At 41.2% G+C, this 72089-nt stretch overlaps 2 protein-coding genes across 2 annotated transcripts; one reads left to right on the top strand and one right to left on the bottom strand.

Annotated features, from left to right (window-relative positions):
• Positions 1-46696: 46696 nt before the first annotated feature.
• Positions 46697-51791, bottom strand: med10 (mediator complex subunit 10). Its single transcript, XM_003443774.2, has 4 exons — positions 51416-51791; positions 51246-51329; positions 47832-47934; positions 46697-47418 (listed from the first exon to the last, which is right to left on the bottom strand). The coding sequence occupies exons 1-4, from the start codon at positions 51535-51537 to the stop codon at positions 47323-47325; spliced, it is 405 nt and encodes a 134-aa protein (XP_003443822.1). The 5' UTR covers positions 51538-51791; the 3' UTR covers positions 46697-47322.
• Positions 51792-54169: 2378 nt separating this feature from the next.
• On the top strand, positions 54170-70182 carry ube2ql1 (ubiquitin conjugating enzyme E2 QL1). The gene is made up of 3 exons (XM_003443775.5): positions 54170-54393; positions 55069-56030; positions 66762-70182. Exons 2-3 carry the CDS (start codon positions 55287-55289, stop codon positions 66891-66893), a joined length of 876 nt encoding a protein of 291 aa, XP_003443823.2. The 5' UTR covers positions 54170-54393; positions 55069-55286; the 3' UTR covers positions 66894-70182.
• Positions 70183-72089: the final 1907 nt, after the last annotated feature.

The following is a 72089-nucleotide window of genomic DNA, read 5'->3' as shown; positions in this document are numbered from 1 at the left end:
TTTGATTAACTGTGCAGCACTTTAAGCCACTTTCACATTGGCTACACTTGTCAGACCTGAAGGCTAAATCTTGTGACTACAGTCAGTGGTGGAAGACACCTTGTACAAAATAATATAGAAGAAGAAAAAATGCTTCAGTTCTTAAATTCTGAGTTTTTTTTGATTATGATTATTTTTACTTTTAATGTTAAAGGATTAGTTCATGACTGCTCTGGATAATAAATAATAACGTGCTTTCAGACGCCCAGTTTATTAGACATATTACACATGTTAAACGACATGTAATTACTAGTAGTGCTGTTATAGAATTCATAATACCCAAACCGCATCAATAATACGCATAGTTTGACAATGCCACCAAAATCTTCATAGTGATTTTAAAGCACCGATGTCCACCTGGCATATTCAATTTTAAAAAAATGTTTTAATTACACTATGACCTTTTGCAGAGGTTGGGTGCAAATACATATAAATCTACATGAGGAGTGAAAATAGAGGTTAAAATAGTCTTTAACACATCAATTTTAAAAAAGTCTAGATGCCGTCTATCGAGATTTGGTGCATGAGCTTACACGTATAGCGCAAATACATAGATTTTTATTTTTTGAAATAGTGAAATCTTCTGGCATGAGTGAGATGTTATATGCACAGTAAACAAGTAAAGCATATCTTAATTTTGCATTTAACAAAACTGTCGGTTTCCAAAGAACCACGACTTCAACCTCTCAGATGAGCAGGCAGATTGATGAGATATGGACAGACGCCCCCTCACCTTGGTGAGCAGATCGGTACCGCAGCAGGACAGACGGACTCATGTCCAATGCACCCTGGGGAGGTGTGTGTGTTCAACTATGTGCATGAGTGACAGACGGCCAGTCTGCAGCCCCCTGCAGACGAGGAAGAAAGAGGCAGAGGGGAAAGCAGGAGTGGGTGAGGGGCTAAAACAGTACACCTAGAGAGGAGGAGAGAGATAGATGAAGGGAGGATGATACTGAGGGATGATGATGGAGGACCCTAGCAACGAAGCAGGGGCTGAGGTGGGAAAGAAGCAGAGGACAACAAAATGTTAAAGTGCTCGGCGAGAGAAAGATGAAGGAAGATGAAAGTGATGCTGGACTAGAAGGATAAGGCAATAAAGAAAAAAGCAGCGAGGGGAAGGGGGAGGTGATGTGAGAAGGTGGTGTAAAAGCATGGATGTGTGATCGAGGGGGGTTAGTTTTCGAGAAGACACAAAGAATAAGATGAACATATTTTCTCTGCTTTTATCCTACTTAGAACATCAGCACTACTAAAACATCCACCTTTTAGGGCTCATGTGAAGCACTGATTATTTCAATTATGCACTTCACACACAGGAACAGGAGCACAGTTTTGGGGTTTTTTAAGAAGGTGTTTTAAAGCAACACGCTGTTTGTTTGCACTGAAAGGTTTTTCTGTCTTGTGCCACGGTCGGGCTAAATGTCCACACGCTCACCCAACTCTGACCTGAAAAAGCTGAGAGGAGACAAAGACGCTATCCTGGTATCACACACCCGTTAGCTCCAGATAGCCTTTGCAGCCAAATGCCATTTTTGTTGCTTCCTGTGTGTTTTGTTCTGCTGCTCTGACCTTCACATCCCGAGTACGAGTTATTAGTTTATGTCAGTGTTGAGTCAGAGATTTATTGTCTTACATCAAATATTTCACATCAAATACACACACACACGTAATAAATTAATCCTAACCTTTTAATGTAAGATTTTTGTCTTTTAAAAAATGTTCTCCCCTGTCTTGGTCAGTAGACAAAAGAAAAAAAATCTGAGGATAAACTTAAAAAACAGTTCTGTCATTTTAGTTTTTCTTCAAAACAGTACAGGGGTTAGCGTTACTTCGCACAATCAGATGTTAACGGAATATTTATGGACTATTTGGTGGAAAAACAACATGGGTGGGGCTAAGCTGACACATCAAATTGCATAAAAATCAGGTGAAGGAGAAAATATCTTTCATAACGTTATTCCCATCACAGAGTTAAGTTATGTGTGGAACTGACTTTGCACGATCACATCAGAGTGTATGTATGACTAATGTATTTTTGATTGGTAGTGATTAACAAGCAAAGCGAGCACAGCATCTGTGATTGTATTGTTCTTGACGCCAACCACCTCCTACCACACTGGCAGGAGTCCTTCCACTGTAGCTTGTAATGAGGAAGCACTGGAGCAATTAAAGCAATGCTGACTTGTTCATGCTTCACTCTGCTCTGATCGGTTATGGACAGTGTGAAAGGCTTTGATTGCATCCATCAAGACGTTTGAAGGTACTGAAGTCGCATACAGTGTATCTGTCATTGTGAAGACACTATCCAGTATTATTATTTTGATACATTAATATGAAGAATTTAGTAAATCAATCAAAAATATTGATTTTACTGATTTACTTTAGCAGTTTGAGTATAAATCTTAATGCTTGGACTTTATCTTATGGTAAAGGCTTAAAGATGTGGATAGAGTTTAATCATTGATCATGGGCTTTGTACGTAGCCAAAGATCCAGGTCCAGGATCCAGTCATCTGACAACCATCTGACAACCACTGGTTGCTAGGGAAAAATGTGTATTACATAGTCAGCTAATGAGTGGCTGCTGGTGGCTGCTAACGTTAAATCAGTCGCAAAGAGCCAACACAGTCTTGCACCCAAACCTACTTGCGACTGCTTTTCCATTGTGGTAACTAACAGGTTGCTACAGTAGTGGAAGATGCCAACTGGTCTGCAAACACTCTCTATCTACTCTCTAAAACTGTGAAACTGTGATGAGTGTCTCAAATTTGACAGCCTTCAAAGCAAAATCTCCATCTTATGAAATGTGTTGGTTGTAGCAGTACGGCACAACCTTTACTTCTAAGGTGAGCGTTTTCTATTTCCAGTTTGTATTTCACTTTTTTGAGTTTCACTGCGGCTTAAAGAGTAAATGGTGAGTGTTTTGAGGCAAATTGGTGCTTATCATACTGCCACATACAAATTACCATGTCAGTGTCATACCCACCAAAGCAATCATTCATAGGTTTTTGGTGTGGGACGCTCTTTGGACTGCTTTTACCTCGGCACAGCCAGCAAGCTCCAGCAAACAGTCACTAACCGGTCAAAGAGTACACTTTTTTTCCATAGCGACTTGGCGTTCCCAGGGCATTGCTGATTCATATCTAAAGTGGGAGTTTACACACTGTACATCTAGTGGGATCCAGAGATAATGAAGAAATCTCCACAAGCTCCATAAAAGTGATCCCGTTTGTGTTTTTATTTATTTAGTTATTTAACTAAGTTGCATTGCTGAAACACAAAGGAGATTTGACGGCCATGAATCAAATTCTCATCCCGCCATGCCAAACCATTATTGAGGCAATCTGAATTTGTTGATGGCTGGTGACCAGGAAAAGTTAAGAAACAACAGCTGAAAAGCTTGGCATTGGCCCAGGTATCAGTGAAGTTTGCCTGTTTTCTCCATCAGTGCTGCCAACTGGTTTTCTTTTAGCTGTTGGTTTCCAACAAAGCTGGAAGCTATTCTTTATTTTTATAAAGTTTTTTTTTAAAAGCATTAGAGCATTGGATTGTAAAATGCTAAAATACAAAAAGTAATCAGGAATGCTCAATTGATATGTTACATTTAGTAAAACAGCGGAAAATGTGGAATTTTACGGTTACATTAACAAATGCCTGTTTGGAACTAGCCAACATCCCCTTGCAGTGCAGGTGAAGGGCAAATAAACAGGTGATTCAGGTCAAAAACAATTAGCTGCAATGAGTCAACAATGCGCTATCAAGTGTGCAATGAACTATCAACATCATCACCTTAAATATAAATTCATGTCTGCTAGCCTTGATGTAACCTAATATTGACCATAGACACCATGTGTGCTTTGCACTGGTCCAACATGAACTTCGTCACAGTACTGCAGACTAACCACTAACTACATCTTCCTCCATCTCTTAGTCTCAGACATTAATATTTTTTCTCACCTTGAGAAATCCACCACATGCACATTTAGCTCTCAGACAAATTTTAACAAACTCAGCTGAAACAGTTTACTGTTACTCTGTTTATGCTCGCTCTTCTTTGGTAGCTAGCTAGATGCTAAAGTACCAGTACTGTGACTTTTTGTCTGCACTATGAATCCATGCAGACACGAGGAGTAAAAAGAGGGTGGGATATCATTATTTTCTTATTACTGTGAAAATATCACTGGAAGCAACATGGAAAAGCTAATTTTATCTTACAAGATTGAATTACTCATTGATTACTATGTAACTGAGGGTGCCAGATTGTTCCAACCTGCTTTAGCCCCTGAATGTACCCCTAGCTAAGGTTACCAAGCTAGCTAAAAACATAAACATTTAAATAAGATAACACTGGACAAGGTTTTCTTTTTTTTAGTTGTGTTTCATTAAGCAAATAACTACAGCAGCCAGTCAGCTGAGACAAACTGATATCATCACCATCATCATAAACAAGACAACAAAAACTCAAACTGCATCAGTCTAAACTGAACACTGCTGGAAGCAGAAACTGAATTTTAAATTTATCTAAAGTCCAAAACACAAAACTGAAAGTATAACTTCAACACAGCACTTAAAACATGTGCTGCACATTGTCACTTGACATCACCAAATATTACAGACAATTAGGCTATCACAACAGTAAATTTGTCCCCACCTTCTAAAAACAAAAATGTCAAAAGTAAAGATGCAATACAAAATCCACCAGTGCCACTATGCAACAGTGCGACAGCAAAGTGCTGCTCTCAGCTCCTCTGGAATAAAACACACTTTTAACCATTTCATTACAGCCAAGGACAACAAAATTGATTTTCTCCCCTTCAAAAAATGTTTGAAGCAGACCTGGATGTAATCTAGAACTGAATAATAGACATCAGCCAAGTGCAGTTTTCACCAAAGGCTGCACAATTACACATCAGCACGCGCTCACACGTGAAATGGTAGGGTGGTGTTACACTGTGCATCGAGAACCTTTTACACTTTCTTCCCCATTCTTGGTTCAGTTAATGGTCTTATCTAACAGGAATCAAGACTGGGAGGGGGGAAGGTGACTCAAACTAATGTGTGTGTGCATGTGTGTGTGTGTGTGTGTGTGTGTGCTACTGTTACAAGGTTGAGTCTGCTTAGATTGCTCAGATCAATAATGCAATGAGAGAGAGGGGGAGAGAGCGCATCGTGTCTAATTTGGATGACTCACAAGGATGCACTGGAACAAAAGACAAAAGAGGAGAAAGAGAAGGAAAACAGGAAAAGAACGAGGAAGCAAAGGACGGAGCGGACGTGATGAGGAGTGATGAAGAATCCATCTCTGAAACACAACGGAGAAAAAAACTGAGACAGTTTAGTCGAATATTGATGAATATTTATTAACCCTGCTGTCTCTCACACCAACACTTTTGCTTCTAATAGTATTTTTAACACATGTGACTGTGAATATTTTTAAATGAGACACACTTTGATACATCTCATGATGACAGGTGCCATATGGTATTGTTAAAGTGGGACACGTAAAACATGAACACTGAACGCATCCTGCACAACCGTGCACTCCAACCAGAATCTGGCTCTGTGGTAAAATGAATCCTTTGGAACTTAGCTGTAGGCAAAAAACTCTGTCTCTTTACTTTTTGTGAACTCTTTACCTTCTACCTGGTCCATGTCTGTACCTGGTCTCCCTGAACGAAAACATAATTGCTTATGTTTTTAAAGATGTCTACTTCTAAATCCAGACAAATTCAAAATAGAAAATTGGAGGGTCTTTTAATACAAAGACTACCACTATAACAATTAATGTAATGTCTTTTCTTTTGCTGTTAAAGGATCCATAATCTTTAGAATTACAATATGCTGTTAAAAGTATTCACTCCTCTTCCTTTATAGACATATGAACTTGAGTGATAATCCCATTCTGAATCCACAGAGTTTAATATAATGTCGGCCCAGCTTTGCAGCTATAAAAGCTTCAACTCTTCTTGGAGGACTTTTCACAAAGGTTTGGATTGTGTTTGTGGTCATTTTTGACCATTCTTACAGAAGCACATCTGTGACGTCAGACAGTGATGTTGGATGAGAAGACCTGGCTCGCAGTCTCCACACTAATTCATCCCAAATGTGTTCTATCTGGTCGAGGTCGGGACTGTCACGGGCTGGGTCTTTGACCCAGCATGCTGAATCTTATTTTGTAATTTTGAAGTTCTCATGTTAGTTTGGTGACTATAAGTTTGTGTTATTCATATGTAGGGTTTAGTGGAGGTTTAGGTTAACGATTATTTATCATCTGTCTGCTTGGTTTCTGTGTTTCGTTCCTTGTCTAGTCTGTCATGTGTTTTAGGTCTGTTAAGCTTGTGTTGTCGTCTCTAAGTCTCCATGTTTCCTGTTTTATTTTCAAAAGGCTCTTGTGTTCTGTGTTCTGTGTTCATGTGGTTAGTTTTACTCTCCACTGTGTCATTATGTTTCATTCGAGTCAGCTGCGTCTTCATGTGTCTCCACTTCCCCTGATCACCTCATGTGTGTATTTAAGTCCTCAGTCTTCCTGTGTTCGGTGTTGCATCGTCTGTGTATCCACCTCATGTCATAGAACTCATAGTTCAGTTCATAGTTGTCACAGTGTCACAGTCTAGTTTGTTTTCTCGCTTTGATTTTTGTTTCATTTATATCAGCCGAAATAAAGGCTCGCCTTTTGTTAGAGTTAATTCAGTCTCCTTGTCTGTGTTCACACCTGGATCCTGGGACTGACTGGCCTGCACAGAGTCAAGTTCTTCCACACCAAACTTGCTTATGGACCTTGCTTTGTGCATTGGTGTGCAGTCATGTTGGAACAGGAAGAGGGCATCCGCAAACTGTTCCCACAAAGTTGGAAGCATAAAACTGTCAAAAAATAATTTTGGTATGCTGAAGCAGTAAGAGTTCCTTTTACTGGAATTATTTTTTATTTTATAAAGTTTATGCTTCAGGTTTGGTGAATGAAGTTCCAATATTTTATTATTTATGCTTTTTAAGCCCATGCTTTAAATACATCATAACTACAAATCCTTCTGAAACCCTTCATCGTAACTCATGTCAACACAGCCTGCAATGACAGCCATTAGCCCATTCAGTTTCCTTCTATGTATTTTAGGCTGCTACTTTTCTGCCACCCTTCATCAAATCGAATGAAAGAGAATGGATGGACTTGAAAAAAGAATCTCCAATGCTAACTAATGTTTTAGTTAGCAGAGAAATACCATGCACAGGTAAAGTCTGGTAGTCATGTCAACCACTTACATAGGCTATGCAGATTCAATGCAGAAGTAAAAATTAAGCTTACTGTTAAGTTTTTATCTTTAATTTGAAAATTCACCTTTTTGGACCACAAGAAAGTAGATGAGGTATGGTAAAATAAATTCAGAGTGGCGCAGTGGTATAGTGGGTAGCACCAGTGCCTCACAGCAAGAAGATTTGGGGTTGGAATCTACAAGCTGACCAGGACTTTTCTGTTTTCTCCAGTTCCTCTGGCTTTTTCTCACAGTCCAAAGACATGGATATTTATGCAGGTTTGGAGGTAACTCTAAACTGGCTGTAGGTGTGAATGAGATTGAGAACGGTTGTTCGTCTCTGTGTTGGCCCTGTGGTAACTTGGCGATTTGTCCAGGATACACTCTGCCTCCAACCCTATGACAGCTGGGATAGGCTCAAGCCCATGAATGAGCAGAAGATGGATGCATAAAATATACAGAGAAGTAGCCTAAAGATTATAGACTTGCCTAAAAAAATCATGACCTATTTATCTCTTTTTACATGCTAGTAATTAGCCAATTTTAATAAGTAGAAATATCATGAGTTTGAAACCAAATTTTGTGCTATCAGCCTTTTATTATTCATGTTCTTTTTGTGTATATAGAAGCTCCCTACCCCCTCTCGCTCCTTCAGCTACCGTATCTGGGTCAGGGTAACAGTCAGACATGGAAAGAGCTGGGTGACACACAAATGTTTGTTCTGTTTTAACACTTGTGCACTGTATGTCCAGTGTGTGCAGCAGTCCTCTCCGGGCCTGGCAGACTGGCCAGAGCTGCTCCTGTGACACACTTCTCTTGTCTCGACTGGCTGTTTGGTATGTCTGCAGAAACTGAGTGGACCTTCAGCTTCAAACTGTCTGGATTAACTGTACGGACTAAGGCAGTGTGTATAGATAAAAAAGAAAAAAAATTAGGCAAATTGTCCAGCAGCCAGTGTTCATTCTAAAGTCTGTAGCTCTCAGTTCCTTCAAAGGTTAGGTTAAAGGTCACTTTTTTGCAGGTTTACAAATACTGAAGTGGCAACGTGCTCCAAAATACACACAGTAACTAACCTGGTGACTGGTACTTCGAATAAGCCTTAAAAAATACTACCCCAATACTGCAGTTGTCATCTCTGCAGATCAGGTGAAGAATCCATCATACAGGAAGAAATGTCAGAACCCAGAGGTGAGTGGCAACCTTTCAAACATCAGATCCCTTCCCGTGCAGTTCATGCCTGTCTGCCTGGCTGGTCTGACACCCTGCTGGCTCCTGTGCTGTTCCCAAATACAGTTAGAGGGGTTTAAACAGCCAAGCGTGAGATTAGGTTCACAGGGATTATTACTGCGTACCCTTGTTTCCCATAGTCCCTGTGTTCTCACTGGCCCTAAAGGTCAGGGGTCACTGGTAACCCACAGCAGTATCGTGACACCTCATTACTCTTCACCAGGCTGCATGATCGCCACGGCGCATTGTCATGGCAACAGCGAGACAGAAAGCTTATCTTGATGCTGAGAAAATTACACCTAAGCACCAAACCCCAGGGTGTAGCCTGAGTTTTGTGTGTGGGCGTGTGTGTCTGTGTGTGGGTGTGTGTGTGTGCTGAGGGCATATGGTGTCCGCTGCATGGGGAGGTTGTGGGCTGAGATGAGAAGAGAGTTCCTCTCATGCTGTGTAATGTCCACACACTCCTGCAGTGATGGAGGTTTCCCAAATAATGGGGTTGAGGCAGAAGGGCAGAAGGCGATGACTGTGAATAAAAAAACAAACAAACCCTGATATCCATAGATATGAGAGCAACCAGAAGGCAGAGAGATTTGGAAAGGTAGTTTATGTTATCTACTCATAATCCATTGTTAGGATGTTAAGTCATCTTTAATGTCTTGAGGTATTTTCTCCATCAGTGGTGCTTTAGGAGAGGATTTTATCTAATATGCAGCCATGTTATCAGTATGTAATTACAACATTTAAGCTAATTGAAATGGGATAGACTGGTCTTATGTAAAACAGGTAATGGTATCCACTTAGGCAGCTTGCTTTGCTGGGAGCCACTTATGCAAAGTGACAAGAAGGATTACTAAAAAAGTATTTAGAGTACATCACACATTAACTTATTCACTGCAATTGTTGCAATGAAAACAATATTAAAAAGAAAAACAATAAAAGGTCAAAACCTTGTGTTTCGTCAGGGTTTTCCTAATTTCAGATTATCTTGTTATTCGTGAAATATGATAAAAAATATTATAAATCTTAAGCCTACATGTTATTTATTAATATTTTACTTCCAAGGAGCCAGACTTCGATGCATTTTTCTTAAAGTGGTATTGAGCAATATTTCTCTGGGGTTTCTGAAAGCTGCTTTTTCATCTATTTTCAGTCCAGTCCTTGTGTCTGACCATTCCCACAGATACCCAAGATAACACAGTTTAACAGACATAACAACAAGGTGATTTCCAAAGAGAAGAACTGTCAGAAATGTGTTTGGCACAACACTGCACTCAGATCATAATTCTGATTGCAAAAGCTGCAAAAGCATAGTCCTGGATTGGCCTCCCCAGAGCATCAACAACACTCACCTAAGAGAGTTCAGACTCTGTTGAAGACTAAAGTTGCTCATAACAAATTGACTTTCAAGGTTGCTAGAATTGTACAAACTCTGTTTTCGCCTTATATATTTTCCATTTATATATGTTTCATATAATGGCTCTACTTATTTTCCCAGCAAAATAAAAAATAAATGAGAGTTGGCTCAAAACTGCACTGTAGCACTTTAAACATTATTAAAAATGAAGTTTTGGTTCTTCTACGACAGATTTGGAAAAACAGATACACTTTCATCATGTTCCTCCATGTCAGCAGACGATGTAATGAGGAGCATGTGATGTACGTTTGTGTTACTGTTTGATGATGAGCAGGTGTGCTGGAAGTATGGCATTTTTTTGGTGTGGAAAAACAGATAAAAAGGGGGAAAAACAGAAACCTGCAATGTGCAAGCAGCTGATTCTTTTCTTTTGTGCCTTTTCTCATTTCCCTAGTGTTCAAACTCTTTTAGAAAAGGAGTGGATGTGATTTAGAAATGGTCAGTCACAGATAAGGTCGGGGGAATCACAGACTTTTAATTTGCAAGCCACAATGCTCTCCGGCTCTCCTTCGCCAGGCTGTCTGACGGTTCTCTTATTGTGCGAGCAGGAAACTCTTTGCTGGTGTAGACAGTTTAACAAATCAATGTTCATTTACAAGTCTGTAAACAACCAACACACAGATACAATGCCACTGCGTGCGACATATATCTAGATGTCAGTCAGACAGAAAGGATCGCTATTCCTGTAAGGCGTATCGACTGCAGTCTATTTCCCAGTTGTTGAGATAAGGCCCGCCCAGCCCGAATAGTTTGGCCTGTGGACAGAATCAGCTGATAGCACAAATGATCTGTCCATCAAATTCTAATACGCCAGTCAAGCCTCTATTAAAACAAAACCAACAAGCCAGGCAGACTAAACCCCAGCTGGCACAAGGACAGCGACTGACTCAGCCTTGCATAGTGTCTTTCCACCTTCCCTCCCTCCCTCCAACCCTGCTCTTTTTTTCTTTGTTTTTCAGCATTTTTTATTATCATTCAGACTGGGGTTTCCCGTCTCACGAGGAACATAAAGAGGAAGCATAAAAATGATAATCAACAGAAACAAAGCAAAGCATCAAACAGCCAGATGGGGACGTGAACAGCGAGAGAAGCCTGAGTTAATTTAACACAATTTAAGATGTGCACAGCACAAAACTTGTCCTGGCATCTTCAGAATTTGGGTGAATAGAATTTGAAGACTCAGGTTGGGTGCGATGCTGTGTTCTGGAGGATTCTGTTGTGTTCTCGTGCAGTTTATTTCTTGTCTGGCACACCAAGTTTTCTGAAGAAAATCTCCATGGTGACTGAAATCTCTGGGTGATACTAAAATACCGTGCACTAAAGGAAGCACAAAGTCAAATACAATTTTGTAAAAGAGGTCCAGCTGCAAAAAGTAAAAATAAAGTAATAAAAATTTTGACTTTCCTATATTTTGAAATAAAATGACTGAAAATATATCAGGTTTTCAAAAATGTCCATATTAATTGAAATAAGTGAAAATACTGGACTTACTGATGAGGACAATCTAGACAGTCTTATCTGTGGGGGGAAAAAACATTAAGTGAAACAGGATGAATGTGTGGGCATCATGTTGTATTTACTACTTTTTTTTTTTTTAAGTCTTTTCAAGGTCTGATCTTCACATTAAGTTTAAGCATCCACAAAAAAGTAAGATTTCTAAGGTACCTCTAAGTGTAAAAGCTTACAAAACTGTGATGCCCGTATGCAAACCCACACAACTGACATGACACATTGGATAAATAAGGCATTTCACACATTATTACCACATTCACGACCCTTTTTGTTGTAGTCACTATCCAGCTCACATATTCTTCCATTCAGTTCAGTTGAATTCAGTTTTATTTATAGAGCGCCAAGTCCCCCAAGGTTGCCTCAAGGCATTTTATACTGTAAGGTAAAGACCCTAGAATAACATAGAGAAAACCCCATCAATCACACAACCCACTTTGAACAAGTCTTGGCGACAGTAGGAAGGAAAAACTCCCAGGACCAGGCTCAGAGGGGGGCAGCCATCTACCACAACCGGTTGGAGGTGGGGGAATAACTGTCAGCTGGTGGTTTCACTTTATAAGAGACAGCCTGACCAGACCTCTATTCCATGTGGAAAGATCAACGTTCAGTGTTTGTTACTGGGCAAAAACCCGTTTCGACCAAAGATATGGTGCCAGTATTTAAACCATGTTTGCTTGATAGACACATATTAGACTTTGGTTTAGTTAATTTGGTTAAATTGCTTGAACACACTGGTTTAATTTGGTTTAATTGATATAAGTTGCATTAATTACTTTTTGTCTTGGAGTTAGTTGTCTACGGCTCCAGTCCTTCCTGGCTAGACAAGAAGAGGCTGGCTTCTTCTTCTTCTGCAGTGAATCTTTATACAGCCTAAAAGTGACCTGTGTAAGTGACTGTAGTGTGCATTCAGCTTGTGCTGGTGCATTGTGTTGATTACCTTGTGGTTGTTTCCTGGTGGTTTATATGTTGCCAGCCATGACAGAAACAGAATGTTCACAGAGGCGAACATTTTTTTTCCATTTTCGACAATTTTGCCTCAATCTCCCCCTGTGATTTTGCTGACACCTTATATTTGCGGCTATGTTTGTTATTCTCTTACTGAATCATTCAAAAACTTTGATCAAAAAGTTACAAGAAAAGAAAGCATGGGAGAGAGCCACTGCAGCTAACCGGCCAATCACAGTAGCTGTAAGCTGTGATGTGTACATTCTAAGGAAGGTGCATGTGAAGTATGGGCATAAGATTTCAGAGGGGTTTTCAATTGCAATGGTAGGTTTAACACAGAAGTATAAATATGATATAACAAATGGACCAAACCATCTACTAGGAAAGCATGGGGAGAATGGGGTTGTTTTTAATTGACCTTATTTATTGTTCCTGTTTATAATGGTTTGTCCTACTAGTATATAGGTTGAGTTCTTTCTCATTTGGTGAAGTCACTTTCTTAAGTTCTTAGAATAGAAAAACAAACAAAGACAGAATTTAGGAATATACTCCCCTCTCAAAACGAAAGGAAATCAGAAAAACTCAAAACTCTGAGTCAGCGACCGAGGGGCCATGATAGTAATCGTTGAGTTCCGGTAAGAATGCCTCCATAGATTGCCGAACTTTTTGCACCACATATTTTTCATGCATTATGTCATTTTAAGTTGTATTTTCAACTGTGGAAAGCTGAAAGATGAATAAAAAAAAAAAAAAGTTTTCTGAGAATTACCTGCTGTCAGCTTTACCCAAGAAACAAGTAGTTCTTTTGTTGTGTGCGGGTTTCCTTCACTATGTGATCATTTCATGGCACTTTGGCAAAATCTGCGTAGCTTGTTACTTTCCAGTGACTTACAATTTTCCCTACTGGGTGAAGTGAAGGCAGCAAAAAATGGTAAGGCACTGCCCTACAATTGACCCACAACCCCAGCCTTCCCTGCTTTCTTCACAGCCATTACATAAAAGCCAGAATCTGTCCTGAAGTGCTGATTAGTGAAAATTGGAGACAATAAAAATGTGGTTCAATATGTGAAATGAGGGAGAAGGGATAACTCCTAGAAAAAGGTGATAGTTTTGTAGATCACAAAGGAACCAAGTGTAACTCTTAAGCCAATAAAAACCTAGCTCACATTGGGTGATACTCAAGTTCAAGAGCCTGCCGTCAGAACAGGGTGTACATGAAAGCACAACCAGGAGCAACACTTTCCTATAAGAACTGTGCAACAAGCAATAAGGCTGCAGGAACAATGATCTGAGGGTTGATGTGCTCAAAATAGCACATTTTGGTTTATATAAAAAGCATTATGTTTGGAGAAAGGAAACACTGCATTATAACATCTTATATCCTTATATCTGTGGAACATGATGGCAGCAGAGTCATAGTCTTGGCTCTTTTTGTACATCTGGACCAGGACAGCTTGTCTTCATTGATTTAAGAAGCCCTAGTAACAGATTGAACTTTCTCTCCGAACACACGTTTTTGTAGAGTAAAGAGAATTCTCAATTCTAAAACCTTTTGTGAAACAATATTTTTTAGGATAGTTAGGCAAAAAAAGGTGTTTGCAATGTGTTATTGTTAGAAAACAAGACCAATAACTCTCCATTGCACATTAATATAATGACATAGCCAGCACAGAATCAGCTGAGCTAAGCATAGATTAGGATGAAAGTAGGGAAACTTCGCTATGTCCCAAGGTAACAAAATCCTCAGACGAGCACCTCTGTGATTCACTAATTAACACATTGTATTTCAGTTTATTCTGCACAAAAACTGGAGCGGGGAAAACAGCATACGACAAATATTTTCACTCCCCTTAATTTATCTGAGCATACATACCAGGACCCAATCTTGAAATGTTCTTTTAAGAAATCTTGTTAGATCAGAAAATCAATGCCACTTTCACTGTCTGATGAATATGAAGCCTGAACCTGGAGCATATAGTTTAGTAACGGGGTATTTATAGGAATATACTCCCTGCAGAAACAATTTGACGTCTTTACACCAGTTTGTGTACAGAAGAAACCAACAAAGGTACCACTTGTTAATTAAGCCTGCAGTGCAGAAACTTTGTGCACCATTCTGGGAGTAACAACAATTACACAAACACTGTCGATGCGTGCATCCTGCTCCATCCAATAAAAAAAACAAACTAATCCAATACCAATTTGTCACTTGATTGCTTTTTTTAGGTTGTAATTCTTCCTCTGAAACCAAATTTCTTTGGTTTTAAATCTGGAACACCCAAAAAGTTTCTTGGACGATGTTGTCGCTGGTGTGCTATTCTCCTATGCTCCTAGTTTCTGCAGTCTACATCAAGTCCATCCCCAGGGCTGCTCCTCTCTTCAGCTCTGGCACACCAGCTGGTTACCAGTTGATGTATAACATATCACTACCAGCACACCAAGAGTCTGGCATAATTCAAAATTCTGATAACTTTTCCTGAATTGGCAAGAGCTTTAATGGAAAAAGTATTCTAGTTCAAAAACCACTGCAGGGTTTTTCCTGATTCTGGGTTAGGGTGACTAAGCTTGTAGGAATGATTGGTCTGCATATACGTTACCTTATTTAACAGACGTGTTGTTGTTTTAGGTCATTTAAAAAGCAAATTGTATTACATGCTTAAGTAGAAAAAATCCTACCTTTTACTGCTGGTGATTTTCCGTTTAGGGGAACACCAAAATTTTTCTAACCAGAAAAAAATGTGTTCTTCAAAGAACCCAGCTGTTAACCACTGCTAAATCTGATGAGCTAAATCAATGTTTATGGATGCAAGTTTTGGTACATACTGTTAAATCTCCCAATTCTTTCATCTTTGGGCTGAAGGAAGAACAACACTCGGTGTATAAATGCTCAATCAACAATCTCTTTATTCCATACAACACTTTTGAGCATTAACCATCTGGACGGGAGATGTGGACAGGAGACTGTCCGCCAGATCTCAAAGTGTCTGACCGTTTCTCACATTCTTATAGCTTCAGCCCCCCTCCACAGTCATAAAACCTAAACATCCACATTCTTTCTCTCTCAGTGAGCCTAAGTTATGACCTTGGCTTCCCGTGCAGTTCTGTTCTTTCTAATCAGACAAATAAGGCCATGATTCTCTGAAAACAGTATTTCTTATGAATTAGTAGTATAATACATCATAAACAATGTAATTCATTCACAATAAATCAGCAGTCTAATGTAATACAAATCAGTCTAATAAATCTAATAGTTGTCACCTTCTTCTAAGTCAGGAGTATAATGCAAACTACATCAAACTACATAATGATTTCACAATCGTTAATTAGAGGTATAACGTGGCATAAGATAGTATAATAATCTCACAATACACTGAAGCAAATGAAACACAATCTAACTGTAATATTTTTTTTTCCATAATCACAAGTTTTCTGACCGCCTTGAATCTGTGTGGCAGTACAATGTATTTCAGCTTCTATGTACACAAGAAAAGGATAATTAATGCCAATAAACATGAATCAAAAGATCAAATTCCATCACTGTTTCAAACAGCCATGAAAGTTTCCTGTTTCCTTTTTCAGCTTAACCATCTAAACCTCATTTAACTCCCCCCGAAACAATTTTGACTGCTTCTCATCCACATGGAAACAGAAGGTTAACATTAACGTTGCTTGTTTATCCTCCTCTGCTGTGCGCAGGGCTCATTAGCTTCTCCTAAAGCAGACTGCCCATAGTTGCCATGGAAGCTAGCGGGGACAGAGACAGAATGATGCGTACAGGAGCCACAGGTAAAACAAGCTGAGATGAAATCACAATATTTCAGTGTTTAGTGCATACCTCAGTATGACTCCATACTGCAGCCCTCACTTTGCTGCAGGAAAGGATGGATGTTGACTCTTAGTCACGCTCACAGATGGTGAAGACTGCTTTAAACTGGGAGGAGGAGGCAGGCGGAGAAGTCGGGCCTTGAGAGGTGAATAAATCTTTTATCGTCTCCAATCCCGTCACGTCATTTTGACTCAGCCAAAAAAGAAAGAATGAAATAACACACCGGGATCGCACAGGCATCTACGGCCAACGCACTTTATTGCTAAATGAAACTTTTTCACTTCCATTCCAGCTTTGCCAAATCACTACATGCTTATCCCTGAGGTCATCAGGAATGTCAATAGCCTCAGCAGATAGGAATCTTTCATTAACCTTTCATTTCATCGCAGCCTTAAAGAATATTCAACAGAATGCAGAAGTCTGGCGTTCGAGACGTCCTTCAGCAGCAAGATGGAAACAAATAATGGTAGCGTGTTCCTTTAGCTGACTTTGAGTTCGAGACAGCATTAATGCTTTATTTAAAGGCAGCGCAGTCTGTTCTGTTGGACCTGCAGGCCCTCGGTGTGGGCAAACGGAGTCGATGAATCACGCTGTTGCAGAGAGTACAACAAAGTGGTGCATCTACTACTGATGTGCTGTAGCGCCCGTGTTTATCACCAGGGCCAGAGCGAGACAAGAGATTTCACCGGCAACAAAATCAACACAACATCATAAAATGCCAATATGAGGCATATTTTATTCACTAGCACTGTGAATGCTACAGGACACGAGCTTCTATTCTGTTACAGAGATGAGAGGAAGAGTGGGAGTGCATTGGTATTCCCCAAAATGACTGTACGGATGAGATTTACAGTAACACAGAAAACATGCTGGCAGATGTGATTTGCTGCTTCAGACTCGGCTGATTTCCACTGAGTTTGGACCCAGACTCTGAAATAATCTTGGCGCAGTTTCTCCACACGGGTCATGAAATATTCACTTCATATCAAATGAATAATATATCCAGTATTACTTTTTTACTCAAATGCTGCTCCACTACTTTGAATCCCTCTCAGTCTATTGTCACAACAGGATGAGAAATGAAATGCATCTAATAACGTACACTGCTGACACAAGAGTCACATAAGCAATAACTCTGTGCAGGGGTGGACGGCTCTTTTTCTTTATAAATAGTGTCGTCTCTTATAAATGATGCTGATTTATTCTGACGTGGCTGCATGTATTCTTACCTTGTTCTGTGTGAAAGATACTATACATCAACTATTTTGCTGTATTCGAATGTTTAAATCATTTGAATTGTGTGTCTCAATTGGATACCCTTCATGAAGGGACATACAAGTGTTTGCCTCAAAACACCGTATTGACTCCCTTTGCTTTCCCTTCCCTCTAACACAACCTGCCAGTCATCTGTCAGTCACCCCAGCGAGCAGCATTTTATTCTCACTTCATGGCTTCACTCGTTCAACAGTGGGATCCATGCAGGTGCCATTGATTTAGAGAGAGCAGTGGTAGGAGACTCACGGAAGGGAATTTGACCTTGGCTTTACCTGACAGAAAGAATTACCACAAACGTGGTGATGAGCCATCTCACAGTAGTAGTTTTGTTATCTCCAGGTGTAGCAGGTGCATAGTAAGGCTCGTGTGGTCAAAGGAAATTACCATTATGAGTGGATCGGTGTGCACAGCCATGTGAAAGAAAACAGTTTTCACAGGATTGCACAGAGTGCTGCAAAAACAAGAAGTAAATGTTTAAAAAAACAATCATTTGAGCAGTTTCCATGTAACCTATAGAAATGATGTTGACAGTAATGGCATTGGCTACTGTTTAACTAGCAAGATAGACACAGCCATGCAGTGTTGGTCAAGTTACTTGAAAAAAGTAATTAGTTACTAATTACTGATTACTTCTCCAAGAAAGTAATCCTGTTACTGTACTGATTACTTATTTTTGAAAGTAATTATTTACTTTAGTCCTGGTTAGCAATAGACCTTTCAGCCCAATTCTATTTTTTCTGCATCATCCATCATATAAAATTGAATCAAATGAAAAAGTCTCTTTTTAAAACTTGTTTTATTAGTTTTAATCTTTTAACTTTATGCATCAAGCAAACATTAAATTATATGCAGCAATCTTTGACTTGAAGAAATTTGTTTAACATTTAAATCTATTTTCTACATATTCCAACATATAAAATAAAATAGGGTTTTGTGTTTACGCTCACTCTTTCAAATAGATGCATGTAAAACACAGCAAAAGATAAATAAAATTAAATATTCAGCGGCACTAAGTCCTGTCACTCTTAAATCTATTGTCAGCTGTTAAGCAGGAGTGGAGCAGGGGGAGGTTTGCCCTCTGCCGCAGCGGTCATGTCAGTGGGGAGATCCGGGGGTTTCTCTGTGAATTTCACATTCCCGTGGCAGCGTGCTCGGTGCTTGTTCAGATTTGAAGTTTAATTTTTCGCTGTAGAAAGAAGTTTTCTTCCCACGCAGAGTGTACAGGTATCTATGTTTTTTCACTTTTTTAGGGACTCAAACTCAAAGTAATTTAAGTACATCCACACTTCAAACGCTGCATGGTCGCACCACGGACGTCGCACGCGCTTACATCATTGTCTCTCTCACTCTCACAAACAAAATCACAGTTTAGTAACGCAGTAATGCAGCATGCTTACGGGAAAGTAACAGTAATCTAACTACCTTTTTTGTAATTATAATCCCTTACTTGAAAAAAGTAATCGGATTACTAATGCATCATTGCTCATCTCTGTAGTAATGTGAAAAAGAAAGTTTTCACAGGACCTATACTTGTGAAAAGCAAAGACAGTATGCTTTGAATTGTAGTTAACTGAGAAGTAAAGGACTGAAATTTTGCCCACCACTGAAGCACAAACATCTTGGACTGACTATCAGAGAGTAGAGCAAGCTATTGTGTCGTCCATAAAAACTGCATTTTTAAGAAAGGCACCAAAAGGCACCAATTCAATTTCAGTTCAGTCAGTCCAGTGCATTTCTATAGGACCAAATCACAGCAACAGTTGCCTTAAGGTGGTTTACAGAGTAAGGTGAAGACCCGGCAATGATACAGAGAAAAACAGCAGAAGAACAGTCAAGGTCCAGTTTGATGATTCCTATTAGCAGAGGTGCGGCATCACAGCCCAGTGTTATTGAGATATTTCACCCCCTGAAGTTATGAAGTGAAAACTGAGAAACTAAGTCAGTGTTAAAAAACCCCCAAAATAAAACAATAACAGGGCATAAGACTGTTTTTTGAAGCTGGAAGGCTGAACATTTGGGTCTGTTGGGACTAAATGACCATTAGAGGAACTGCAATGAGATCAACACAAAATTCCCCTTCTTTGCTGTGACTGTTTATTGTTTTCATTGTTAGTTTTTGGTATTACCCTTAATTCCCTGGATATTCCTGGATATTTTTTCTTTTGTGTGTGTGTGGGGGGGGGGTTGGCTCTTTTGGTTTACTTGTGTTTTTATTTTAAAGTTTAGTTCCTCGTGTGGTTTTCTATGCTTTTACTTCCCGCCTTTGTTCTACGATATTAATTTATTCAGTTTCTGCCCTTTTTAGTGTCTAATTGAGTTTTTACAGAGTTATTGTGATACTCTCCCTGGTGTGTATTTACAGTCTCTAATCTCCGTCCCATTTCTGAATTCTCGACTCTGTTTGCTTGTGGCTCACTACTTCGGTTACTCTGGTTGTCTTTTGAATTTGGTTTAGCTGCGTTTCCTGGAGCCTCACTGCAGCTCTGTCTATTAAAACGTGTGAAAATGAAAAGAAATAGCCTCCAGCTTTCAGTCCTGTGGTGTCGGCTCAAGAGCTTTTCCCTGTATTGTCACAGTTTAAAATTTTACAAGGTGACCAGATGAGCATATTCTGTTAACAGCTGGGAGGGAGGAGCACCTATTTCGAGCACCCTCCTTAAGATGTAGGTGGTAACCCTGTATTGTTCACACCTGTATAATTTGGTCTTTGCTTCCCATTGCTGCAGAGGAATATTTCATAGTAGTGAATGAACAGGATTACCTGCTCACACTTCTCTCCATCTCTGCGACATTGCACTGATATTTGTGACCAGCACATCAGCAATGTGTTTCTGATGCTCCTGTTGTGCAGCGAAATATTGTTATTCTTATTGCACCATGTCTGCAGTCAAATATATAGAGCTATATTTATCCAAGCAGATAGATCCAGCAGGTCCAAAGGGAGCAAAACAACTGATGTAAAGGTTGCTTGGAGAATGAGAGCATTCAAAGTTTGTGTTTACATTAAGTTTGTCAAAAATTATTTTTGGAATAATTAACCTCATTCATTCTGCATTCAAAGCAAATTATTAACAAAAAAAGGCAATAAAAACGAGAAGAATGTGAACCCCGGGTGAAAGAAAGAAAAAAATCCTCCCGCTCACGTTTTAATTTCCCGTTCTTTCCCAGAGAGTTAATTGCCTTTGTTTTTATGAGCCGTTCTCAGCGTACAATAGTCCTGACATCTTGACAGTGCTGAGGTATGCAGAAAGAAAAGGTTAAGATGTTGGGGTTTGAGAGGGTGGGTTGCGTTGGGGGATCTGGTAACCCTGCCGAATATGAAATGCTATCAAATTACCATGCTTCACATGCCTTGAATTAGCATACATCAGATCAAACAGCCTGGGACTCCTCAGCGATTATGCATCCAGGCACATGTTCAGTTTCAACCCTATTTTACTCCCAATTATCATATCATTATCATAGCATTGCTGCTGTGTAGTCTGTTTAGTCTACACTGCACTCAGAGGAGTGGTAGACATGGTTTTAACCTGTTTTTCACCCTTTTTTTTTCTTCTTTGGGTCACTTTGACATTGGGGCATTCACAACTGCTCTGCTCACACAACTGAGAGGACACAAGCGCACAAGAGGACACTGTGTGCAAACACCTGCACAACAATCGAAGCCTGGGCTACACGTGAAAACAAAAAGCGCTCCAAAATGAAAAGCATTTTGCGGTTAACAGCTTTAACAAACTGAAAGCGGCGACTGAGTGGCCATAAAACTGCGCCTCACAATGAACTTGCTTCTTTTTGGCAAATTAAACAGAAAGGAGGTTGCGAATTATTTCCGATTAAGCTGCTGGGAGGAAAATGCTCGCACCGTCCTTGACTGTCGAAAGCCTCTCAATCTGTCAGAATGAGGCCACAGCATCTGTACCCACTTTGATGCACAGCATTAATAGAAGTGAACAAAGAGAGTCTGAAAGCACACCCTTGGAGGAGAAGAAAAGAATGGTTTAATAAAAAGACCGACAGGGGGAGGAAATGGCGGGCTGGTGAGAGCCGTGTTCCTTAGAGACGCTGATTAACATTTGATTGGTTGTCATACGGTTAACTCCTTCTGTGCTGTCGGGGTCCTGGGAGGAATTAAAATCTCTAATTGTTTAGAAAATAAGACAAGAAAAGGAAATATACCGATGGGAGTTATAACAAAGGAAGTAAAAAGTGGGAAAGGGAGGAGTGAGAACAAATACCAGTCAAGTATTATAACTTAGCAGGCTCTGTAGAGTCCTGCCAAGCTCTCAACCAGCTCTCATTGTCCCTGATTATAGTACATGATGCAAGAGCTGCGCAGACCTGAGTAGAAAGATAGAGAAAGGGAGGCAGACTGAGCCAACGAAGAGAAAATTGAAAGAGACGGGACAGGAACGGCAGGGACAGGGAACAAGGTGACATGGGACAACACAGCAGAGGACAAGACCAGTTATATAACCGATCCAGGAGCCAAGGGGATCCTTTACTGTTGTAGGCACAGACATGCAGATGGGCACCGATACAGATAAAACAGCAAGAGAAGCGTTTTTCCTTAATGTAATGGTTTAGTTTGGCTTTCTCAACCTAGAGACATTCATCACTCCGGTTTATGGTATCAGTACAGCAGTATTAACTGAATTTTTGGCCTGTTTACTGAATATGCTAGGGTCCACACAGTGATGCTTTTCAGAACCTGGAATTTTGACTCATCCAGGGCAAAATATCAGAGAAACACACTTCTTCTGGTGGCAAAAAGTAGATATAGCTAATTAATATATCTAGTATGAGTGTGAATGGCTGGCCAGCTCTGGGAGAGTAACTGAAATGTGCAAAATACAGGTTCCTCTAGTGTGGGCAAGGGCAGAAACAAGGGCCTGTGGAGAATCACGGCCAAGGTGTCCATTGGTTCATTGATATATTGAGCAAACTCCATAATGGCATCAATGAACATCAAGAACTCTGGAGCATGTTCCCTATCACACACAGTGTGATCTGGAAACCCACAGGTCAGTCTGCTAGTTACTCTCATTATATAAAGAAAAAAGTTTAGGGCTTCTGATGTAACCAGCAGTTATCTCAGTTATGTTCAGTCTGACAGTGATTGTCTGGGAATACCGATAAGTCTAAAAAGTCGATAGTTTACTCACCACATAGACTGCTTACATCCAACCACAGCCAGCTCAGCTGTGATTGTAGAAATTAGACTAAAACACTACAAATAAGCAAACGAGCTTCAGATATCCAAAGTTTTCCCACATTTCTAGAGGTTCTTCTTATTCCTGTCCACACATTTGTTTTTACAGACTGGAAATAGGGGGAAGCAAGGCTGCGTACTAAATTTTAAGTTTTGCGTACCAAGTTTTGCACAGAACTCTGTCTCTCTTCCATATATGTCTTTTGTCCTGGTTCCCTCCCCTGACCCCCTGGTTCTGCTCATAGGTGGTTGTCTCCTTTTTGGCGTTTTCTCTCTATTATTTTAGGGTCTTTAGCTTACAATATAAAGCACCTTAAGGTGACAGCTGTTGTGATTTGGCGCTATATAAATTGAATTGATGTGTTTTGCTGCACAGCAAAACGTGTGCCTGAGGAAGACCAGGATCAGCTTTAGCTGCCACTTTGATGATGGACTCTTAAATCTGCAGAGGATGAAAGCCAGAAACAAAGTGGAGGAGGTCACGGTATAAACAACCACAGACCATTATGAAATGTTTCTCCTTATTTTACAGCAACTTCTGCCTGTAGGCATTTTTATAAAAATAAGAAGATGAGATAAACCTGGGCCTGTGATAGACTGGCGACCTGTATCCCACCTCTCACCCTGTGACAGCTGGGATGGACCAGCTTGCTCCTGCTCCCTGCCTGAGCCCACCATCTTTGTAAAAGAACAAAAGGTTACATCGGTGGTCATGCTGGCTTAATTTGCTGCATCAGGATTGTCAAGTCCAGTGCAGTGTGTGTGTGTGTGTGTGGTTTCAATAAGGAAAATGCAGGAGATACAACTAATACCAGCCTACTGTAGCTGTGACTACTACAAATGGAACTACTGTGTGTTTACGCACAGTTTATATCAGCAGGAGAACATCACAACCAACAACAGAGTTATCCATTTACTCTCCAGAACAGATTAACAAGCTATAAACAGATTAGAAGACTAAACAACACTACTTCTATGAATAACATACATATGCCTCTTTTTGAGCCAATTAAGGATTTAACCTTAAAATATATAAATAGATGACATGACATTGTAAGAGGGATTTTGTTGTTGTTTTTTTGCTGTGTCATCCTCAGCTGTTGCCAAATAAGGGGAGAATCACCAGCGACTCATCAGGCCGAATAAAATCCATTACATAAGAGGCGCCCAGGGCAGGACTGTTCCAGAGCACAGACAGGTCACTTTAACCTTTCCCTGACTGGCCACGAGCAGCTAGATTATGGAATTATTCATGGGGTTGGATTGTATGTTCTCTGTTTTGTAAAGGAAAACCTAATTAACCCCATCCTAGAGTTTTACTGCCTCCATTTAGGGGAATAAAGTCACAGAACATTGCTTGACTTGGAAAAATAAGATCTTGCCTCCTAAAAACCCTCCATTAACGAATCCATCATGGGACAAAGAAGATTAGCCTCATTCAAAGATCTGGAAATGTGTGTGTGTGTGTGTTTAAGCCACTTATTAGGAGCTATTCTTGTCTGTACCGACTATAGTGCCCAGGTGATTACACAAGCTTAAGGAGGTGAACTGCTGCGAGTGACCATAACATCGAGTGTGTGTAAGTGCGTACGTGTCAGACTGACCTCACACTGTGACACTCAAACTGAGCAGAAGGCGAGATGACGTTCCTGTTATGAGCAGTCTGACTTCACTGCCTTCAATCCGTGGCCCCCTCTCTCTCTCATACATGCATCATCGCACATATGTGCTGCATGCATATGTTCATGTGGCGGAAAGGAAGTGTGTGTGTGTGTGTGTGTGTGTGTGCCTGTGTGTGTGCTTAAAGGTCTGTTCTGCTTATAGAGTGTGACTAGTGAATATGGATTAATTAACACATACAGCAGGCATGTGCACACAAGCTCGTCAGTCGGTATGCGAATTAGCCCACCAACACATTGGCAAAGGTGGTATGGCACCCATATTCACATACGCACGCACACACACACACACACACACAGTAATCATGGAGAATCATCCTTTGGTTTGGAGTTTCAGTTGCCGCCATCTTGCCTTTTTGGAGCCAGAGGTGATCGTATTTAGTGATCAGTCAATTGTAGCAAGCTTGGTTTGTGAGCTGCAAATGTGCATTACCACTTCCTGTGTCAGCACCAAGCAGTCAACTTTAACATAATCCAAAATTGGAGCTATAACAAAATTTATTCTGGACAGATCTGCATGAAGGGGGATATTAAATGTAGACACGATATTTTATTATCGTGTATTTTCCTAGACTGTAAGCATGCTTTCCTAGGCTCGATAATAATTTTCTTTTAAGTTGGCTAAAAATCAGGTAAGCTGCTATGGTTAAGAGGGTACATGAAGTGTCAAAAAAGAAAACAATATATCAAATAGATAATATGGACACTATCATCAAAAAGGCCCAGTGGAGGATGTGTTAGCTGTGATGTTACCTGTGCTAAAAGTTCAACCTGCCTCAGGTGCTGTTGATCCATCAATAATCCAGTCTGTTCTCTGCTCATCCATCAATGTATGGTTTGGATCAGCCACCAAACAGGATGAGAACAGACTACAACGGACAATGAAAAACGCAGAAAAAATATCATTGGTGTCGACTTGCCCTTTGATTCAGGGTTGGTACAAATCCAGTACGTAGTTATATATGTCTTATTTAGTCCAAAAATTATAGCACATTTGCAATATAAATGTGCTATTCGTGTTGTTTTTGTCTGTGTCATGTTATCACTATTGCCTGTCTACTCTGGTACGTACCCTGAGAGCAAAGAAATAGCTGGAGCCCAGTTCCTTGTAAGTATATACAGAGTTTGCACGTTCTTCCCCATGTCTGCACGGGTTCTTTCTAGTATTCCAGCTACCGCTAACCATCCAAAGACATGTTAGTGGGGCGCAGTTAGTCCAGTTGGTACGATAGCCAAAGTACAGACATTCTGTACTGGTGTTAAAATACACCAGTAAAAGTTGAAGTACTGATTCAACTTCTTTACTCAAGTGAAAAAAGCACCGGCACTGAAATGTACTCAAAGTCAGAAAGTAGAAGTAGCTCTATGGACGTGTCTACCAGCTATTTTTATGCCAACTGCCAACTGAACCTTGTAGTTTATTAATCTAATAATAAAATAATATGAGTAAATAGGAATACAAGCTTTATTTTAGTCTGAATGTTAATTCTAATAAAAGTATTTAGCTTGAATCTGTTAAGCAGAACATCAGCAGAGAAAAAGAAGGAACATTTAAGAAAACTATTTTCTGCTGCCTACATTACAGAGGATGACTTTGCCTCTAAACAGGAAAATGAGTAGGGAAACGGGAACCCTAAAATCAGCCGTAATGGCTCAGTGTGGAGAAAAGAATCACAAGATTTTCTTAGTCACATTATTGTCTCCCCAAAGACACTTCGGTTGTACTTTGTGAGATTTTGAGTTTTTCCTACCTCTGATGTGTTTATTTAACGTCCAACATGTTTTTTGTGCTTCTCCAGCATTTATTTATATGCTGGTGTTTTCCTAACGTGCAGCACATTTGATGGCTCCAAGCCTCCAAAGGTGAATTATAGGTTAATTGGTAATAGACGTGAATGTTAATGTGAATGCTGCCTGTCTCTCTGTGTTAGCCCTACAGTAGACTGATAACCTGACCTAGGTTCCCAGCGTCTCTTCCCAAGACACCTTGAATCCTCCTCCGAGATCTGAATTGGACAAATGGAAGAAAATGGATGGATGGATGTTATAAAAGCTAATAAACCTTTTGTGAAGCAGCTAGTATGTGAGAGAGCTCTACGCTTTAATAAAGCTTGTCACTAAACTACATAGGTTTACCCCCTGTGGCCCTCAGTGAAACTGAGTTTGACAGTTCAATATTGCATAAACCTACTAAGGATCCTGTATCTGACTACGCTGTCACACACTGTAGATTACCTTTCAGTTTCAGATTAAAGATACGGGCCTTTAATAAAATGCGCCTTTATCTCATTGCACGCATTACCTGGATTTGAGGCATTGTTGCGCTCATGCTGCTGAAATGTTGATGTTACATGAAAGCAAATTACATCAGCTGTAGCCCGAAGGTAAGAGAAATCTGTTCGGCCCGTTTAAGAGCTACAGGTTCGGTGCCTCGGTGTAAAACACCAGCCTTCATCTTTCTCCGGAGCAGCATGGAGCCTGCTAATGTGAAAAAGGATGGCAGTGAATGTGAAGCAGGCTGCTGGAAAGCAGTGCACATCCTCATTATCTCTCTCTGGAGAGTTGTCTATCAGTGCTCTCAAATCTCATTTTCACAACAACAACACTGACATGCTGCTCCTTACAATTAGCACAACTCCCCCACCAAGGCCAGCACCGGGAATGCTAGTGAGACTAATGCTAAGATGAGGTAAACAGGGTTTCACTTGATCAATAAAGATTAGCCTAGTTTTCAACAAACCAGGATGAAGCCATGGCCCAGACACGCCTTCACCCAGTTAGTGTGGACTTCTGCTATTCCTGGGAGCTCAATGACGTATTTCCAACACGGGATGACTTTTTCTCGCAATTCATGACATCACCGTCTAATCCATTTTCATCCCGCTCTATTCCTGTCAGGTGAACGACGTGCCGTAAAGGATGACCTCTGTGTAAAGACTTGCCAGCGGTTCTTTTTTTAGACGCAGACCTCAACGTCCAGCCACGTCATCGTGTTTGCTGGGATTTTCTGTGAATCACCAACTCAGGTCAAAGCTATTTCCAGTTGCTGCTTCATCACCTGACAGAGAATCTGACATTTTGTTGGAGGATTTTTTTGTTTTTTTACATTATGATGATAAACAGAGTCCAACAGATCAAAGATGGAGCTGCAGCAGCCAGCGGTGTCAGATTAAAGGATCACTTTTAATAAAAGGAATCGGGCTCTGAATAAATTTTATTTTGCAAGTGATGAATATTTATAATAAGATATTTGTGCAAAGCTCTTTTGTGCCTGTGTGTGTGTTATGGGAGAAAGGATTACAGTAGTCTCGACTCTAAAGAAGGCAGAGAGGCTGATATGAATAAGGTGTAGGAAAAAAAAACTATAAAACAAAAGGAGCATCCGTAGAAAATCACCTGTGTTTAACACGAGGTCTTCATACTCTATTCGATCAGGAGCAGTAAAACCTACAAACCTAGGGAGATTTATTGCCTTAAATAAGCTCATGGACATGGATAAGAACAGCTGAAGACACACTTACCGTGGCTCTGCTCTGGCTTTTTCATTGTGTGAAGGCATGAGGAGGGAGAAAGTGGGTTACGGGGAAAGAAAGATGAAGGCAGAGGGTCTGAAAAATTAAATGCAAAGCTGTTAGGTCTTTGGGAAGAGATTAGTCCATATTCCCTGCACGCTCGCACATGAACTCAGTTTAAGTCAAAGACATTGCATGAAAATTATTAAAAGGATGAATATATTATTGCACAAACACTTCACATCTTTTTCCCCCTGTTGCCTCAGGGTCCTGTCTTTTGTTTTTAGCATACCAGCTTTGGTTTTTGTAATTTACTTTTATATGCCGGTTGTGTGGAGCATTTTCTACTTTTCCCCTCATCCCAGCCCCTAAAGGGGCACACCAGAGATCTGGTTTCTCTTTTCATAAAGCTGAAAGACCCACAAGGGGGAAGTTAGAACAATATACCAGCCACGCGGTAGCTCTTTGAGGCTGCGCTGTGATTTTTGAGCTAAAAGCCAAAGTCACACTAACATGGTCACAATGACAATGCCAGCATGATTACTTTAAGCAGGTAATGTTTGCGAGGGTTACCTTTCCACTGTAGCGGCTTTTTGACCATGCTGCCAGCTGACAATTCCCCAGTGTCAGCTGGGATAGCCAGGTTTGAATAAGCAGTTAATAAAATGATGATGGTATTGGATTAAAAGTCGACGGATAACAGCAAAATAACTTCCTTTGTATTTATCACAAAGATAAAGGGTTGGGATTCAGAGCAGACTGAGGTCTTTTCTCTGTTTTCTATCTTTTCTCACTCTTTCTCTCTCTCTCCTGAGCACCTGCAGCTCATCACCCTTATCTTAAACATCGGTTGTTGCAGCGTTTCTCCACCACATTGTCATCTTCACTTTGGTGGTGATTTGGCCAAACTTGTGTTACTGAGACTTTTGTTACCCTCTTATCCCCCTCAATGTAAACACATGAAGTTCCTGCCTCACTGCCTGAGAAACCTCCCTGTTGCTATCTTCTGGGTTCAAACATCCAGACCACTACTGCCACAGTGTTTATGTTTCATCTGAGAAATAAGGACTAACCTAAAACTCATCTGCCAGTTCTCCACCAAGGCTCCCTCTGTTCATCGCTGAATCCAAGCCTCCCCACCAGCCACCCCTCTCCCAGCTCAATGTTCTTCCCGGACAAATCCTCTGCTGTAGTTCAGCCTTCGTCTGAATAAAATGTGCCCTTCATTCATTTGTTCTTCTTGCTGGGTCCAATCTGTGCAAAATTTATGACACTGAGATTTTTTTTATAGCAAAGACAGACAGGAAATCAGGGAGAGAGGGGGGGAAGACACGAAGCAAAGACTCAAACCCAGGCCCCTGCTCCCCAACCCACTGTTCGCCCACTGAGCTGAACTGACACCACAGCCATCAAGAGATGTTTAACTTGATTTTGGTGGTAGAGAAATTATGAGGGGGTCATTAAAGTTTCATCTTCACATTCAAATTCAAATGAATCCAGATGTTTTGGGGGATTTATGCATTTAGACCCAAATTACTGGATCATCCAACAGACCAATCTTTATTCCTTGTACCCTAAGACCAAAATAAAATCAGCAAAGACCAAGATATACTTGTCAAGGTCAAACAAAATGCAAAAATGAACTAAAACTGACATTAACAGGAAACTAGACTGGGAAAACACTGGGAACCAGACCCATAGAACCTGGGAAAAACATGAAGGGATGTGAGCTGATGTTCTGGAAAGGTACAACGGGGAACTGACGCAATAAATACACAGACAGATGATTAGCAGAGTTGAGACAGCAGGGGAACATAGCTGGAACAAATTAGAGACAACAAAACAATGAAACCAAAACTGAGCACAAAGCACATGAGACAAGGACTATCAAAATAATACAGGAAACACAATAAACACAGAAACAGAGTAGGCATAATGACAAAACTGACTTAGTAAAAAAAGATACGAAAACTAAGTAAAGACTAAAAGACAAGAAGGGAACACAAATTTCAAAAAGTCCCAAAAACATAAACATTGGATCATAGACCCAAAACTAAGACAATCCTGACTTTGAGCTCCTGCCATGGGCCAGACTCCAAAAATACTAGAACCTGTATATCTCCAAGTCCAACTCATAGCTTCTATATTCTTAATAGCTCAGTCACAGTAGTCAAACTAGGATGGCAACCTTCTTGAGACCAGTAAAAGTCTGGTGAGTATATTGGTTTTCTGGTAAGTATACGGAGTTTTATTGCTTTAGGTAACTGACTGCAGGTAGCTCAGGTGACCAGCTAGCTAGCAGAGACTGAGCGTGCAACACCTTCAACCTCTGGGTGACCGCTTTCAGTCACAAAGCATTTGCACACATGGAAGGCAACCTGGCTCTGCAATCAATCAGAATGATTCAGTCAGAATGATTGCAGTTATTCTGACTGAGACTGTCTGCAATCACTCTCAGACAGATTGGCAAAGGTTTGCAAATGACCCCTGTCTAATTTATAAACACAAACATTACCGACACCTTTGGAGTCAGTCTGAGGCAGCCTGAGCTGATGAGTGCATCTCGTCACACAGTAGGGCTCGACTCAACTGGTTGCAAATGATTGTATTCTGGCAATGTTCCTATATAAAAGCAAGGTTGCCAAGCGTCTCTGTCATTTTGCAGTTAAATTGCCATCCTGCAGCAACTATGACAATATTTGTGGAAGAAATTCTTAATTTCATTTTGAAATCTATGATGATCTGGTTGGACTCTGAATGGAAGACGTTAAGTTGAATTTCTGTTAATGTGAACTGTGTAGACAGCGACAGGGTTGCAGTTTTTGCTCTGTTATGACTGTTAACGGCTGTAATTGTTTTCCTTAGTGTGACTGTAGCTTTAGTTTTAGAAACATCTTACCACTCTAAATGTAATGTTTTACATATTTTGTGTTACACAACTGTTTTCTAGAGCAGGGGTGTCAAACATAAGCCCTGGGGACCAGAATCGGCCCGCCAAAGACAAAGCCAATCCGGCCCAGTGGACGGCTCTGGAAAATTTGAAAGAGTACACCAGGAGCTACAGCAGAGTAAATTTAATGACAGAAAGTTCCTGTTTTTATCATTTTTCACTATATGAATTTTGTTTTGTTTTTTTGTTTTTTTTACAGTGGGTTAACAGAAAAAAAGCACATTTTCTTTCAGTTAAAAAACGTCATATGTTGTATTTATAGGGCAGTCTGTAATTAAACCAGAACTTTTTTTGTAATTTTACACATATATAATGTAGTTTCACCGGTCAGGCCCCCTTAAGATCAAAGTAGTATGTGGCCAACACTGTAAAATGAGTATGACATACCAGTTCTGGAGGCTAACTATCAATCAACTTACTTTTATGCTTCAAAAGCAGGTGAATTTTCTTTTCTCCCTTGGAGTAAAATTTAATGAGCATGTTTTTGGTGCGGTTTTTTCTTTAAAATCTGCTTCACCCACACGGACCTACCTTACACCACCTCATTGCTCACCGTTATCTGCTCGTGCCTCCTCTGGAGACAAAGAGTGACGCTGGAGGAAAGTCAGCAGTCGGCTGTAAATTTGGCCAACTCACGACCGTGCACTTGAATGTAACCCCCTCCTCTCTGTCCCCACGCCCACCTATCTCGTTCTACTGTGAGACTCAAGAGACTGAAGCCCGAGCAACGAGGCAATTATAAATTTCCTCACCGTGTAATTTTGTCACACAGGTAGACCTGGCAGTCAGAGCTGCAGCGACGTGCACACACACAGACACACACAAGCATAATCTCTCATTTTAATGCACTGTGGTGACTAGTGTGCAGCAGCCATGTGAGGCAGCATCGAGGCCTACTTTCATCCTTGTCTGAAAGGATTGTTTCGGGCATGAATCATGACCGTGAACAGGTGTTGCTGCTTCTCTCTGCTGCTTTGCTAATTCACAGTCATCACTTTCTCCAGGCAGCGCGGAAACGCTCTCAAAGCCACTGCCATACATTCAGGAAGCAGGAATAATTTATACCCATTTAACCATTTCCAATCTGCAGCCCTGCATGTGTGTGTAACTTATTTATGAAACCGAGTGAATGCATTCTCTGCAGAGTGTTTGGATTTGGGCTTAAAATGTGAAAATAGTGCAACTAACATGAAATAATCTTAAATATTCGATGACCCTTTCTTCAGCGCCTTTTCTCAGGTCCAGCTGAGTTTGGCTGTATTTCACCTCGGAGCTCACAAAGGTTCCTTGAGGACATCACAAATCTTAATTCCAGATTAACTCGTCCACACACTCAACACTGCCATAACATACGAATTATGTCTCTAAATGCGTCAGCTCCAAAAACACTGGTCTCCCAGCTGTGAGGCTGAGAGAAAGGCTACATCCAGCACTGTGATGTGGTGTTATGTAACTCCCCGCCAGTGTCGCCAATGATGGTCTGCCAGTCAGGACAAGCCAATAAGCTGCTTGCCCCACGAACACAAGTTAACTGGTCTAAATTCGACAGGCTTAGCTGATACGCTGACTGAAAGCAGTGTCTCGGGGCTGATTGGAGACTGTGTGTTTTACTCTGGGCGCAGGTTCACTCGGGCTTCAGCCACAGTGTAAGAGTGTACCCTGGGGGGTTGGATAACAGCAGGTGTGGAGGGCAATGTGCATCCGCCGTGAAGGTAACACGCAGCAGGATTTAGGTGTTTGTTGGCACCTGGGTCTGTTGGGCATCTCCGGTGATACTATTATGTGACATGGTGACAGCAGCAGTGTTACCTCCCTAAGCTGCTGCATTTCTGAATGTCTTGGTTTGATTCCAGACTAAGCTCTTCTTGGTGTTGTCCTCCCAAAAAACATTCTATTTCTGCACTGATCTGCACTCTACACAGCTACTAAAAACAACTTAGTGCTCAAATAGGAATTAATGCTTTGATTGCATTTGCAAGGAACAAGATTTTTAAAGAAAAAACGTACTGCCGAGAGTGTCAGAAATCAACTGGAGGGAGAACCTAAGAGGTCCCACTATGTAATATGGTTACATTTAAGTGAAAAGCCGACACTGCAGGCAGCATTAAGGTGATTTTTTTGTTATTAAGAAGTTCAGAATACAGAATCCAGCGACGAGGAAACAAACTGAATCCAACTGCCAGGAAACACATGGGTAATACCACACGTCGCACCAAGAACAGAGGGAATACTGGAGCTATATTTACACAAACACAGGTGGGGGAGGGGGCATCAGGGGAAGTGGAAACAGCTGAGGAAGAAGACACAGGTGAACAGAATCAGGAAATCAGACATCAGTGGAAAGGAGAACCAGACTGAAGACACAGGAGGCAGCTACTGCCAAAATAAAACGTAACTAACAGAGACCAGACACACAGATACTCTTAATCATTTAACCCTTACCTACTAGAGCCAAGCAATGGGACTGAGGAGAGGTTCATAATGAAAACAGAGCTGCATTGGAGTGCTAGATCGATTAGTTTTATGAAGTGTTTTGGTGTGGTTAATCATACCGTGTAGAGGGTGAAGCATCTGAAAAGTGAATCCCGATGTCGAGTTAAACACCGACAAACAAAATCTCCTGTTTTAAATAAGTCTGTGGGAAACCATTATTTGGGTCACTTGATCCAGTCATAACTTTCCCAGTGACCTTATGGTTTTGGTTACTAGATTCAAGGCTTTAGTGGAAAAAAAACATGTTTGTTTTGTAAATTACTATTTAAACAAAGCTGATAAGGCAGCTAATATTTTAAGCCTGGGATCATGAAACTTACTTGTTAGTGTCCCTCAGTTTCTCAGTCAGTTCCACCTCTTGTATGTCTCATTTCAAAACAGCTTGAGGCTTCACAGCAGGACTCCGCTAACCAGTCTGTGATGTCACGATGTTCATCCTATATATATATTCTATGTGGTTAATACAACGCAGATGAAGCTAGAAGTGTGTCATTCAATCACTGTGTGAAGAGGAAAAAAAGTAAAACGAAGAGGCAGAGAATAAGAGTGGGAGATAAAGAGGAAGGATGGGGGACGATTATGATTCCTATCTCCATTCACTGCTATGGATTAAGTCAAGTGGAGGTAGTAGGTGGGTCCAGGCAGTGTGGGTTTGACTCATCTGTGAGCTGGCGTGTAATGTGTGGGCACCAAACACTCTGACTTTATCAAATAGCTCACATAATTGTAGAATCCAGAGAAAGGGCCTTCAACCAGCTTTGAAAACAATGTGTGAGTGTGTTGTTATGAAACCAGGCGATGTGTGTGTATAGTGTGTGAGCAGAATCAGTGGGTAGTGATAGCTGCCACTGCTGCTTTATGATACCAGTGTCACATACTGTAATAGACCCCCAGCTAGGCTTTGAATTAGACCACCGTGAGGATCCTACCCTGTCCCAAGAGACACACAAGAGCTCCAAATTCACACGCTGCTTCACACTTACATTCTTTAGCCCAGGACGGGATCAAACTAGCGACAAGTGGCTGTGCTTGCAAATATGAACATATATACACACGCAGGCACTGAGGAGTTATGCAGAAAAAAAATGCATAAATGCAAAACAATCTTGCCGAGCAAGAACACACACCCCTCACAGACAATGATTAATGAGCTTTTGTTGTTGCTGTGTTGCTGTTTAACACAACATCTGCTGCCGCGGAGACTTCGGCACAAGACGAAAACAATATAGACTATTTGGCTCATTACACAGTGACCGGTCATATTAAAACACACACACTTACATACTGCTGCCCTTATTATGCTAGTGGCAACCTCAGTTTGTCCCCAAACCACCTCCCTTTCTACACACACACTGACACCTGAGTCCTGCTGTAACGCACACACGCACACATACCTCACCCACCCACCCCCTCCCCCGATGATTGTACTGTAGTGTAGAATGACAACATCACTTTTTGGTTTCGATCTAGACTTTGGTTTCAGCTGAACTTATCTTGGCTCATTACAATCTTATAAAGAGCTAAAGGTTAAATACACTGAATACTAATCCTGGTCTCAGTGCACTTTCTTCTGGATTTTTGTTTATTTATCTCTTCCTGTCTTTTTCTTCCTTTCTCTTCACCTCTCTGGATGTATAGGATTGGCTGGCTCGCAGTCAGCTGCGCGTGGGTGAAAGTTTGTCTGATGTGCATGTGCCCAGGTCACCTTGCATTTGGTAAGACTGTGTGTGTGTGTGTGTGTGTGTGTGTGCGTGTTTTTGTGGAGTACGTTAGCGTACAGAAGAAGGGGTCACCCTGCTTGGTATTCATTTATGTGATGACCTCAGCGGGGGTCACATCAGAAGACCGGAGTCGAAGCCAAATGCTAAAACAAAGGCGGGGCGTGGCTGCGAGTTTTATGGCGCCTGGCATATGTGTGTGTGTGTGTGTGTGTGTGTGTGTGTGTGTGTGTGTGTGTGTGTGTGTGTCCATAGGGATGAAAGACACACCCTGAGGACAGCAGAGGTTATGTGTAGCAGCTGACTACAGGAGAAATTATTCAAGAAACAAATTAACATTTCACTCGACCATTTGGGACGCTTCCTGTTAATCTCGCACAGCCATCTTAAAAATATTTTCCACACAATATATTGTTTCTGTGTCACATACTGTTATAATAAAGCTGCGTTTCATCCTGATTTTCTAAAATGCTTCATCTTCACTGCTCACAAAAAACCGTGATTGCTGTTTCCTGCCCTGCTGGCCGCACATTTACTGGTATATCTTTGATTTCGTGGAGTGCTGAAAGCAGCCACGCACTCATAACAAAGACACTAGCAACTCCAGCAATGGCATATTTGTAGCTTATGTTTGTATTATTTATGATTTTCCAAGCAATATAATGTATTATCGATTGTTTATGGCTGATGGTGTCCATCAGCAGCTGTACTATGAGACAGCTGAATGAAAATGGTCTCCCTATAGACCAGGAGTGTTGAACTCACTATACAGCATGGGCCACGTTCACTACAGCCCACTCTGATCTTAAGTGGGCTGGACCAGCAAAACTGTCCCTTACTGGGAGTGTAAAGGTGTTTAACTACATATTTAATCCCATTTAAAATCAGAAAAAGAAATGCAATTTCTACAGTGCATCTCAGTTTAACTACATGATAAAGAAATGCTGCTGTAGTAAATAAAACAAATCTTCCAGCCCACATAAATACAAAGTTCTGGTGACTCACTGTAATTCACATAAAATGTCCTTTTCTACAGTAGAGAATGGAAAAAAATGGGAACTTTTCTCTGTTTTAATTGTTATTGTTTATCTTTTACAGAATTACTTTGCTGCATATGTATGAATGGTCCTTATCAGCAGGAAAAGCTGTAAGCCAGCTTCTAGAGCAGGGGGTGTTAAAGGTCCCCAGACTGTACAAAGTTATGGTGGTACAACTTGGAGTGGTTGTATGATGGTTGTATGCTGGGAGGGACAAAAAGCAGACCCATGGCTGAGGACTGTAGAGTCTGAGACTGGATGTGTGGGTCAAAGAAGTCAGACAGATGGGAGGGATTTGGGATTTGTAAGTGAGAAGAAGGATGTTGTAAGTAAATTAGTAATATGTAATACTGGAGGGTCTAAACCTAACCAGAGCGACAGCGAAATGAATGTCACACAAGCTAGGGTTGCAAGAGCCACAGTTTTAGGATCCCCAGATCAAGCCCAAAGGCTGGGTAGCAAAAGAGAGGACAGGCGTGGGCGTGTCCTCCATGTATCGTCAGGGCCTGTGAACTCAGGAGCAAGTCAAAACCCAAATGCACGCACAGCACAAGAAAACAACAGCAGTGCTAGTGATCCATAACAGAAGGAAAAACGATGTGTTGAAGATGTGAGCAGGCTGTGGGATGTCATTATTTTCTTATTACTGAGCAAGCATCTCTGTGCCATCAGCTGGAAGCAGATGAAAAATTAACTTATTGGACAGCATGTATTAAACCTGCACATCAGACTAAATTGCTCATTAACTGAAGGTGCTGGAACATAATTCCAGATTGTTCTAGGGCACTTTAACCCTTGCCTAGTAGTTTTTGTTTAGATTAAAATGGATCAAATAAAATTTTTGTGGTTAGCTGAGATTGTTGTAGCACACAGGACCTGGCGCACATAGCGTTGCAGAAATGTTTATTTGTACTGTTCTGCTTTTTGTAGACCGTGCACAGCTTTTCAGCTGCCTTATGTTGCTCACTGCATCATACACAGCACTCTGGGCTGCTGAAACAGGCAAGGCGTAGTTAGTGTGATGGATAACAGCTGTGCCCACCAGCCTCCCCTGGCACTGTCCATTGAACACACTGCTCCACCCCTCCCCTGCAGATGAGCCACAAACCACACCCCACCACAACTCTATAGCTACAGGTGAATATAACCATTATTACATACATAGCATCAATAAAGGTGCTGTAATAGGATACCACTATTACAACAAGGTAGTTCATAATAAATCAGTCAATAAAGTGGAAGCATGTAGGAACCACAGCAACTCAGCCACACAGCGACGGACCGGGTAAAACTACAGAGCCCAGTCACCATGTGTTGAGGCACGTAGTGCGGCTGGGAGCTTCATGGTATGGTTTCCATGGCCAAATAGCTCCTGTGTGATGTGTCGATGGCCCAGTACTTTTGCCCATATAGTCTAAATGTCGCTATAATGTCAGTCACAAGGAAGCCCAACACTAAATCATACCCCACTTTATCGTCTATTTTTCTTTACATGGTACCTGAATTTACTAAATGAACTATAGATAAATATTAGAGTTAACTCTGCCAATCAGGAAGCTCCGAGAAACATTATTTCCTTGTAACCCAGAAGCAGATGTTGAAGACGCATGTGCACTGAAAATCGGGTTGCAACAGCATCAATGTGTTCTGCAGGTTTAGCAAACGTGGTCAAATTGGCACCAGGTTCTCCAGCTTTGAATGTCTTCTATCATAGCAGTATGGTAGAAGACATCATCTTGAAGCTAATTCTGTCTGATATCCAGGTGTTTAATGGGTAGTCTGTGATTTTCTTCACTTCCACTTTCCCACACTGTCAAGTTTGTTGCTAACGTCACTGCTTTAGTCCAAGCTAATCCAATTATCTTTCTGCCCACCAATCTTCAAGCCAATCAGCCTTCACTCCACAGTACTTTCACTGCTCGTCTGTCATTCTCCTTTGCAGACTCCCTCAAGCAGCCCATCTCCACCTCTTTCACATTAATCAGAGCGGAATCCATTCAGCCGTGATGGGCCATCAAAGTCCAATCACCAAATAACTTGGCTGAATTCTGTTTATCAATTAACCCATCCATCCATCCTAACAGTCCCTCCTTATTGAACTTTTATCTTCTAGTTAACGATAACTGCATAAAAGGTATTGAATCATATAACTGTTGGACAGCTGATGCTTTCCACCTTCTGTCTCTGCATAACAAGGAAATGACGTTCCTTCACAGAGCTTCCTGTATGGAAGAGCTAGCTCAAAATATCGAGTTATTTTCTCAAAATTTCAAAAGAAAGATCGAGACTTTCCAGACCTGCACAACTGGTCATCAATCAGAAATCATCTCTGAAGCCTTTTCACAGCAAAAATGTAAAAACTGTAATGTCACAGAAGGAGTACAGGTGCATTTGGGTTAGCCGTTTCAAAGATCCTGGCATGCTGTGCTCCGGCTAACTGGAACATTTAATTGGACTGTGCCCTCGCTGATGTCTTTACCTACAGCTGTGCTGCTTCAAGAGCCAAAATGTCTGCTGTGAGAAAAGGTAAGCTCTATCAATTTAATGCAGCCACCCCCTTGCAAAACACACAGTTTATGATAAACAGAACCTTCAGAGCTTTTCCTCAACATCCTGAAAATTCACAGCCTGAGGCTAAAACAGCCTCTGGCAATGGCCATCATCGCGACGGTAAAAAATGTGAGAATCTCCACAGAAAGTCTTCCCATGCCGTGTTTGAACAGAGAGAACAGTTTTAGACGCTCCACTCATACGATAAACGGTGCACCGGGGTGGGGAGGGGTTCTCACACAAGTGGATTGTAAATCTGAACTATGAATATGATGCTCACTGAGTTGAGTAATCACACGCTGACAGCAGGTGATGAAACTGATTGATTTGCTCTTTTCAGAGTGTAATGAGCAACATTTAAACATTACAGTGGGATGACACTTATTCCCTGCTCTGCACTGCTGCCATGCCCGGCGCATTGTTGTGCGTGCCACTGACACACACAGAAATGGAAAGTGGCTCTCATACACATGTATTTTACACACACGCTGCTCGTATTTTCACCTCTAACATTTAACAGCAGGGGAGAAAGAGTGTGTGCATGTGTGTTTCGGGGGGGGGGGGGTGAGCTCAGATAATTAAACCAGAGGGAAATTCTGAATTCTCTCCTCCCCCCTGCATGTGTCTCTTCTCTCTTACTCCCTTTTTCTTCTTCTTCACTCCTACTCTTCCTGCTTGCTAACAAATCAACCTGGCCACAATTTTAGAAAAAAGAAAAAAGCTTAATGTACACATAGAAGCAATTGGGACACAAAATAAATGAAAAATGTAACGTTTTCCATCTATTCAGTTCCATCTTTAATAGCATAATAATTCAATGAGTGACAGTGTCATGCAGCACACACCACTGGGTAACTTTATGGATTTCATTTGGTGCCTTTATAGCCCCATAATTGAACACATGCACACACACACATGCGCACATTCAAGCAGACACTGGCACCCCCTGAGTGGGGCTGCCAGTGCTCATACCACTATGAGCAATAGCGGTATCTCTGTAGATTCTCAGTAGTCGTGTTCCTCTGCAGCCTTTGTTTGCTGCGTCTCATTACAATCTAAAACACAATGAGGCCTCGCTCACCTCCTCGACTTGACTCACACTCGGTATGTGTGTGTGTGTATTTGTGTGTCTGCGTGGGTGTGCGTGGAGTTAAGAGATGTTCATAAAGCGGTATGAAGAAGCGTGGCTGTCCCGCTGTGTTTTGCAGTTCATATCTGAGCTCTGGAGGACTTTGGCATGAATCAGCCACGATGACAAAAGACTTATTACCCCCAGCACAAGTGCACATTTTTAACATTTAGCATACAGCGCTGGCGCACGCTTCGCAAAGGCCTTTGTCCGGGGAGAAGAGGGGCACGGGGTGGGTGATGGCAAATGGGAGGGGTGTTTCCATGGTGACCAGGGCGACAGAAGGAGGAGGGGATCCGCCTCCTGACCCTCGGTGAGAGGTGAATGACTGTCTCTAAGCTGAGGCAAGACAGGCAGTGATCACAATAGCAGCGAGAAGAGCGAGGGAGAGGGCGATCAACAGCCATGTAAGCCCATCGTGGCCGTGGGGCGTGTAAGCTTCGGCGGTCAGTCAGAGGCACTTAGCATTAGCATCAGAAAGACATTATGCTAATAGCATCAAAGGCAGCAGCCTCCGCCTTTGTGTTTTCTGCACCAACCCAAGGGCACAGGAGGATTTTACATTTCAACTGCCTTCCCAGTCCTGAACACACAAAGCATTTTAGTCAGATTAACAAAAAAAAGAGAGAAATGTGATACATTACAGAAATGATACAGCACAACCAAACCTCTGCAGGCCTCAACAGTCAACAGGTACAAAGAGAAAGGGCTGCACAATAGATGCTAAATGTTCTATAGAAGAAGACGGAAAAGATATTCGAATTAGGATGAAGATACAGAAAATGGATTTCAAAATCTCTAAAATTTCCACTTACACATGGTCACTTGATTCTTTTCTTTTTCAGCCATTCTGATTGGCTGTTTGGGATCATTGTCAATATTTGACTCTAAAGTACTTTCCTCAATGACTGCAAGGTCACCAAGTCATCACCCCTCCACCGCTGTGATGTCTTTCCTCCTTGACTTAAATATGTTAACGGACACCTGAATGCTCCAGACCTGCAAACAAAGCCTCAGTTTTTAGCAGGTTTTTAGAGTTCCTCACACTTGGTGATAATCAGTTAACCAAATAGATTTGATGAGCAATACATGGCTCCTCTTAATTTCTTTTGGATTGATTTTTGTTAAATAAATAATGACAATGGTGTCATGTTCTGTAGTTCATTTAAAATTCTATTTATGTAATGTAAAGATCTGCTGAAGTTCAGATGAGTGTTTGTTTCCTGATAAGACAAAATCCTTTTTACCATGACTTTACATCACTTTGTTTTTGTCTATTTATGATTCGGATACTCAAAAATGTGATGTCACCCAAACAATTTGCTTAGGTTAAACAATCTGGTATTCCACAATAAAGCTGGATTTAAAAGCCCAAAAGCACATTTCCTGTGTTGATGACACTTTATAAGAGTTGAATAGTGATTGGTTGAAAAGTTGACTTAAGCAAGATGACCATAAGTTCACCATGTTCACCATTTTTATTTATGTGGGGCCATTACAAAACAACAGTCACCTCAAGGCGTTTTATTTTTAACCCTAACACCCAGCAGTCCCACAACCCCCTATGAGCAAAGACTTGGTGTGGTGATAGTGGGAAGGAAAAACTCCCTTTTAACAGGAAAAAACCTCCAGCAGAACCAGGCTCGAGGAGAGGCAGTCATCTGGTTAAGGCTAAAAAAGGCTCAGCCTGGCTGCAGTACTGCGGTGGTTTTTACTTTCCTTCCTCCCACATTACTGATTGTTCCATGTATTTTTGACACTGCCCCTTGTAACAGTAACATATAGTACATCTGCAAAGACAAGACAATACCATGTGGTACCTTAACTCTGTATGTGTTTTATCTGTGCAGCAGTTGGTTAACTGCAACAGTAAGCTAATAGTGAACTTCTTTGTATCTTGGTCTGTCCCCATCCATGTAATTTGACCAGAGCTCTCATCCTAAGGAACTGTTTCCACAGACTAAATGTAACAACTGTGCACTTTACTTATCCTAACCACCCAAATCACCTTTGAACTTTCCCCAAATAACATTTAATTAAAACAGACTTGAAGAGCCTAAGATGTCTTAGCTAAACAAACATAACTGCTAGAAGTATAATAGATCAAGAAGTATGTGTCACTGTTTCATACTAAATACTAATAATACTTTCAGTGAATAAAACTGTAGTGTGAATATTTTGGATGGACTGTTGTTCAAAGGCTACTAACACCACTAACACAGTGAAGAGCTCCGGATCGGTGACCTGAGTTAGTGGAGATGACTGTACAACATCCACCTTTAATGGCCTTTAATGGCTTTAAAAAACATGAATTGGGTCAGTTTGAATTTATTTGAGATTTTCTCTCATTTACACAGTATACATACAGGCTAAAATGTATACATCTGCAGTTGTTTAGAAATGAGAATGTTCCAACTTTTGTAAATCTACAGTTCTCCTTCTTATATCTTCACCGAGTTCCTTGGACTTACCTGCTGTTCTGAGTATTTGTTAATCCAATTAGTGCTGTCAAACAAATCCAAGTTTTTCATGCTTACAGAGAGAAACTACCAGCCATAGTCTATTATGATCCCCTTGACCTATGATAGCCTTGACCTTGTCAAGTTAAAAGATATTGAGCTCTCAGCACCACTTATTAAAAGATTTAACTGAGTGTATGTATATAGCTGAGCCTGTATATATAGTTTGACCCTGTGTGGATTATAGAAAATCTTAAATAAATTAAATCTTGTGCACCAAATTCTTCTTTTTTAAAGTCATTAAAGATGTATGCTGTACTATCACTCCACTGTGGAAAAAGAACTCTTCAAAGAGATTATTAAAGGCTCTAAATTACTATGATATTCACGCCCATGATGAGTATATGCCTCCGACCACAGCTGCAGACTTTAAGAAATTGTTGCTGACTTTTGAGGTTATTTTTCTTGTGATGATCACTGACTCTGCATCATTATTTAACACCTAACTTTGACCAACATTCAGGTTTTCAAGGAACCAAATTAACTATTTACAGACTGCAAAGGCCACAGAGAATGTGATATGCCAAACACCCTAACAATGTGACACCTGCAGGACACGGGGCACGGGGCACTGACCCCTCAGCTTTTCGAAGGCAGTTTGTTGAGTGTATTTACACCATGAAATTGGAGGGCTGAAGGCTCTTCCAGGAGACAAAATAAAATATCACAGGCTCTGGCAGTTACACTATTTACTCCACCCAGAGTGCTACATGAGCAATGTCCTCAGTGTTAAAGTACCTTTGCAGGCTGTGAGATGACACATGGTAACGGGGGAAGAGGATCCACCTCCACATGAATCATTTCAATAAACCCCTCTCATATTCTTAAGACACACAGCTGCTCCTCTGCTAATTCAGAAAGTAAAGCCATCAAAAAACAAAAACTAATGTCCGCTGAAAAAGAGGGAAGGCAATTTGCAGAAGACCTTGATGCAAGAAAAAGGAGAAAAAGTCAATTCCAGTGAGTCATCCAACACACATCAGTATTTCACACAGACATATTTACAGTACAATAGTCTCTGCCTCTGCTTTTCCCCTTCTCTGGTTAGTCAAGCATCACGACACGCATCCGCTCACACAGTGTCACCCTGTGAAAGAGATGTCAAGGTGCACAGACACAAACACAAACTGGATTTAGAAAAAACCCATTTAATTTAGTTTCTCGTTTCTCCAAACTGCCTCGTTATTGGATTGAAAAGGTGCCCTTGACCGCAGCCACTGCAGTGAGGATGTTCGTCATCTGTGCACACAGAGAGCGGGGCGAATGGGTTAAACAAAAAGAAGAAGCCTGAAACAAAGAGCGGAGGAACACAGGCAGCTGAAGGCTGTTCAGTGATGATCAGCGTGCTTTGAGTAAAAAGTGACACAGTTTGAACATCATTAACGACAGGTACCTGAGGTTGTTGCAAGCACTTGACAGATAGAGTTATGGCTTTTCTGTCTGCTCTGGTGACTTTGAGCATAAATAGAATTCATCAGTAAACACTATATAATTAGTGCTCCGATTACCTTTATGAATACTTACCAAGACAAAGCCTGGGGGATAAGCCAGGCTTGGGCCAAATTGCATTTTTGTCTTATCTTAAAGAAATGCAGTTTATGAATAAGGTCTGTTATGAGGCGGCAGTGCATGACATGCAGGGTCACGGTGTTAGTGACAGGAGTGTGTGACTCAAATTTCACCAAAAATGATTGCTTACGCAGCCTTTTCCTAATCAAGTAGTTATTGGTGCTAAAACCTCAGGAGAGAATGAAAGCCGAACCGAAAAGCAAGTGAAAATGAAACAAAGCAGCAGGTCAGGGAAAAAAGTGAAAGCAAACAGAAGTGACCCCGCCGGGACCATCTGACAAAACTGCATTATGTGACATCCCGGGATGAGAACGTGTTGCCTCGTTAGGACAGGCTGGGTCCTAGGACCTGCTCTCAGCATATCTCATAATATGAGAACAAGCTGTGATCATGTGGTGAGAAATATTCATTATTGGGAAGGAGACAGTGTGAACTGTGAAGTGGAGAGACACGTTTCAGCTGTTTTGGTCTTTGGCTGCTCGCTCATTGATGGTGTTCAAGTGGACTGTGTTTTGAATCTGGGCCTGTTTGGATAAACTCAATGGATCTGCTTTTAGATGAAACGTCAGTAACACTTTATAATACGGCCCCTGACGTAGGGTGTAATTCCCTTATAATTAAATCAAATTTCACTGATTTTATTTGAAATCTATGAAGTAGTAACGAATACCATTAAAGTAACGACTGTTCCATAATGGACGGCACAATGGTTAGCACTGTTGCCTCACAGCAAGAAGGTCCAGAGTTCAATTTCACCATCATGCCGGGGTCTTTCTGTGTGGAGTTTGCGTGTTCGCGTGTTCACAGTCCAAAGACATGCACTTAGTGGGGATAGGTTAATTGGAAACACTAAATTGCCCATAGGTGTGAATGTGAGTGCGAGTGGTTGTCTCCTGTCTGTATGTTAGCCCTGCGACAGACAGGCGACCTGTCCAGGGTGTACCCTGCCTCTCGCCCTCTCGCTGGGATAGGCTCCAGCGCCCCCTGCGACCCTGAAAAGGATAAGCGGAAGTGAATGGATGGGATGGATGTTAAATAATGATGTAAATATGCGAGACGCTATAATACAGCATGCTTACCAGGTAAAATGGGGAAATATTGTTTGTTTTTTTCTGCAAAAATAGAAGAAATCAAGAATTTGTGTCTCCTTTCCTGTTAAATATCTTACCTTATGCAATACTTGCTACTTATGCATGTAAAATTACTTACGTATTACTTAAAATTAAAACTAATATTAGTGATGTGGCTGAGAGCAGCCGGCCCGGGTTCGAGTCCGACCCGTGGCCCTTTACCGCATGTCTCCCCCCTGCTTTCCTGTCTTCGCTCCACTGTATCTATCAAATAAAGATGACAAAGGTCAAAAAAAAAAAAATTTTTAAAAAGCATGTGTAGGCAAATATAATTATATTTTAATTGCAAATAAAATGCCTTGAAATTCCATTTAATTACATGGGAATTAAGCCCTTAGTCACATTTTTAAAAATGTAATTAAATGTAAAACGTATAACAATAAAAGACCTGTAATAATAGTTTCTAACTAACCTTAGACACATTCATTTCTCAGTTATAAATTGATTTGATTAGAAACACAGTTTACTGTGTTATCATCAGTCTACTGTTGTGTTAATACTGGCTGAATGAGGCATAAAGTGACTAATGCTTTCTTTTGTATTCTCGTCATATGTTACTATTTTTACAATATCCTCAGCAAAAATGTGTGCTCAGATTTTGATATTTACGAAGTAATTTCACACTACTACACCAGTAAATCAATACTGCTGTCAGGTATAGTGCACGTAGCTTGTGCCAGCAGCTGTTCTGTCTCCCTCTCCTCACTTCCAATCAGTCACAGCAGATGGCCCCGCCCCTCCCTGATCCTGGTTCTTGCCAGACGTTTCTTCCTGTTAAAAGGGAGTTTTTCCTTCCTACTGTTGCCAAGTGTTTGATCACAGAGAGTCATCTTATTTGTTTGGCTTTTCTATGCATTATTGTAGAGTCTTTATCTTACAAGTATGAAGCACTTTGAGGCGACTGTTGTTGTGCTTTGGTGCTATGTAAATAAAACTGAACTGAATTGAATTGAACTGAATTAACAATGATTATTTGCAATGAGAAAATTGCATTTTGCATAATCGTTCTTACAGTAAATACAAAAATCTTGAGCTGAAAAACCAAACAGAAACGGGTTCTCAGCTTAACAATACTGTCTGCCCTGAAAAAGTGGAGGTTGAGTCCTCAGTAAATGAGACACGTGTTGAGAAATCTGCAGGGATGGCTGGTGAAGAAAGAGGGCTGGCAGTATTACCCCACAGCATATATCACAAACCAATAACAGAGCTCATTTCCCTCCTTCGGCCTCAGAGTACTGGCCTCCAGGGGCACAAGGGCGTGACGCTGTGATTAAGCCCCGGCAGGAGGAGGCGTGTCGGGCTGCGACCTGCCAAATGACGCACCCCCTGTCTGCTTCTACAGCATCTGTGTCTACGTGTGTCGGACACACCTATCCAGGCCGTGTAGTTACACAAGATGCTCTGGAAGTGATACTTGATATGACTCCAAAGACGTCACTGATACTTTATCAGGTGCACATACGTGTCCTACTGACACAATTGCTCACGTTTTAGTACTTTATTGCAGTCCCAGGATTTTAAGCCAAATTCCACACAGCTGATTGATTACAGATTAATGAGAAAATTTCACTAAAAAAAATTGTATTTATGACACTCTTAAACTGATCAATAAAGATTCCTTTATTTTCAAAGATAAAAACATAATTTGCTCCAACATTTTCTGTAAAATTATAACCCTAAATGTCTCAAACTAACAAAACAGACAAAAGACAACAAATCCAAAAGGATCATTTATTTACAAATTTTATCATACAAAGTTACAAATACAGAGCAGACTCATTTCTGACCATCCTCAGTGATCGGGCACAGAATTACCTTGCATTTGCATTCAGTTATCGCGGCAAGTAGAAACCTGAGCTTAATACAAATCATTATGAACTGTGTGTACAAAGAGATGTTGAACAATGTTTAGGAAGCATTGTAAAACATAGAGAGTTGGAGTATAAATAGACTGTATGTACATCTGATGGGATAAATTCCCTAAAGCAGAGTCAGGCAGGAGGTTTGGAAGTGTGTTTATTTTTCCTGGAAAAATATTAGGCTTCAGAATAAATGTGTTCCTTTGCAGCAACTGATTCTTTTCCCCTTGCCTTTGATTTGTAACTCGAGGTGTAACGTGAAGTTTAAATGTAAGGAAAGGACGGGGAATGGCTGAATCAAGGTGCCGAGCGAAAATTACACCCTCTCCTTCGGGATCGGCGACAGCATCACATCATACATAAAGTAACAATTAGCATTCATGCGGGCAGCCACATCCTGCATGGTAAAACTTCACTCCGGCTTTTCATCTCAACAGTCACAGGTCGGAGGTCGGAGGAGGGGGTTGGCATGGTACAGTAGTCACTAGGAGGGGGCATCTTCTCCGTGTATAGCCTTATACTTGGCCATCTCCTCTGGAAAAACTTTGCTGAGCTCGGAAACCAAAAGGCTCTTGAACTTCTGTAATAAAACAGAAATATGACAGTGGAAGTCGCTTTAGTGCTGATGTATAAATACTTTATGTATAAAGAATAACTAGTGAGTTACGACCCAACAAGTACTGTCCAAAATAAATCTGTCTCCTGTCTTTTTATGTGAACAAGTAACCGGGACAGAGTTTTTACTGAAGCAGGAAAAAAAACTTTTAAGCACTTTGTCCAAGGATAATTATTTTATCACGATCAACAAGGCCGCCTTAGCAGACAGCAGTGTAACAAGTACAGGGTTGTTTGTACAATGAAATGGGACTTCTATCTTTAAAACATTCTAAACACACTTATGGGCGTTTAATCAGTGAAACGTGCTGATGGCTCTGCTTATTCTTGAAAAGTCATTGGCCGAGGAATCTCACTGCCCCTGGAACTATCTCTTACCGTCAAAGTGTCTATCTTCCCTTTGACCTGCTCGTTCCTCGCCAAGGCTCTCTCCAGACACTCCTTGGTGTACAGCTGAGGGTTCCGACCTTGGTCAATATATCTGCAAATACAAATACAATATATCAGCCTTCTTCGATAAAACTCCAGGAACTTGCCAAATAAATGTGATACATTTTTAATGAAGCAATCAGATTTTTTTGTTTTTATGTATTTACTTTAGTAATGAAAAATTCCTCTTTATTAGAGCGGCATCAAAACAAATGCATAGAACTAAAACACTATAAGGACCAAGGTACTGGCCCACCTACACGTTACACCTACAGGAGCTTTTATGACATCTCATTCTAAATCCAGAGGCATTAATATGGAGCTGGTGCCCCTTTGCAACTATGGCAGCTTCCATTCCTCTGGGAAGGCTTCCATCAGGATTTTGGAGTGTGTCAGATTTTGATATTAGATGAGAGGACCTGGCTTTGTGCACTGGGACACAGACATGCTGGAACAGAAAAGGGACTTCCCCAAAACATTTCACAAAGCTGGAAATGGAGAGTTGTCCACAATATGCTGGTAAACTGAAGCACTTCGATTTTCTGTCACTTGAGCTAAGGGGCCCAGGCCGATCCAAGAAAAACAACCGCAGTCTTATCCCTCTTCCACTACACTTTACAATTGGCACGAAACAATCAGGCTGGTTATTGCTCGTCCGGCATTCACCAAAATCAGGCTTGTCTATACGACTGCAAGAAAGAGAAGCATGATTTATCATTTCACAGAGCATGTTTCCACTGCTTCACACTGCTTCACCTGATGTTTGTTATTGTCTTTGCTGATGTAAGGCCTGCATGCACCTGCTTGACCATGCAGACCTTTGCAATGAAGCTCCCAGTGCAGAGCTTTAGTCCTGATGATGATGCCAGAGGATGTTAGGAACTCTGCAGTTATTGAATCAGGAGAACGTTGATGATTTTTACACCTCAGTGCGCGGTGACCCCGCTCTGTAACTTTAGGTGGTCTGACACTTTGTGGTGAGTTGCTGTGTTTTGTAAACACATGCACTTTGCAATAATAACTCTTACAGCAAAAAGAGGAATATCTAACAGGAAGACATTTCACAAGCGTACTTGTCGCAACGATATTGACCTATTACACTAGCACTGACTGATCTCTTGAGAATGACAAGTTTGTTCACAAATGTTTGTAAAGGCATACTGCACCGCTGGATGCTTGTCTTTATACACCTGTGTCTGAAAAAAAAACTGAATTCAGAGATTAAGAGGTGTGACCCAATACTTCTGTCCATATAAGCAGTGTTGGGACTAACGCGTTATTAAGTAACGCGTTACAGTAACTACGTTATTATTGTGGTAACGAGCACGGTAACTAGTTATTATGCCAAAACCAGGAACGCGTTACTCGTTACTGGGATTTAGATAGGCTCGTTACTCGTTACTTCGTGTGGTGGCTATCGCGGAGCTTCCACAGATTCAATAACATTAGCAAGTGGTGGAAGCCAGCAGGTGGATGAAGGAAAAGGGAGGCAAGAGGAGAGACCCGAAGCGGCCGCCGGTCCGAGAGTGTCAGGTGAACTGAACTTCAGGTAAGAAGTTATGACCTGCAGTCTATCGGAGTCAGATATAAACCAAGTTTAGGTGGAGTTTATTTTCGGTATGCTAGCTAGCATGACGGAGTTTCTATACAGCTGGGTGGGTGCTATGTTACTGATGTTGAACTTTATTTTGTTCATATGGTTAATTATTAGAGTTGCCAACCGTCCCGTAAAAAACAGAATCGTCTGGTATTCAGAGAAAATATTACGCGTTTCGTACTGAGGTGAAAAGGAACACAGTTTGTCCCGGACTTCAGCTACAATGAAAAAGACACAAAGCTGAAGCTGCACAGCTGCCTCTTCTTCTCTCATTCTCTCTCCTCCCTCTCCTGTTTCTACTTCAATCACGAAACTGATCAATGATCAGCTGATCGGCTTTTCTCTCTTGTTTATTTATCGCTCACTTTGCGCCAGAAAGAGGAAACCAGCGGATGTCGCGTTAAACAACAGCAGCACGTTTAAGCTTGATCAGCTGTTGTTAGAATTTATTTAATATTAATTTCTAGTATCAGCTGATGTTTGCTGGAGCCACAGCTGTAAAGCTGCTGGTCATGATATCGATTTGGTTATCTGGTGAGAGGGAAACATGAAGATGAAACCAGGAGATGTCCTTACTGAATCATCAGAGCTGAACAGGTGATGGAGAAACAGGTTTACCTTTTAGGTGACATGAATGAGTTGAAGGGAAGTTATGAACTGTTTCTGAGAGACAAATAACACCAGGATCCTTTTCTACGTAGCTGACAGCTGGTAACTGTGCAGGGGCGGATCTAGCAAAGTGTTGCCAGGGGGGCAGGTAGGGCATTAACAGGGAAAGGGGGGCACAAAGAAATACTTTTCTTTATTATTCTCATTTAAAATGTCTCGCTTTTAAAAAAAATAATTATCTGAGTCTTACAACAAACAACTGATAGATTGATACATATATACCATCAGAACAGTGTACATCACTGTCACAACAGTGTTTATTTTCATTCAAAGGCTTTATGATTTTTCCTATAATGGTGGGCCGGTCTCTAGTCAAAATGCCCGGGACGATTTTTTTGTCCCAGTCCAGCTCTGTATGCAGCTCATCTGCAGTCTGGTGTTACCTACATCTTCCTATTCAGAAGGCAGAATTTCCAAGTTCTGAGTACAATCAAAAGCACCATGACTGCAGTTTTTGTGTTGGATGTAAAAAGCAGGCTAGAATCATGGCGGCGGTCAAAGACGGTCCAGGCGTGGGATTTCTCTCGTGGAAATGTGCACATTATTTTTTTCTTTCTGTTGGTAGGTGGCACAGTGCACTTGTGGCAAGTAAGCAAGCTAGAAGACTGGCAGTCTGGCTGGGTATCCAGTTACGGAAGCACCACATTAACAAGAGAATTCTGAGTAAAACCAAAGTTACTTTCCCTAGTAACTAGTTACTTTGAAAGTAACGAGTAACTTGAAGTAACTGAGTTACTTTTTTAGAGAAGTAACTAGTAATGTAACTAAGTTACTAATTTAAAGTAACTTACCCAACACTGCATATAAGTGATCCTAAAGCAGTATGTGCATGCCGAATGTGAAAGAGGCTCTCACCAATAACGAATTACTCATATGAAGCATGTGAGGCAAACCAATACACAACCAAGTGATCACATTTTAAAAATCAAGGACTTTTTAAATGGGGTTTGGCCCAGTTACAAAAACGGCGATATGAAAACTCAGCGGTCGGCACCGAGTATGCGCTGCACCGGAAGTAGCATAAATATATCGAAAATACAGATATTTACGTAACAGAAGGTGACATACACAATAGTATAAGCATATATTGTACTCACTCAAAGACCTCCAGGGGTACGTTGATCTCATGAAGCTGCTGACGGCACTTCTCGATGTCCTGGAGCCCAGATATCATGAAATTTCTGCAGAGAAAAAACGACTGGACACGTTAACACGGGACTTATTTGCGAAATCTTAGCAGTGGAAGCAGCAAAGTGAAACGTCTCACAGTTTTTGGTTGAGTCCTGCCTGGCTGCTAGGCTGAAAGTCGCTCACGATGATTCCCAGCTGTCGAATATTCTCGATAAACTTCTCCAGGTGTTCTTCGAGGTTATCGAACTTTTCCGCCATTGTAATTAATCGTTACCAAACCACCAAAACGTCACATAAAATGCCTCCGCTTAAATTATTGTCTTTATTAGAAAATCTCTGTTTACTGTTAGCTACAACTCTACAACAGCCTCAATGTTGAAGTGCTTTACGGCTGTATTTCAGCCAATCGCTGCGGCTATTGCTCCGTTACCTGGGTAACAACCAATGACAGACTGTCGTTTGATGACGCTCAAAGCGTCAAAGTGTCGCGCTACTAGCTTCTTTGTCGAGGAAAACCAGGTGAATTGTCCTAGTGGAGTTTAAACAGTTTATACACTACTAGGTAAACTCATTTATTCGGTGCATGTAGTGCTGTGTAATTTGTTTTGTTTAATGTCCTCTGTTCATACTGTACCCGCCCACTTCAGTTTATAGTGAAATTGCTGTAGATTTTCTCAAATAATCCAGTGTCCTCTTGCTGTGTCATATCATTCTGGTACTGAAAGTAACAAAAAAGATGCACCTTTTTTAAAACAACAATAGCTGACCCAAAGTACTTTATATTCAGGCAAACATATCAAAATCCCAAGTATACAAAAATACTAAATAAATAAATAAATAATAATAATAAAATCGATCTACATATAATATGAGTTAGTATTCACAGCACAGGCTGGAAAAAGCAATTTAGCTCACAACTTTAATAACAGAGAACCATCTTTAGGAACAACAAACTCTTAAAACATTTCCTGTTAATGCATAGGAGAGTTCCTCAATGATAAGAAGGACTCACACTCAATTTTTTGCACTCTATTCCACTGTAAAATATCCTGACACAGCAGTTAGCAGTGCTGCCTCACAGCAAGCCGTTCCTGGAGTCAGCTGGGGCCTTTCTGTGTGGAGTTTTCTCTCCCTGTGAATGCATGTGTTCCCCTGGGTACTCCAGCTTGCTTCAAAAAACATGCTTGTTAGTGATTCTAACTTGGCTGTAGATGTGAATAGTTATCTGTGTCTTTGTGTTAGCCCGATAACAAGCATTTTAAAAAATGGCTATTACTTCTTGCACATTGTCCTGAGGTAGCAAAGCAGTTCAAACCACAATGCTATCTCCACCATGCTTCACAGTGGTGATGAGGTTTTGAGGTTTTTTCCCGTGCAAACAAAGGGCTGTGCATTTTGTTCTAAATAAACAAAAACAAACTTTTGTCTCATCTTTAAACAGAATATTGCCACAGAAATTCTGTGGTTTGAGCCAATTTTCCAGTAGCAGTCTTTTAATGTCTTCATTTATGATGCACCTATAAAATTCATACTTCTGACTCCTCACAGTGATCCCAATAGTAGAACTAACAAAACAGATGGGAGGCTGAGCTGGGGATAGTAGAATTAAAGAAGCTAAGATTTTGGGGGGGAGACTGACATGGTTTGGTCATGTGCAGAGGAAGGATAGTGGATATACTGGAGAAAGGATGTTAAATATAGAGCTGCCAGGCAAGAGGAAAAGAGGAAGACCACAGAGGTTCATGGATGCAGGGAAGGAGGACATGGAGAGGGGTGGTGTGACCATAAAAAGATGCTAGGGATGAGGTGAGATGGAGCCACATGATCCACTGTGGTGACGCCTAAAGGGAGCAGCCAAAAGAAGAAGAAGACAGTGATCCCAACACCATTAACACCATTAAAACAGCTCTGTTCTGTTTCACTGTAATAGTCTTCAATTTCATTTTACACTTGAGCTTCTCAAAAAAAGCTCATCTCATCTTTCTAACTGGAACACCTGAGTTCAAGTTGCCTTTGGAGAAATCATTAGCACAGAGGTTCACTCATTTTTCCAGAATCAGCTGATCACTCAGGCTGTGTTTGTCTAAAACTGAGCATTACATAAAGATCTGACCACCTTCAACTAATCGATGCAGAATCTGTGGTCCTAAAACTTTTGCGAAAGAACAAGAATCTTCTTGACCTCACTATGACCTCATCATCCAGATATTCCACACACACACAAAAAGAAGACAGCGAAATAAATCTGTTTAAAAACTCTCGTCTTCTCTGATTACCCTCAGAAATAATGCTGAGCTTCGCTTAAGATAACTTTACCCAGAGTAAAAATACACTGGCGCTGACTTAGCTGGGGACAAAAAGGCATCCATAAAGTGAAAGTGAAGGCCAGTGACGCAGGCGTTACACCATCCCGGCATCTTCCTTCTGCTTAGCCTCTTCTAGAACACCAAGTTAGCCAGAATAAACCAGGAAGTAATCGAGTTTTCATCAAAATAGAAGCAATGTTGTGATAACAAATACGGCGCATTGCATAACACTGGCTAAATCTGGAATATAATAATATAAATATGAATATTTAGTCACTTGAAAACTGTCCTCTATTTTTGTAATGGATTGCCACACACACACACACACACACACACACACACACACATACACACACACACCTTATTCCCTTGCTTTTTAATTCACCATGAAAAAGATCAGATATGGACTATAAGAAAAGAGGCAGTTCATCTGATTTCTTGTGTTGCACCTAGCACTCGTCAGCTGGAACACGGTGCCTTTACCCTTTCATACATGATCATACACGGTTTGCTTCAAGCTGGGCTTTTATTTTGAAATGTAACGTCGCCGGTGCAGAGCAGACCGGCTGAAGAAGGATTACCGGGGGCTGGCTCGTCCTCGGCTGCATTAAAGCCGAAGCTACCGCAGCTGCACACACACATACACACACACACATCAAAGGCTCTCCTTCTCCTCCTCGCTGCAGCTCTCGCAGACAGCGGATCAGCTGGATGGTATAACGCTCTCTCCTTTTTTTGTATTTTTGTTTCTTCCCCTTTTTTTACGCACACAGAGCGGGACATTAAACGGACATTTCTGCAAACCACGGTAAGAACAGGCTGAATTTATGTGTGTATCTGTGTGTGTGTGTGTGTGGAGTGTCGGGTTTGTCTGTGGGCAGGAGAACACACATAAAGGGAAATTCGTTTTATTATGAACAGTGCGGCACTTTAAGTGTGCCCAGGTTCGGCTTTATGGAGACCTGTATCTGGTTGACATGGTAATTAGCCTGAGGGGTAACATGTTCCACAGTGTTTATACCAGCTTGTGTGTCCTTATAGCGAAAATGTTACGTCAACATATTTACTTACATATATATGTGTGTGTTTGTGTGTGTTTGTTGATCTTCCACATTCTACATCATGTCCTGTGGGAATCCAGTGTGTCCATTACATCAAGCTATAGCAACCTTGAAATGCATTATGGCGTTTTTTTCTTTCTACCTCTGCTCTCTGCGCCTTTTTGATTTTCCTCATACAGCCTCTTGTTTTTGCCATGGTAATATGAATACTATGCAGCTTTCTCTTAAAATATCCCACACGATCACCTCTGTGCTTCTGCGTAACGCATCGTCCTATCACCGAACAACTGCAGTCACAGACGTGATGTCCGTCCACTTGTGGGAAACATGACTGGATTCCTCTGGTCTGTGTGAGGAAAGCTGTTTTATTCGATTGTCCATCTGGACTCATTTGTTGTCTCTCTGTTTTTCTTTGCTTTTAGTCGAAGATGAAGCACTGAGGAGAGAACTGCACAGGCTCCCCCCGGTTGTGTTCATCCTGAGGCTGCAGTGAACGGAGGAGGGGGGGATTGCGGTATAAGAAGGTTAATAATCGGCATCAATAAAGGTCGTCTCTTTTAGCCGGGAACCCACTCGAAAGGGTGAATCTCGCCCCTGTGCGGGGGGATCGGCGGAGCAACGTGAGTCTGTAAAAAAAATTATGGCCACCCTACTGCGGAAGATCGGTCTGATCCGTCTGCACGACCGAGACACCGAGGACCCAAAGCACCACCAGGGCTCGTTAAAGGGGAGCAAAGGAAACCAGAAAAACAACACCAGCAAACACTGTCAGACCGCCAACGAGACCAACATCCTGAGCACTCCGGAGATTAAAGCGAGGAAGCTGGACCAGCACGGCAAGGACAAGCCGTCCGGCAAGGATAAGCAGTGCAAGGATGCGAAGGAGAAGCAGCAGACGGGAGGAGGTGGTGGTAGCGGTGGAGGAGGAGGAGGCGTAGGAGGAGGCGGCAGTAAAGCTACCAGTGCCTCCTCGATACCACCGCTGCCGCCTCACCGGCAACACTGCACCCAGGTCCGGACGCGACGGCTGATGAAGGAGCTGCAGGAGATCAGGAGGTTAGGAGACAACTTCATCACGGTGGAGCTGGTGGAGGACAACCTGTACGACTGGAACGTCAAGCTGCACCAGGTGGACAAGGACTCGGCGCTGTGGCAGGACATGAAGGAGACCAGCACCGAGTTCATACTGCTCAACGTCACCTTTCCTGATAATTTCCCCTTCTCCCCGCCGTTCATGCGGGTCCTGACGCCCCGGTTGGAGAACGGCTACGTGCTGGACGGCGGGGCCATATGCATGGAGCTGTTGACCCCCCGCGGATGGTCCAGTGCCTATACGGTGGAGGCCGTCATGAGACAGTTTGCTGCCAGCCTCGTAAAAGGACAGGTGAGGGGAAACAGGGGCTGCTGGGTGAGGGTCCTTGCTTGGAATATCATCAACCATCTGTAGCAGATTTATTACTATTACTGATGCTGATGTGTCGTGCGTAATTGTGGCACTTTTACGCACAGGTGCAGCAGCTTTTAGAGTTAGAGTTTAAAAACTGTGTTCTGATCCATTCTTTGTTTTCTAACGTAAAACAGCGTCCGCTTAAGATTCTCGAGGCATGTTTGTCACAAAGATTGCTGAATTAGCACATTTCCCTTTAAATTGTGTCGCGGAACTACACCCCACCGAACTACAATATCCTTCTATTTAAAAATAGTGTTCATTCTCTACATCCGGCCTATTTATAGCATGTTCTGTCATTTCTGTCAATGCATGGCTGTGATGTCTCAGATCCTCACACCCCCTCCTCTCTGCTGTGAGCAAACCCCTGATTGTGAATATTATTCATCTTTATGTGACTTTACTGCGGCCATTTCACGCAGTGTCTCCTTTATGCATCAGCTCTCCGTCTGCAGTTGCGCCTTGCTCTCCCTTTTTCCTTTTCCTTTTTTTTTTATCACCTCCGTGATAGCACCCTTTGACAACAAAGACCCGCTCCCATGCGATGGAAAAGTCTCTTTGCATGCTCTAACGCGGTCTAATTCAACTCTGTAGTCCTGTTAGGCTTTTCTAATCTATCGTTCGCGATGGTGGGCAGGAAGACAAGTGGATGAACAAAACAGAGACGGCAGGTTGCCTGCCTAGTAGACCTGAGTGACTTAGAGTGTCTGGATTATGTAATCCTGTCAAATCTGTTTTTTCACATCCTCAGTGCACCGCAGCAGCAGCAGCTCTGCAATTCCAGCGGAAATGGCTGCTTCTCTAAACGCATCTGCCTGCTCTAATCGTTTAAAGTTTGAGTAGATATTCTGTTCTCCGCCCAGATAAGATTCGGTTTTTTCTTTAATGCGTTTCAGCTCTTTCATCGGTACACTCTGCCCCCCACCCCCGCTTCTCGCTGACTCGGGCTCTTTTGGAATCAGCAGTGGGACATTGCTGATGTATTAAACCTTATGTAAACTGTCACTGCATTGGCCTGCCCTAACCTTAGTGTCTTTTTTTGCCTTTGATGACATAACAAAACGTCATTCCTGAGTCATTTGTGGTCATTTAGAATCTGTCATGAAGAGAGGTCATGCAAAAAAAAAAAAAAAAAAGCCTGCAATGTGTGTGTGTGTGTGTGTGTGTGTGTGTGTGTGTGTGTGTGTGTGTACATCTTGATTTACTGCTTGATGAGAGGAGGTTGCAGCTCTGCAGTGTCTCCTAATTATGGTGCAGTGTCTTCCTTCTCCGGCTTGCTAATGGAAACAATATTGATTAATTATTCCTGTGAGTGTGTGTGTGTGTGTGTGTGTGTGTGGCTCTTCTCCTCTTTTGTACATCTCCACAGGCACTCGCATGTACCGCGTCCCAGTTTTCCGAGAGGTGTAATAGTCTCTTACTCATGACAGACAGAACACACGCACACGCACGCGTGTCTATAAATAACTAAATACACGGGATATATTTATTTGTCCTTGGCCACCGGTTCCCTGTGACAACAGTGATGAGGCCAGTTTAGAAGCTTCCTCCCTATTTTTAGTGTGAGAGGATACACGAGTGACACGGTGCTGAGCTGAGAGTCAACAGAGATACATGCGTCTCCACCTGCAGACATGAGGAAGCACAGACACACACACGCACACACCATCACACCAGCTGGGATGGGGGGAAATCGAGCTTAATGTAGGTGTTTTTGTAATGATATCCAATTTTGTAAATGATCTGTACAGATCTATTACTGTCTGTGTAGTAGAGTTCAGACAGTATGCCGATGGAACTGTAATCCGTTTTCTTGCAAGTTTTCACAGCAGACGTGCTTTTACTCTTAATTTGCAAGCAAATCTGCAGTTCCACCAAATTTTCTCTCTTTCTCTGGGTCACTGTGCAAAATGTAAAGAAAAAACAAATGTAGCACACACACAAAATAGAAATGTGACTTTGTTTTTTTTTTTAAATGTTGTCTCTTTTTAGAGCAAGCAGCGAGTTTTGAAAAAGTTGTGACAAGAGTGTGTGTTTACCATTGGGTTGTATCATTTCTTCTTTTAAAGCCGTGTAAGTGTTTGGGAACTGGGGAGAACAACTGCTGTGGTTTTGACAGTGAACCGTTGTTTTCCCATTCTTGGTTAAAGTGAAAATTTCAGCTCCTCTGCAGTTCAGGGCCTCCTCATTTTTTGTTGTATAATAAGCCTTGTCCTTTCAGCTGCTCCTTTATTTCCCAAGTGGTTGCTACAGCGGATGGATTTGCATGTTTGATTTAGCACAGTTTTTATGGCAAATGCATTTCCCGATGAAGCCCTGCCATTTATCAAGGCTTGGGACTGGGACGAGTAGTACACTAACCTGTGACCTCTTGGGTGTTTCCACCCATTATTTAAAAGGGCGCCTTTTACATGGAAGGCAAATGTGTTAACCAACTACACCTACAGGTGTGGACTGGAGGCACGTTTAACCTTTCCTGAAAAATGATGTAATCTGGATAACAACACATATGCTCCAACACCTGATTTTGTTCCATTGTCTATCAAGTTATATGTTTACTGTACTGGCAGCGTGTTTGTTTGATTGGCCATTGCCAATCAGATGAAAGCCTCGCTATTGCAAGGCAAATCAAAATCTCATTTGACTTTTCCGCATTCATAATTCCACCAATTTTGACAAGATTCCCAACACACACTGACTGAAATGCAGCCCTCAAACCACAACAGAGCCTCCACAATGGTTTACACATGGCTGTAGACTCATTGTTGTACGTCTCTCCTGACCTCTGTACATGTTGATGATGATTTGAACCAACATAGGATCTGCTCTCACTGATTTTCAGAACAGTTTTTGTGTATCATTTTAAAAACCTCAAGACAGCCTAAACCTTCCACTTGGACCATTTCTGATCAGGCTTCAGTAAAGAGCAGATGGATGAATTGAATCCTCATGTCCTGTGTCAGGTCTTTGCTGGATTTTTTTTTCCAGTTTCTAAGGACATGACTTTCAGATACAGGACATCTGCTGTTGATAGATTTTTAGGCCCGTCACTTATTCTTTTGTCCTCTACTTACGCAGTTTTCACAAGTTTTTTTAAGGACAATACAAACTTTGCCAAGTTTTCAGCTAATAGCTCTTTGGGAATCACCTTGTTGGTACAAAAATAGCGTTTTATGCCTCTCAGTCTGTGTTATCATTGGTATTTTTTTAATAGCATTAACTAAAACAAAAATGGTACAAATTGCTGTGTTTATGCTAGCAGCAAAGTGCCTAAGGACACTATTTAAAACTGGTTCTAGACACAACAACGGTGCATTTACATCGGTCAGTGTTAGATGTCTTAACAAACAAAAAACAAACATTCCTCTAAAAATGGTCGGATATAAAAAGTGGGCTGAAAATAAGTGAAAAAGCAGCAAATGTTCAAAGAAAAGCTTTAAACGAATTTCAGAAATCCTAGAGAACTATTGCTCAACAGCTCATAATAAACTCTGGCTCATTGGAAACAAAATAAAGAGGAACAAGGGGTGTCACAGTACTGGTCATACATACTGGATACATTTTTAAAAATTTAAAGAATTTCTTTGTTATTTTTCACCCTGTTTTTTCAGTTGAATGAAGGATTTACCTTTACACAGTTTCCATGCTCTTGAAAGGAGGATTGTGTATTTTGCTGTCAAATTTAGCTTTAACCTGCATTATTTTAACTCGTAAATCAATCAAGGATGGATAATTAATTAACTGGATTGAAGCATAATTGATAAATGACAAGAGTCATCACTTGCGGATCTTGATTAAAGGACTATTCCAACAGTTTCACTGTTAATGTCATTTTACCAGAGATGTGGGAATCACAGGATTTTACAAAAAAATATATAATTTATGAAAAAGGACTCTCCAAGCAAGAGATATTTTACTCCGCTGTCCGTCTTAGGCTTAGACAACCCTCAGATAGCACAGATGACATCATCACGTTGTTTGTTTAGCCTTTTGAAAGCACCCTCTGGAGTTGGAAAATGCTGTTTTCACAGAATCCGTCATCATCCCACGGATGAGAAAGTGGAACTTTGTGTGTAAAATCAGTGGAATTCCCCTTTAAAACATCCCGTCTTCTGTGATTTGCACTCTTACACTGCTGCCAGCATTACGTAGTGTGTGATCGTGTGCAGATTGAGGAACCCAGACTGGTGAAACTAGCAATCATTTACCCTTTACTGACCTCACCATCAGTCCCACTGGGCTCCCTTTGAGGATGATGTTGATGGCACTGATCCCCGTTTGTTTATCCCAACCCTTTTTAGCACATGTCTGTGTTATGCAATCGCCCCCCCCCAGGCCTCAAAGCTGCTTCCCAACATCACTGGGGCCTTCCCTGGTCTGCCCATTGACTGATCTCTATTACGCGGCAGCCACTCTACACAAGTGTGTCTCTCTCAATGAGCGAGTGCTTAGCTGAAATAGATAAACACTGACATGGCGCTGCATAGGCCCAGGGCACTCACCCAGACAGGCACACACCCATTTGATTGCCCACTGGTTCTCTCGCGAGCAGATCTTTCTTTACTTCCTCTCTCCGTCCATCGTTGCCTGTGTCACACTGTGACTTTCTCCCAGATGACTGCAAGCACAATAGAGGTAATTGACACTCAATTTCCCTGTTTCATACTTGAGTCAAAAACCTTTAATACAGGCTTGTGCACCAGTGTACATTTCACAGTCTCCCATTCACAGACTTCCTCTTTGCGCTTTGAGTATTTCGGGCTGGCGGCTGCAGACTTTCTTTATTTCGTCTTGCACAGACACACAACAGCATCTCATTTGCTCACAAATTCTTCCACATAACAACCAAACCAATCAGTTCACTTTGGGATAGCTTCTCCTCTAACATTGATCTCCATGGTAATCTCACCTCTTTAACAATAGCCGGTTTCCTTTAACATATCCATCCAAGGAAGGAACCTGCCATTTTGATGTGGTGACAGCAACCATATGGCAGGACGCATGGATAATGAGTCTGCATGTGATTTCAAAAGAGCGCAACACATCCCATCTCCCTGACAGAAGCCAGCCGGAACATTATTTGTGCTTGTCAGCCTGAGTAATCTGTATTCAGGCCTCTGGCAGCAGAGGGAAGCTGAGCAGGTTTCAGGGAGAGCTGATCAGGTGAAACCTCGTCGGTTTGTTTTACATTTTAAAGGATGTGTTGATCCATTGTCTGAGAAAAGAAGAGAATGTCCTTTAAAGTGGGGTTTTTTGTAAAAGAGAAACAGAAAACATATCCCAAGGCAACATTGCGTATAATATCTCATCTGAGTGAGTCACCCGGTGAGTCATGCATTCAGTTCTTCAAAACAAGTGGAACGAAAAAAAATTCACCGTGATGGTAAAGTTTTTTCTACCAAAGCGCTAATCAGCTTTAAAAATCGCGATCGTCTTCAATCTTCAGATGAGATCAGCCGCATTCTCCTTGGTTTCAGCTGTCTGACTTCATTTCAAGTGTTTCAATATGAGATTAAATGACTTGTCATAATGGACATTTCTAATTGGGATCGATGTCAAGACTGATGAAAGGAATCGGACGACGTTTTTTAAACGTGTCTGCTGGAGAGACAGAGTGACAAACGTAGAGGCAGAGTGAGTCGCTAAGCCTCGCAGTGAAATGAGGCCAATGTTGCTACAGGAATGGAAACTCTAACCCTAATCTCCAGATCATTCCGCGTTACCACCTCACCTCCCTTTATCCCCGGCATCACTTTTGACCCAGAATAGCCGAGAAAGTATGCATGGCGCACGGTTACGGTTCATCAGATGTCACAGGAGCTGAGAATTAATGTTGGATTTGCAATTTAGAAGTGTAGTCCTAAATTCAGCCTCTTGTTTAAGGACATGACCGTTTTCACAGGTTCCAAAGGTCCATTAGGTCCCCTTTAAATTTAAATGCTGGTGATGAGGCAGAAAAAGTAGCACGACCTGATATCTTTTGGCTCCTTGAGTAAGACAGTGCTACATGGGAACACCACGTCGAATGCAAACTCCAAAAATGAATGCTTTTCTTTCTTGATGTTTTTTGCTAACACACAAGTTAAACAAGGACCACAAGTACTAATCATGTAACTCATATTAACTGAAGCAACTCATAGAGGGTTTGTGTGTGTTTGTGTAGGTAAATTACTAAAAAGTGTTGGCATAGTATGGCCCAACTGCTAACATATTCCCTAACAAAAATGACTGTTAATTGCAAGTACTAACTTCTAACTTCTGGTAATTTATTGCTCAGACTGTCCTGTAGTTATTATATTCACATATATAATAGTGAGATAATAGTAAGAGTGCTCACCAGGCTGATTCTCGCCTCCGGGCTTTATGTTTGACACCCCTGCTATTAATGTTTTGTACCAATTAAAAAGAAGATAATTGGTGAGGTCTTAAAGAAGCACGTTAGCACTTTTCAGTGTTTGTGCTAAGCTAAACTAGCTAGCCACAAGCTGTTGCTTCACAAACTGTATGAAGAGAAGTATTAATCTTCTTCTTTTACTCTTGGAAAGAACTCAAACAAGCCCAATTCCCCAAACTATTCAATTAAGCAGCAGACTGAAAAAGGAATACTGAAAAAAAAAGATCATGGCCACTTTGTTCAGGCTCTCGGATGTCATGTTCCTACAACAATGACAACCGTCCTTAACTGCAGAAAACTGACTCCACAGAAGCGTAGTATACCTGACGGATTAATGTTCTGGCTATGGGTGTATAATTTTTCTGCACTGCACTGCAGCATGCAGAGGCGCTCACCAAGTGAGGGAATTGTGTTAGTATTGGTTTCAGTGGAAAGCCTCGGTGCCTCCCTGCCAAGAACAATGCTATGGGTAAAGGGAAGTGGTGCAGTGTGTCATAGTGTGTACAGTACCCAGTATTTTCCTGTGAATCGCCACAAAATTTAACCTACAGTTTGACCAGTGTACATAGAGCCACTGTGCAGTCAAATTTGTGGTTCTCCCGTGTTTCTCAAGTGATTTTAATACATGAAAAAAAAGCTAGTGACACTGGTATGAGTCACACCTTTGTCCAGGCTGTGGTGTCATGGCGTTGAACGTCTCCCTATATTTTTTTTTCAGCATTAAGTGAGTTGTTTCTTTTTCCATTCATCCTCCTACACAGCTTTCTTCAGGGAAGACTTACTGCCAATAACAGAAAAGGCAGCTTTATCATTTCAGTTGACGCCTACTCTTCTTTCCTCCATACCCCCCCCCTTCCACACACACACACACACAAACATTTATTATTAGTCGTGTGAAGGAGGAAGGGCCTCAGCAGCATGGTGCCTGGTGAAATCCTTAAGTCAGATATCACAGTGCTTTTCACTATGCACAAGGCAGTTAAATGGCTCTTTGTGTATATTTTCTGTCGTATATACACACATTTTCATCATTTAGTGCCATAGGTGCTTCTGCTCTTCACTTATCTCTGCATTTCCCCGAGTACTAGAGGGTGTATTTTTACTTCTGATTGAACCTGACGTCTTAAAAGCTTTTTTGCCCGCCTTTAAACATTGATCTGTTGTTGGTCAACCTGCTTTCAGACTCTCTGTCTTGTCAACATCCCTCCTGCGGCTATGCATTCACCATCAACTTCATCCATGTGCATGTGTGGGCTGCGTTTCTGTCTTTCTGTCTGTGGTTTGGAAAGATTTCAAAAAACTGTTTTCATAAAGCGTTTGACAAGACTGCTGACAATTACGAACCTTTTGATCTGACGTTGTATATCCAGATCACAAAGTATTGATATGTGCTTCCTTTTGAAGTTTTGCAAAATGACATTCTGCTTTTTAAAAATCAAAATGAATGTGCACAGGCAAAAATTATACCATAAATCAAGGATTTCTTTCATCTGCAATGAATTGGACTTTTAATTTTCCACCATCTTGCGCTAATATCATAAAAGCTGGAGGGAAATAAACTGAAAGGTTTACGTCAGTTCTCGCATAGATTTTTGTTGATATTCCTAAAAATCCTTTTTTTCCTATGTGTATTATTTATTAGATGTTGAGTTTAGTTTGCTGACATTAAACTGTTACATTCTGCTAATCGCTGCTTTTTTAAATTTTCTGTCATCGTAAACTGAAAATCGTTTTTTTCTTTTAACTTTGTCAAAAAAATATGTACATGTCTATGTTACAACAATCTTCTGAATTTTATCGTCAGTGTCATCAAGGCTGGTTTTGTGGCACTACACTTGGCTTGCGCATGCTTATTAAAAATGTAATCTAGAACTTTTGTCATAAAAAAAGAACATGAAAATATTTTATTTAAAAAAAATAACAGCTATCAAAATACATTAAAGAAGAAAGCCTCTGTCTCCGTAAGTTTTATACTGCTGAATAAAAATAGATTTGCCACCTAATGGCAAAGATCCTAGATTTAGATCATGGCTGACGTCTAATCAATAGCTTTATAGCTCTGGATCTATCCAATTTAGTGAAAAGCCATTCATAATTTGGATGTTTCCTCTAGACAGAGAGCCAGTCAAACAAATGTACTGCATGAAAGTAGCGTCTTTGGCAGAGGCTGCACTTTAGCCATCAGAAAGTGAATACGTGAGTGCAACCTTTGCCAGCAGCTTGTAAATCGATATCACTATTTAAAAAAATCAACACACTGATGAATATATAATTTCTTTACATTTGAAGACACACCTTTTTAATAGTCTACATTGATGACAAAATAATATCAGAATCACATCTTGGCAGGAACCAATAAATATTTACTTTTTGGCAGTGAGTGTGAGATGGGACACAAAATAACACGAACACGTTAAATACAGTGTAAGGCTGCAGCTGGCCAGCTTAGTTTAATATAAAATATCAAACAAAAAAGTAGCAAGCCTGTTTCTGTTCAAAATTATGGCTAAAATATGGCTCATATATCTTGTATATTAATGTTCACATCTTGTGGCAGTAAATACTGCTGCTGGCATCACAGAGATACACAGTAGTTTTCTTTTAAAGAGCGGCAAAGGCACCGTTATACGGAAGAGGATTAGGGCCACGGGAAAAAAAAGTGGGCATGTCTTTTTTTCTTCTTTTCCAGAATTCTGAGAAAAAAGTCAGAATTCAGAATTTTGACCTTTTTTCTCAGAATTATGACTTTAATCTCAGAATTCTGAGAAAAAAGTCAGAATTCAGAATTTTGACCTTTTTTTTCTGAGATTAAACTCAGAATTCTGAGGAAAAAAAGTCAGAATTCTGAATTCTGACTTTTTTCTCAGAATTCTGGAAAAGAAGAAAAAAAGACATGCCCACTTCATGCCCAAGTCAGAATTCTGAATTCTGACTTTTTTCTTAGAATTCTTTTTTCTCAGAATTCTGACTTTTTTCTCAGAATTCTGGAGAAGAAAAAAAAAGATTTGCCCACTTCTTTCTTTCTTTTTTTCCAGTGGCCCTAATCCTCTTCTGTGGAGTTACATTAATTGGAGGCATGGTGAAGTCACAACTTTGCCTTCATTTATTGATTAAATTAGGTTTCACGTGTTAGTAACATGTACGCATAAAAAACTGCTTAATTAGATTTAGGAAAATGTTGTGGTTTGGGTTCAAAATATGTAGTTTTTTAATATCTGTTTTGTCCAATAAGTTCTATGAGGGGGTTATTTTTATATAAAATGCGATCGTCATGCATACCAACACTGTCAGTAAAACATACCAAATGTTTCCATAAATCGTTGAAAATCACATCTGTTGCTGTCTACATGGACTTTACATTCGCACTGAGCAACCATCTGTTCTATAGGAATATAGACAGAATACAATGAGGTAACAGCTACTCAAGTCCCCTCGGTTGGGCTTATTGAAAAAGACTCATTCAGACTGATGGCAACATGTTGGCTATCTGTCTACATTTGAAAATCAGACAGCAATTATTTGCAACCCTTTGACAGTCTCTCAGAGAGTAATTGCAGTCACTCCAAGTCAACTGATTGCAGAATGGTTGTTTCCAATCAGATGACCTCTGCAATCGCCTGAGATCAAAAGTGGTAATAACTGTGCAACACCCTCAAGCTCTAGGCAACCATTTACTTGAAGCTGCAACTGATACCAGAATGTGAAAATATTCAATAAAATCACCAGTAGCCACCGGTTTGCTATTTTTGGTTTTTGTTTGGGTTGTTTTTTTCAAATATGTTGCTTTCCTGTTCTACATGTGTGACAGAGCAACTAGCTCTAAACTAGGAGGTAATGTTTCAAGTTAAGTGTGTCCAGTTTGGATGCTTTTTCGGTTGATTTTATTTAAGTTTGGTGCATGACATGAGCCCTTCTTAGTAGTGTTCCCAACGTATTTTCATTTATTTATTAAAATGTCGATATTTGGTGTCTCAGTATACAAAATAGCCACACAAAATACTGTGTTATTATGCTATATCGAGTTTTTTCCCACCAGCTGTAATACGGAGACAATTTAAAGTTTTGCTACACGTCTATCATGGTGTCGCTCATTGAATTAAATTACACAACACTAATGCCTGTGTCCATCATGCCTAAAATGACAAACGTCATGTGTTCAGACTCCTCATTAGTGGGCTGTTTAATTGCTTCTGTACTTTACTAATCTTTTACACATGGAGCTAACCTTGTCCCCCCGACCCTTTCCTTTCCCTTTGTTTCTTTATCTGTCACAGGGCCGTATATGTAGGAAAGCCGGAAAATCTAAGAAAGCTTTCAGCCGCAAGGAAGCCGAGGCTACCTTCAAATCCCTGGTGAAGACCCACGAGAAGTACGGCTGGGTGTCTCCGCCCGTCTCTGACGGCTGAATGCTCCGGCACCGTCCCTCCGACCCCCGCGCTAGCCGGACAAACCCAGCTAGCCCCGACACGCAAAACGACACACCACGCTAACTCAACAATCTCTCATTTTCACCTTTTGCTGTTTCACTCAAGATTTTATTTTATTTTTCTGGTTTTATGTGTTATTTAATTATTTTTGTTATTTTGGATTTTGGTCACCATCTCCAGAAGAGCTGACATCCAGTCATCACTGTCACTCCACCTAGAAAACAACTTTTGCTTCACCTCCCTCTCACCCAGGGATTCTTTCCCCGGTTTAGGAAAGACCTGAGAGGGCAGTGTTTGCTTGCGAGTGTATGGGTGGGAGGGTGGGTGTGTGTATGTCACTGCATTGGACATCCGCTGGGAGTGTGTGCACGTGCATCGGAGTGTGCTCTACTGTGGGTGGATTTTTTTTTTTTTCAAAATGCACACGCATGCATGTGCAGTGGGACAAATCGGACAGTGTGGACTTTTCCACCCATGTGAAAGACTACTGAATGAAGGAGACTCGTCTCCCTCTCCTGTCCTTGCAATCCCGCCCCCATTCTCCCCTCCCTTTTCCATCCCTCATTCCTTTCTTCTCTTGAACTGGCATTACGTCCCACCATCTCTCTCTCTGTAGCTGTCGGGTCATTTACATATAAATGAAGCTGTTAATGTTTAATAGAAGGGCAGCGCACTGACGTTTAAACTCACTCATTCGCACCTTCATTTCCCCTTTCTTTTGACTGTGCCGTTGCTCACAGTTCAACGCAACATGAAGATTGTAATTTACATGGAGCTGTGCTCTCTCTTTCTCTCTCGCTCTCTCTATCTGTTTCTTTCTTTAGCTCACTTTGTTTCCTTCTCTCCATCTCTTGTGGCTAAATTTAGAGCTCACTGTTGCATAGATGGATATTGATTTTTAATGGAGAAAAAGAGTCACATGCTGCTTTATGCAGTAACTACTGTATGTATGATAACTAGAATGACACTCAGTCACCTCTCTCTCTCTCATGTTCTTGTTAGTGTGTGTGTGTGTGTGTGTGTAGGAGAGGAATGAAGACTATAATTCTCGCGATTTAGATACCAGATGGTACAGCTGAAGGCTAGGCCTCAGTACGTGTGTGTATGTGTGCGCGTGTGAGTAAGGGAGACAACACTTTTAACAGAGAAAAATATGATTTACTGTGAATGACACTAAGACTTGAAGGGAGTGCTGGCTTTTTGCTAGATTACCTGCCTTCTTGTCCCGCCGTCGATGTCAGCTCCCGATTGTTATTAGCGTAAAACACGCGTGTAGCTGTGACCAAATATCTGCGCGCACACAGCCTCGTCTGTCAGTGGATGCACGCGATGGAGAAAAGGTCGGCAGAAAATACGCTTTGCCTCGCCCAGACATTTTGCACAGCTCACACACTTGGAGCGTACACCTGCGGCCTTCGGCGGTAACACCTAGAAATGAAGACAGACAGGATGGCGTGCTGGGGTGGTGCTTTAAATTGAGTGCGCTTCAGAGCCCGCCGGATTGATGTCTGCTGAAAGCAAGAGACCGAAGGCAGGAGAACAGAGGGATGGGAGGCAATCGCGAGAGCTTTGATCACCGCCGCCTGCTTCTTGGAAATGTCAGGTGGATTGAAAATGGCCGAAGACGGCCGTGATTACTTAAGAGGCATAGAGCTCCAACCTTTTTAAAAGGACTTAGTATATATCTACTGTTAACTGTACGGCTGCAACAGCGTCGGTCTCAATCAGCCGAGTGGGCCCGCTAGCCGCAGACTAGCTATCTCTCCATTCTGTCCAGTGGGCTCTGTTTGTTTTGCTTGCCGCCAGTTAAATGTCAGGGGGAGGGCTGCTAATTGGTCTGACATTTCAGCAGAGCGTCATTAGAGGAGAGCCGCGAGAGCACATGGATGGACGATGTCAGAGCTCCCGCTCAGCTCTGACATTTTGTCACTTTCTTCTCCTGCCTTAATTTTTGGAGGGATGGAGGTTTGGCAAGGTGAGGGCAGGCAGGTGAGGGGTACTGGAGCCAGCTCCCAGCTCAGCGGTCCTCGACCGTGGGATTTTCAAAAATCGCAGAGCCAGCGTGCCGCATTCGGATCAGGTCATATCTCGTCCCGACGCTCCCTTCGAGTCGCGGTCGACAGCAAGTCTGGGTTTGAGTGCACGTGTGAGCACATGTGTGTGTCACACTCCCATCATGAAAAAAATAATAATTATAAAGAAACAGAAACATCACCATCACCATCTGGTATGTGATCATGTACGAAAGCGCGTTAGTCCTCTTTTGAATTTGGCTAGTCATTTCAGGGTCGGTCGTATAGTGATCTCTCGGCTTTGTCAGCAGAGAAAACTGTAAACTGAATTATTATGACAAAATATCTCAAACAGCTGAGTGTTTGCTGGTTTCAAGAGAATACTTTTGTGATATAGTTTAGATCGGTAGTTTGCAGACACTAACTGGGTGAACTGATTATGTTGTAATATATCTGCATGTGATGTGATTGGTAGCTAGCTACTGTATCTCTTTTTTTTTCAAGAAAAGTGAGAAAAATATGGGGAAAAAAACAAAAAAAATACAAATGCTTCTCTTTTCTTGGTATATATTTTTTTCTCTCTCTTTTTGGTTCTGTACTGTATGTATTTTTCTTTTCTTTCTAAGCGTCCTAAAAATGTCACATTGTGTTATATGAATGTTTGTGTTTTAATTTATTTGTGGTTTGCCAAAATGAAGATTTGAAGCATGTTGCAGGTACTGTCACAAGAAAACGAGAAGAAAAAAAAACCTACTAAGAATGATAGCCTATGTATTTGTGTGATCAGAGTTTTGGGGAGGGGGTGGGGTGGAGGGCGGTTCAGGCAGAAAAGAAGGACAGAAGGCAGTGAAGCCTCGAGATTATAAAGGGAGTATTTTTGGGAGTGCATCAAAGTGGAGTCAAGAAAGTGACATGGTGCTCCCTTGAATACTTTCTGGTGCCCTCCATGATGTCACTACTGTCCCTTTCCCCATTGGTCCTGCTCTCTAAACAATGATTTGGTTTGTGGGTAATGCAGTCAACACAAACATCTGAAGTCTCACGAGTCAGAGATCGGGGCTCAGTGTGACCTCTCTATGCTTCAAATCAAACTTCTTGAGGGAATCTGACCTGTGATGAGTTACCCTGGGTCACTTCGTCCCACTTCTGACTTGAGTGTTTAGTCCAGACCGAGGTCTTACAAGTTCAAAAAGGTGAAAGGTCATTGCAAGACCAAACAGGAATGTGCAATAAAAGTTACAGCTTATTCAACCTCTGCTGATTTGTTGGTTTGTTTTTTGAGCTAATGTCACATCTGGGAGCTTTCTTAATGTCCCTGCTACACTCTCAAACATCATAATGCCCCACTTCCATCTGCTGTGTCCTCAGCCTGGCCCCTGCATTGGCCTACTTTCATTTACTGCAGCTGATAAAACGTTTCTAACATTCATGGTAAGGACAGACTGTAATCACCCGTCCTTGTCTCCTCAGCCAGTTCCTAGACCCAGTGTTCCCTCTGTATGGCCAAGTGTGGTTACCCGAATATGGTGGGTAGTGGACATCTGTAGATGGATGTGTTAAAGACAGTGTGTGCAAAGGTTGCAGTGGGAGATTAAGGTTGAACTCTAACTCAGATTAATAATGTTTAAGGTGAGAAGGTTAAATGATACACACTGTAGAAAAAAATAACGTAAAAAATCTATTTATTTATTTACTTTTTACACTGGATCTCATTCCTGATCATTTTTATTTTATTTTTATTAGTCCTTTATTTATCCAGGTAAAAAATCTCATTGAGATTAAAAGTCTCATTTTCAAGAGAGACCTGGCATCATTAACTGTGATAACGATCAGAAATTGCACTTATGGGCTTATGACAGGAAGACTATAAAGCAGAAGTGTTAGCCAACTTCAAATTAACCGTAAAATCAGACCTAATTCGCTTATCATTACGATTTTGCTGCCTGGGTTTGACCTCTTGTACTCTACCTATCGTAGCTGTGCAGCCGCATGTTTTCTTAGCAGTAATAAAATAATAGCATTCCTATTTTTGGTGTGTTCACATTTACTTTCACTTACAAAGAACGTAGAAAGCACAGCTAAGCACAGCAAAGATGTTAATTAAAAAGAATGACTTAAAACTCCATGAACAACAGCTGATCTATCACAATAATCTATAACTAATACAGCACAACTGGTTCAAACAAACAGGAAATTTCACTAATTTTAGCTGATTTCAACTCTTTTTCAAAAATATTTATTCCGCAAATTTTATAGATATATATTCATGGTGTATTTCAATTCAGATACTTCTTTCAGCAGATTTTTTATGTACTACACCATGTATGGTGTAATTTGACAATGAAGAGCTTCAAACAAAACATAGCAAATTTTGCAATTACCAGAACTTTGACTGTTATGCTAACTAGTTAATTTTTGTGAAAATTTGCAACTTGCCATGCCTTTAACTGCACATAATGCTAAATGTGTCCATAATGAAGATAATAATTTAACACATAAACACCCAACCCAGCGTAATGTGTGGTTTTACCTTCAATAACAGAAAAAAGGCTTGCTACCGTTAGCTTGCTAGCTAGCTTCGGTACCACATGCAGCAGGAAGATGTTTCTTTCTCCTGCATCTGAAAATTGGTTGGCGGTCTCTCTATTTCCACTACATAGACATGATAGTAACAGCTGAGGTTACCATTAAAAGTATAATGCCTTTCCTTTTTTTTACTGCGTATTGTAGTAGTCATACAGAGAGTAGCTATGGTCGTTAGCGTGAATACATTTAGAAATATTAGCTTAACTATGGAAGTGTGTGAGTTCACACAGCTAACTAAACAAGGTGACTTTCTTTTGACGTACCTGCACTGAGTTATTTCTCATGACAGACAGACCAGAGAAAGCACAGGTGTAAAATGTATGATTGTTGAATTCAAATTAGCTTTTTTAGTTTGAGGATTCTGGATGCTTATGATAGATAAAAGTGGAATTAGTCATACCAGCCAATTATTTATTCCATATTTAGCAGTGAGTCAAACAAAACTTTGTCATGTAATTAAGTTACATGTGAGTTATATATGTCAAGTGACATGTAAAACAAATGCAGAGAACTAAACATAGCATTTGCAGAGGGATGATGAAATTAATGAAACATATGAAAATCAAAACAATTGTGA

The sequence above is a fragment of the Oreochromis niloticus genome, linkage group LG22, assembly GCF_001858045.2.
Source record: "Oreochromis niloticus isolate F11D_XX linkage group LG22, O_niloticus_UMD_NMBU, whole genome shotgun sequence".
Classification (NCBI taxonomy): domain Eukaryota; kingdom Metazoa; phylum Chordata; class Actinopteri; order Cichliformes; family Cichlidae; genus Oreochromis; species Oreochromis niloticus.
The sequence above is the reverse complement of the archived record's forward strand: the minus strand, read 5'-3'. Positions and strand labels throughout refer to the sequence as shown.

Excerpts from the sequence above, each read along its gene's own strand:
- med10 (XM_003443774.2), bottom strand. The coding sequence starts at position 51,537 with ATGGCGGAAAAGTTCGATAACCTCGAAGAACACCTGGAGAAGTTTATC. Across the intron at positions 51,330-51,415 it reads GCAGGACTCAACCAAAAACT|AAATTTCATGATATCTGGGC; the intron begins GTGAGACGTTTC and ends TTTTCTCTGCAG. Across the intron at positions 47,935-51,245 it reads GTACCCCTGGAGGTCTTTGA|ATATATTGACCAAGGTCGGA; the intron begins GTGAGTACAATA and ends TTGTATTTGCAG.
- ube2ql1 (XM_003443775.5), top strand. The coding sequence starts at position 55,287 with ATGGCCACCCTACTGCGGAAGATCGGTCTGATCCGTCTGCACGACCGA. Across the intron at positions 56,031-66,761 it reads CCAGCCTCGTAAAAGGACAG|GGCCGTATATGTAGGAAAGC; the intron begins GTGAGGGGAAAC and ends TATCTGTCACAG.